At 60.8% G+C, this 65,998-nt stretch overlaps 1 protein-coding gene across 2 annotated transcripts; it reads right to left on the reverse strand.

The window, feature by feature from the left end:
• Positions 1 to 27,126: 27,126 nt before the first annotated feature.
• On the reverse strand, positions 27,127 to 56,473 carry KCNH2 (potassium voltage-gated channel subfamily H member 2; the record flags this gene model as incomplete). Of its 2 annotated transcripts, XM_084229738.1 has the most annotated exons (15): positions 27,127 to 27,276; positions 28,272 to 28,449; positions 28,737 to 28,923; positions 28,995 to 29,261; positions 29,580 to 29,679; positions 29,855 to 30,048; positions 31,017 to 31,269; positions 31,651 to 31,850; positions 32,343 to 32,730; positions 33,161 to 33,589; positions 37,170 to 37,381; positions 38,142 to 38,582; positions 39,393 to 39,557; positions 53,597 to 53,827; positions 56,398 to 56,473. In XM_084229738.1, 15 exons carry the CDS (start codon positions 56,471 to 56,473, stop codon positions 27,127 to 27,129), a joined length of 3,471 nt encoding a protein of 1,156 aa, XP_084085864.1. The 2 variants fall into 2 exon arrangements, with proteins under 2 accessions (XP_084085864.1, XP_084085865.1); XM_084229739.1 differs by lacking the exons at positions 37,170 to 37,381; positions 38,142 to 38,582; positions 39,393 to 39,557; positions 53,597 to 53,827; positions 56,398 to 56,473 and adding an exon at positions 35,815 to 35,922.
• Between the last annotated feature and the right edge of the window lie 9,525 nt (positions 56,474 to 65,998).

Consider the following 65,998-nt stretch of genomic DNA (forward strand, 5'->3'; position numbering starts at 1 on the left):
AGAGTGTCTGCGAAATTACGGCTTTAATGTGTTCATGATACTCCCTTAGGGGTCACTCGTGGGCCACTGACAGTTTCCGCTGCTAAGTGGGGGTGCGGCGAGTTGTGAGCACCCTGAGTGCGCCCTTGGCAAGGAGACGCGGGTCTCTCCCCACTGCACAAGTGAGGAAGCTGAGGCCGAGAGAGGGTGCAGGACCCAAGGGTGCAGCTGGGACGCCCTGGTCCAGGCCCCCCTCCTGTCCCACAGGTGCACTAGGGCATCTGGGTGTGGAGCAGGAGACATCATCCCCTGGACCACATCCCTCCACGGCGGCGACGGAGGGTGCGTCCTATGAGGGGGACATCCTGTCTGTAACAGGCCGTGTGACGTAAGACGCTTTCAGTCGGGAAGTGACAGCTGATGTCAACTATTAGGGTGTGGGGGCCCGGGGAAGGGTGGTCTGTCCCAGCTCAGACCCCAGGGGAACTCAGAAAACTCGCACTGGGAAGGAAGCGCCTCAGCTTTTAGGGGCTGTGTGTCAAAACCCCACAGATACCGTGCCTCATGGGGACACGGAAGAACGTCCTTCGTCAAGCAAGAGCTAGAAGTGAGAGGAGCAGGGCCGGAAGGGAAGAGACGGAAATGCCCGGTCTGCAGAGAGGCTGACCGTCCACACGCAGGTGACCGGGACTTCGGACCGCGGGGCGCGCGGGAGACGGACTCGCAAAAATCAGGACCTTTCCTCTCCGACCACCGAGACTGCGGAACGGGACGTGGGCTGCGACGAGGGCCATTCAATACCTGAAAATGGAACGGAAGTGCCTCCTTGGGGGGGGGGGCGAGATTTCCGCTTTCTGGTAAACGAGATCAAATAATGCATCTTGCTGCGCGGGCAGCCCCGCGTGGACTGTGAGTCCGTCCGAGCTCTCCCACGGTTTCATGAATCCTAATGAAATTCGACTTACTTTTTTTTGAAACTCCGATTTATTCTAAAATTCATAAAGGACGCCCCTTCAAAACTTGGACTGAGAACGAGGTCGTGGGGGGTGGGGGGTAACGTGCAGAGCTCCCGCTGCAGGTGGGGGCGGGGATGCCTGTGGGGACACCCCGTGGGGCGCCCAGGGAGGGACACATGGGCCTGGTGGTGGCCTCCAGCGGCTTCTGGCGCTTCCTGCTCAGAGATCCTTTATGGAGGCCGCGACGGCAGCGTGACCCCAGAGTCGTCCTCAGAAGCTCGTTCCCGAGTCTGCTTCCTCCCAGCACCAGGAGTCCCTCATGTAGCTAATGGCCTCGGCAAATCTCTTCTTAAATCAGACCGATGGATTCCATCACTCGCCACCGATAACCCCAGTGACGCCCCCGCTCCTGCCCCCGACCGAGGCGCGCACCTCCTGGGCTACACCAGCTGCCCGCGCGTGGCGTGTCCCTGGAGCTTCTGCCTCAGTTCATAGAGAAAAATTAAAAGGAACGTGGTGGGGCTGCCACTTCACACAGGCAGGGAGTCCTCAACAGGGGCCTCTGAGCAGAGAGACCTGAAGAGGTGAGGAAAGGGGTCGTGGAGACGCCTGGAGGGAGGAGCACCCGCAGACGCAGAAGTCTGGAGGTGAGGGGCTTGTCTTGCTCTTGGAATGGCGAGAAGACAGATACAGCTGGAACAGAGTAGGCAAGAGTTGTGTGGCTCCATCCCGGGCAAACCCGACACACACGCACGCACACACACACACACACACACACACACACGTGTGCACGCGGGCTAGAGAACTGTGCTCACACTAATGCTTTCAGAAGCTCTGCAAGTGACTGAGACCTTCCCGCGACACGAGGACACGAACCAGCTCAAGACACAGACTAAGCCGCGGAGCAGCAGCAGCCCTTTCTGGAAGGAGGCCTGGGAAGCCAACGCAGGAGAGCCAGAAGAGTGGCCCGCGCGGAGGAAGGGGGGATGGCCATCGCCTCAGACGTCAAGGGGGTGTTCACTGCGACCTGGAGTCAGAGGGGCGGCAGCCGGCAGCGCTGGACGGGAGGGCAGGTGCGAGAAGAGCGTGTGTGAACTCCCTGTTGGAGAAGCCAGTGGAGAAAGCAGAGAGCAAGGCTGGGGACCAGGGCAGGCTTCTTGGGAGGGAGGAATTGTGGAGGGGGGTTTCATTATGGAGGAAAACAGAATGATGAGCAGAGGACAAAGCGCCACCTGCCAGAGACCTGGGGAGATCAGGAATCAAACGGCCCTTTCCTCAGAGAGGATTCCGGGCAGATGCAGGTCGGGGGCACCAAGAAGCGTCTCCGCATCGACACGGCAGGGTCGGAGCTGCCTGAGGTCATGCCACGAGCGCAGGGTCTGTCCGCGGTGTGCAGGGAAACTTGGAAAATGGTGGTTGAGTCCGTCCGTTCCAGCTCCTGCCACAGCGCACCTGTGCCCAGGCCCCCATCCTCCACCCTCACCCCGGGGCAGGCAGCGGTGCCCACGTTCCTGGAGCAGTTTGCACGCCGAGTGCAGGTGTCTGTGCCCTAACATTGGGGATCTGTGTCCTCACCACATCCGGGTGGGCCAGGGCCGGCGGCCATTATGGCTGTGCCTCCCCCACCTGTGAGGGTCCTCGCCCCGGTTTTAGCAACTCTCAGGGAATTTAAGGGCTGCCAACCCTTTCCTCTCACCTTTATTTTTCACCTTTTCCCCTTTCAGCAATCAGACATTAAAGACAGGCATTCGAAAACAGCGGCGTGTGCAGGACAAGTTAGCAAGTGACCATTCGCGCCCACAGGAGGCTCAGGCGAGAAGCTAAGAGCGTCGCGGCTGCACTTCAGGGGGCTCTGGCACAGAGACGGCGATTTATCAAAATTTAACAGCAAAAATAACGAACAAGAGCAAACCTGGGGGAAAGGGAGTGTCCCAGAGTTACCACGTCGTTAGGTTTAATGCCCAGGATTCAAAAAAAGGAAGGAAGAAACACAAGAAGCAAGAAGCAGGAGCGTGTGGTCCCTTCAAAGGGAAAAATTATTGAGCAGAATCTGTTCCAGAAAAGACCTCACAGCAAACATTCCAGACCAAGACTTGAAACAACCGTCCTAAAGGTGCTCAAAGAGGGGCCTCCCTGGAGAGCAAGGGGTTGGGTCCCAGCACCGTGAAGCTGTCCGCAGCCTCTGCAGCATGAATTCGATCCCCAGCCAGGGAGCAACCCACAGGGCACAGCAGACCTCTCCTGTCTCCCCGCTGCTCCCCTCAGCAGTGGATTTCAGTCAGTCTGCCTGTTCTGCTCCCCACTGTCTCTCACCCCCCACCCCGTACCTCTGGCCTGCACCCCAGCTCTTGTATGCAAAAATAAACAAATCTTTGAAAAAAAAATAAAGATGCTTGGAGAACTAGAGGAGGGTCTGGAGAAGGTGAAGGAGACAGTGAGCAACTTGGGGAGCCTTCGCCATCCGACTGGCTGTGGCTTCTTGGCTATGACCCCGAGGTAAAAGGAACAACAGAAAAAAACAGACAAGTTGGACTTCACAACAATTTTAAATTCTGTGCATCAAAAGACACTGAGACACCCACAGAATGGGAGGAAATTGTAAATAATAGATCTGATACATAACCAGCACCCAGAATATGGGAAGAATTCCTGAAACTAGAAACCCAAAAATCAAACAAACTGATTTGAAAATGGGTAAAGGACTTGGACAGACATCGGCCCAGGGAGACTCACACATGGACGACAGCACGTGTGTCACCAGTCGTCAGGCAAGAGCAGGTCCCAGCCCCTGTGAGAGGCCCCCTCACAGCCACCAGGAGAGAGCAAGTGTTGGGGGAAGGGGGGAAACTGGAAGCCTGGCACATTTTGGTGGGAGTGTGAAAAAGATGGGCCTGCTGTGGAGGACAGTTTCGTGTTTCCTCAGAAAGCTAAAAATAGAATTACTATGTGATCCAGTAACTTCACTCCTGGGTATATGCCTAGAGGAATTGCAAGCAGGATCTCAGAGACATTTGCACACCCGTGTTCGCATCGTTATTATTCACAACAGCTAAAATGTGCAAGCAACCCCAAATCCATCAAGATGAATAGATAAGCAAAGTGTGGGACAGACATGCGATGGAATATTATTCAGCCTTGAAAAGGAAGGAAAGGCTGATGTGTGCTGCAACCAGGTGGACCTTGAGAACTTTATGCCAAGTGAAATGTCAGTCACCGAGAGACAAAGAGGTGTGTGTCCTCGCCTACAAGCTGCTTAGAGTCATCAGAACCGTAAACCCCTAAAGCAGAACAGTTTCCCGGGGCGGGGGTGGGGAGTTATGGTCTAACAGCTGGGGTTTCAGTCTGACAGGGTGGAGAGAGTTCTGGGGTGGAGGGTGGTGATGGTTTGCAACAAATGAATGGACTGTCCCTGCTGTCCCTACGCTGCACACGTAGCATGTTCAAATGTTCACTCTTATGGCATGTGTGCTTACCACAATGCTTCAATAGAAAAAAATACAAAACTAAAAAAAATAAATAATCTCCCTTTCCCGTTACCCAGGAGGAAATGAAGCAAGCCGCTGTGCCAGGCACCTCCGGACCCTCGGGCAGAAGTGGAGGGCTGGGGGTGACCATGCCCCCTGCACCCGCGTGCAGACGTGGAACGCGGCACTAACAGGACTGAGCCCCGAGGCCTAGGGTGTCCTGGCCCCCAAGGTACTTAATGCAGTTTGCAAGAGCACACATGGAAGAGAGCACAGAATGTTCTCTGCTTTTTATGTCTTATATTGTTTCGTAAGAGGGCTCGGCAGGACAGCCACTTTACAGCATCTCTGCGGAGAGCGGAGGAAGCCCTTTTCTCAGCGCCCCTAATGAGGACCTGGACGCCGAGGCCCATTTTCCTCACTGTCAGTCAGCTTGAGCAGAAAGGAGGGGCAGGCGGGAGGGGGTGGCAGTGATGTTCCTGGGCCATGTCTGGCTCGCTGGCCTCTTTCTGTCTGCTCCTGTCAGAGGGGGTGGGGGATGGAGTTCAGGGTCTTTTGGGATGACCACAGAGTTGGGGGGGCTGCCGGCTATGATTCCCGTTCTCTCCACTGGAAAAGGAAGGGGTCTTGTTAAGAAAGTCCACTCTGCCCCCGACCTGGCTGAGAGAGCTGGGCCTACAAGGAAGGAGACGTCCCCCCAAGAGCTTCCAGAAGGTGCACCTGGGGCTCCAGGGGCCCCCTAGGACAGACTGGTGTTTATGGCCAGAATTTCTATTTCTTACACCCGGAAAAGTCCACAATTGGGGGGCGGGAGGGTCTTCGAGTCTCCCCTCCTTGGCACGGAGATGCCGCCACCTCCCTGTGTCCTCGCAGGTCCGCCCTCTGCCGTCTGTGCCCTCATCTCTCCTGGCGAGGTCCCTGTCCCATTCGCTTGGGCAGTGGCGTGAGGCGGGAAGGTTGTTGTGAGGTTGCTGGGAGTTGATATGACGCCACAGGTGATGAACAGGAAGCTGTTGTGATGGTGGCAGGTGGCACAGGTAGACTGGGTGACAGTGACATTCAGAGAACAAACAGCTCATTGTCTCAATCCCCTCTCCAAAGCCTCTCCCTCCAAACACTGCCGCATTCTGAGTACCAGGCGCGCTTAGAAATTTAACAGTTAATGGCAGAGGGGGCGGGGCGGGGGGAGCACCATCCAGCCCGTAATAGGAGCTTAAAAATGGGGTGAGATTCCAAAGCCATCGTGGGGCGTGTATTCAAGCACAGAAGTGACCGAGACCCGGCACATTTGCAGCCCTGCTTCTAGGGACTTCTTAGGAGATGATCAGAAACGTTCCAAGACCTTTCGCCTTAGCTCTGTCCACAGTAGCAGAAATTAGACACCAGCTGAGGGCTGGCCAGCTGTGTTTTAGCACGCTTCATTAAATAATGATGTCTACATATTAAAATAGCTGAAGTTAGTTTGAAGGTAAGTCATGTCCAGAGGGTCTGTGTTTAATCAGACCGTAGAACGGACGTTCGCTTGTCCACATGGCGGCGTGGACAGCAGGGCACTACTCCCCTCGACCCTCAGCGCTGGGTGGTGGACTTTAGAGTAATTTTTTCTTTATTCTTCATAATTTCCTGTTTCATTTGAATCTTTTCAACATATAGGAGTTATGTTCACAATCAGGAAAAAAAGTGAGCGGGATCCCCGAGAGTGAGCCCCAAGCCTCACCTTGTGAATGAAACACATTCTCGTGCCTTGTTCTCAGTTTGTTAGCACTGAGATTCTACTTAGAACTTGTGTCAGAGAATAATTTGTGCTGCCGTGTAGAGTAGAAAGCCCTGCCAGCCCTGGCTTAAACAGCGATGGCCTGAATGTCCTGACAATGTTCGGGGAAAGGACATTTGGGGCAGGTGCTGCGGCTCAAGGATGTCATCAAGGAGCCAGAGGCCGCTCTCTTCTCTCTCTGACATTCCCGAGTGTGCCTTTTGGCCTCGTCACACAATGGCTGCTGTGCCTCCAGCCCTCACATCCAAGCTCCCGGTAGAAAGAAGGGGAGGGGAAAAACACTTCTTCCTAGGAGGGCTTTACCCTTGTTACCCAGAAAAAGAGCACATGCACCCGGCTGCCTTCTCCATGGCCCTGGGAGACAAAGACCATGACCATGGACACGGCTACTTTAGCTTAAAGAAATCTGGAAAAGTGCGTGTCCCTACGTGGACACGTGGGGTTCTGATAAGGAAGAATGGGCAGGAGCCAGGATGGCAGCTGTCACCACACAGCGACTCCCAGAATCATCCACAGGGAAGAGCTTTCCCGCTCACAACAGACTGAGAAATTCACCAGACACAAGAGCCATTCTCGGCACATGGGACCCCATTCCAGTGCCCAGAACCCCTGTGTTTCCCACCAGAACATTCTCCTTCCCAGTACCAGGGACCCCAGAATGAAAGGCTTCCTCTGACCCGCTTGGTGAACGTGGAGTCATTCCCAGCAGACAGCGCCGCTAGAGGACAGGACCCAAGCTGTGACGAGGGGTGACGGCCCCCAGCAGCCCGGTCTCCGGGACCCCATCACTCACACCACCCAGTGTTGACATCCCCGCCCGACTGCTCTGGATGGACCGGTCAGCTCCTGTCTCCGACTCCCCGAGTTGCAGTGCATGTGTGCCCCAACCCCCTTTCCTGTCACATCCTTCCTGGCCCCACTAACGACATCCTCAGGGGCGTTTGGCTAATGACCCCCATGTTTGTGTCTGGCCAGAGGGGTGCTGTCTCTTACTATTTGCATTAATTTTATTGCTCAAACTTTGAAATCTTGAGGTGCCCCTATTTCTCCCTCCAGGGCCAAGGACTGCGGCTCTGCAGTGACTTCTGGGCGACTGGGGAGGCTGCCATTCGCTATCAGCATCTCGAGGCTGCACCCCACAAGGAAGGGGTGAGGTACGGGGGCGCTGTTTCTCCAGGAGAAGAAAAGGGTGAGAGAAAGGCAGCAGCTGCTTTTCTGCGTCACCACGGCGGGTGGGCTATGGGCAGCTGAAAGGAGAGCGGGCCAGTGGGTGGGAGCTGCCAGAAGGCAGGCTTGACCGGAGGCCCAACACCCTCTGGGCCAGAGGCCCAGCCATGGGGCCTTCCTGGAGGGGATTTTTGTTTTGTACAAATCCAGTGGGAATCCAAGACTAAGGAATTTACATTTTCTTCTTTGCTGTTGTTTATATTTCTATTTTTCACATGACATAAAATAAAGATGACAGAGGGCCTGCCCTGGTGGCGCAGCAGTTGAGCACTGGGCTGCAAAGCTGCCTGCAGCCTCTGCAGCGCCAGTTCAATCCCGGCCAGCCAGGGTCCCACATGGTGCGCAGACCTCTCCTGCCATGCCCACTGCTCCCCTCAGCAGTGTATTTTGTCAGTCTGCCTGTTCTGTTCCCCACCCAGAACCCACTGGCTCTGGTGAATTCTCTCACCCTCCCACACTTCTGACTATACCCAGTGCTTGTATAAATAAATAAATCTTAAAAAAATAAAATAAAATAAAGATGACAGAATCTTGTGAGAAATGATGAAGAAATAGGAAGAACACTTAAAATGACTCATTAGTATTACCGAGGCGTGAACTGTGAGCATGGCTTTTGTGGGGTCATCCGTTACAAGACAGTTAAACTCAATACATATTTATTGTCTAATAATCATTCATTGCTTGAAAAACTTGTTTTCCCCCAAAACTGGGCGTTTTGATGTTACGCTTGTTAACTAAGGAAACGGACAAGGTCAAGCAGCTTATCTGGAAACACAGGAAGCGAAGTCAATTCTATTGTCTTCCATGGGTGAGGAAACAGAAATCTCTGTTCTATTACAAGATAAGAACTCAATCTAACAAATGCCCATGGAATGGTCCACGTGTGCAAGGCAATTTTCTGGGTGTTATTCATGATGTGACTGGGTTTTTAAAACATGTGATCTTTTATTTTACTAAATTTACCAGGAGGAAATAAGTAGGCATGAGGAAGCCTGCCTACGGAGCTGGAAAAGACATGTAGCTAGTGTGTGTGTGTGTTTGTATGTGTGTATGTGTGCATGCACGTGTGTGTGCATACACACGCACAGACTCGTTTATGCTTATTTTATTGTATTTGCGATTTCATATTCCTTTTATAGTACTGTTTTTTATCGAGGCCGTGTCAGTTTACAACACTGTATATGACTCAGAGGCGCAGGCTCACACCTCTCCAGATGCTGTCACCACATCACACCCAGGAAGTTGGATTTTCCACTACCTGGCTTCTTCCCCTCAGAGTTTCTCTGACCCTCTCTTATCCTTTCGTTTTTCTGAGATATTTAGGAATCTACTTCAGGATGTCACTTTCCCATCCGTCCCCAGGTGACCCTCCCCCAGTCCTGGCCAGAGTCTGAAAGTGTGAACACTTCCTTTCCCGAAATTAGAGCGGAGGCAATACTGTCTGCACTGAAGGAATTGTTCTGAGATAGTAATTCAAAGGCAAAAAGGCATCATGCGGATGGCCTAGAGAACCGAGACGTGTGAAAATAAACAGCTCCCCAAGGAGCTGTGTGCCCTCAGTTTCCCCCTCCCCTGCGCTGGGCCCGGCCACGCGACTGCTGCGCCCTCGCGCCAGGAGCAGCTGCATCTTCCAACTCCCTGGGCTGCCCTTGATCCCACTCACAGCGTGGAGCCGAGCCCCCGGCGGGAGCACTAATGAGGAATAAACCGTGGTTACATTAAACCTCTGAGATTTTGAAGTTTGCCTGCTCTGGCAATTAGCATTGTCTAATTGTACTAATGATTTCCCAAGCCTTTTCCACATACGCTTTAAATTTTATAACCACCTCTGGGGAGGCGATATCACCCCCCAATTTATAGATGTAGTGACTGAGATTCTGAGACTATAAGCAATGTCTCCAAGTTCACACAACCCCAATGTACTGGAATATGTACTTAAGCCCAAACCTGTGTGACTTCAAAGCAAATGTCTTCACCACTCACTTTCCTAAAAGAAGGCAGTTCTAAATCGACTGGGCTTGCTAGGGGATCCTGCTCCTCCCCTAAATCCAGCTCCACACCCTCCTTTCTCCATTGAGTGAGGAAAAGTAAAAGTTATAACAAATTCAAGACTTTTGAAAATTAATTTTTGCCAACCCGGAAAAGTCCTAGATGCTAACCCCCCACGAACCTCCTGGAAATATCTGGTCAGGAAGACTTGCTTGCTTCAAATAAGCGCAATATTTAGATCTCTATAAAACCTATACACAACACCACAGCATTAAAATGAAAGAATGACAGAATGAAAAAGTCATCAAGGAATATACTACAATGAAAAGATGAAAAGCATATCTAAATATTTTGCCCTGAATTTTTTAAACTTAATGAAGCAACAGCTCAAGAAAGAGATGGTGAGAAAACAGAAGGATATGAAAAACAGGCTGGCAAAAAACAGGAAAGAGTAGAATCAAAAATAAAATCACCACAGAAATGAAGATAAAAATAGAAGCAGCAGAAGAGAGAATAGACATTGATGAATACAGAATGGGACATAGAGGACACAACTCAGCAAGGCAAGTCAAATGAACAGCAAGTAAAGAGAGAAAACGGCAGATGTGACTGAAGGGGTAAGAGCGCCAACTGACGCATAATTGGAGTGTCTGAAGAAGAGGAAAGTAATGAAGCAAATATTTTAAAAAAAATAATCCATTTGCATTCTCCTTATGAGATAAAACACTTCTTTTTTGGTCTCTTCTTTGGCCATTTGACTTTTCTCTTTTGTAGTGAGCTTGTTCTGTTCTTTTGCCCATTTTTGTATTGGTTTGTCTGCCTTTTTCTCATTGATTTGTAAAGACTCTTTTTACATTCTAAATGTGAATCTTTTGTAGTTTATATACACTGCAAATATCTTCTTCCATTCTGTGGCTTAGTCTTTTACTCTCTTAAAAATGCATTTTAATAAACTTTTTATTTTGGAATAATCTTAGATTTTACAGAAAAATTGCAAAGACAATGCAGAGAGTCTCACCATTGTTCATCTGCACCCCTAATGCCAACATCCTAAGTGGCCATAGTGCATTTGTCAAAACCAAGAAATTGACATTGCTACCTCACCATCATTGACACAGTAGATTTGATTCCAATTTCACCAGTTGTTCCACTAATACTCTTTTTCCATTCTGGAAACCCACCCAGAACCCACTGCTCGTGCAGGCATCATGTCTCCACTGCCTTCTCCAGGGGGTGATGGTTCCTCAGTCTTTCCTTCTTTTTCATGATCCTGACACTTTTGGAGAGCACCGGTAGGGTATGTGGTAGACTGTCCCTCCATCTGGGTTTGTTGGATGTCTCTGAATGACTAGATATTTCTTGGAGGGTATCACAGATGTGAATACCCTTCCCATATCCGTAGGCATAAAATCTCGTGACTTAGCACCATATTATTAACCTTGAGCATCTGGTTAAGGTGCAATCTTTAAGGTTTCTCTGCTGTCGTGTTATTATTTTTCCCTTTCCATCTTCTGTTTTTGAGAACCAAGGCATTAAGCTGCAAATCTGCTCCAACTCATGTTTCTGGAGAGGGCAGTATTGGCCAACACTGGAATTCTTCATATGGAAAATGTGTCCCTTCTCCCCTTTTATTTATGGATCCAATCATTTATTTCAGATTCATGGATACACATCTTATTCTTTACATTATAATGCCATCCCGTCACCACTTCCTTGTCGACTCATTGGTTCCCACGAGAGCTGCTAGCGGCTCTGGCTGTGCCTTGTCACGACCCACCACTGAGGGGTGTTTTTAGTATTCCCGAAAGGTGGCTCTTGATAAACAGACGTTCTTGTTTCAGTGCAGGCGGGTACAGTCATCTTTTCCTGCAGAGTCAGTGCCTCCAGTTCCCCCCGCCCAACTTCAGGAAGCTTTTCTTGTTGGGCCTTTCACACACAGGCCGTGACTAGGAAGCTTCCCACAGGAAGCTCCTGGGAGCAGGCGAGTTCTACTTCTTGACCGTGGTAATTTGGGTAAAATCAGGACTAAAGGATATTTAACAGCGAGAACTATAACATGAGCAGCTAGAATCAGGCATCAGGTTAAAGAGGAAGAGGAACGCACTCAGGCCGTGAGACCTCGGGGTAAGGACGTGGCCGGGAGCCGATGTCCCTCACACTGTCTGCCTTGCTTCCCTTTTGGAAACTTTGCTCCACAACTTTGTGTGATTCATCAGGTACCTCTAACTCACCCACAGAGAACAATCACATGACTCACGGTGACCCAGATTACGTCGGAGCAGGCACGCAACTTCCATAGCATCATTTTTCCACTTGATGCGTTTGATTGTTTCTACCTGGGAGCCAGGGCTGCTCTGGATTTGGAGCACACCTGAGCCTGGAGCCGGGGCAGCCTTAAAGCCTCGTATTGCCACTGCAGAATAAGGGGAGCCACACTGGGCAAGCGTGCCAGGTGGGGGAACACGATCCAAAGGGCATCTGTTGAGTCCCTGCACATAGCCCCACCTGGAACTGGGGGGCCCTGGAGTTTTCTCACCAATTCCTTTTCTTTGCATGAGCTACTTTACGTCAGATTTCAGCCACTTGCGGCAGGAGGTGTCTCGTTTGGAAGGCAGAGAACGAAGCTCCCATTCACAAGCGGAGAAACTGAGGAGAGGAGCGTTACCTTGAAGTTACCGCCCCTCGAGCAGTAATTCAGGGGGCACTCTGGAAAGAGGAAAGTGTAGGAAGGAGGGTAGGAAGATGGGGGAATGGGCGGGGGTGCGACCAGAGCAGGAGGACAGCGTGGCCTGGACCCCTGTGGGTGGCAGGCGGCAGGTTGGATGCACCTCAGTGGGTTGCCCACACTGTCCAGACAGCCACGCCAGGTGATAAGGTGCATGTGGCCGCAGAAGCCCACAAGCTCCACCCACGGTCCCCTTCCTTGCTTAGAAGTCATGATAAGATCAGAAGTCTTTGGGGTTGTTTGTTTTAAGATTTATTTTTATTTATGCATACAAGATCTGGGGTCCAGTACAGAGGTGCAGGGGTGAGAAGATTCACCAGAGACTGAGTGGGGAGAAGAACAGGCGGATTGACCGGAATCCACTGCTGAGGGGAGCAGCAGGTGAATGGGTGATTTCTGATAGAACAGAAGCTCCCGGAGAACTTCTTCAAATCCTTTCAAAATGATGCACAACAGCAAAGGCGCCCGCCGGGCCTGAGGCCATGCCCCTAGAGTAGTGACAGACTCTCCCCTCCTCCGTGAAGCAGATGCAAATGCTCTAGAGACAAAACACTGTCCTGGAATGGTGAGTGGGAAAGGGGCTGCCTTTGTAGTTAAAACAGACGGACAGAGATGGGCTTCAAGGCAGAGCAAGAGGGTGTGGTTGTCACGATGCTCCTTCTATGTCAGAAAAGTTCCTGGGGCTATTTCTGGACGACTGAGAGTTTGGAAGACACCCCAAGCCAGGGCTCGCGCCCTGAACTCTGCACAGCCACCTGGCTGGTGGACAGCCTTGATTTGCTCTGCACTGCCCCGTGAGCGCCTGGAGGCAACAGAATAACCCCCAGACACACAGAGAGGACTTAGAACTCCTGGCACCTGTTCTGATGCCTTTTTTCCTTCCCTGCTATGTGAGGGTTTCAGACTTTTAAAAAGAAATTCATTTATAGGGATTCAATGGTCAGAAGAGGGAGGACGAAACAGCCCTCTTTCCACGCCTGCTCCCCCCAGAGATGTCTCCTTGACAGCTGCTCAGACTTCAGCTCTCTCTGGACCCAAATGGACCAGCCTGGTACAAGGCCCATGCAGAGATTAGTCCGAAGGAGACCTCTGGGGCACAGTGGCAGCTCCTGGGGCCTCGGCTGGAGCGAGAAGGCTGGTCCCCAGCCCAGGCTAATTGGGCCCAGACGATCCAGGCACATGCCACTTGCCTGATGCAGGAGTCGGGGAAAGCTGGGCTTAAATCTTCTGCCTCTCTTCTTCTGGAGATATTTCTATCCCCTTTCTCTGGGGACCCCCCTAAGACCCTTGGACTGAGTTGAATAGCGGCCCACAAAAACCCATATTTGCCCCATACCCGGGATTCTGGCTTTACTTGGAAATAGAGTCTTTGCAGATGTAACCAAGTTGCCTCGAGAGCAGCTTGGATTCGACCCCCATGACTGGTGTCCTTGAAAGAAGAAACGAGACACAGGCACGGTCACAGAGGGTGCCAGGTGGGGACAGAGGCTGGGGGTCAGGAGCACTCCTGGCCGCCTTCTCCCCAGGACAGCAAATTCAAACTCTCGCCACCCGAGCATGAGCCACTGAAAAGAATTTCTCTCCAAGCGTGCGCTAGGATGACGGGGCTGAGGGGCCGGGGGAGGAGCACGTGAATGTGGCCAGAACACATGGGACAGATGGTCACTCCATCTTTCACAATGAGCTCAAATAAACAAAAGGATGGAGGCTGTGAGGGAGGGTCACGGATCAGAATTAGAAAAGCCCAGAAAGGCGGAGGCTGAACAAAAGGGCAACGTGACCAGAGAGGCTGTTTCCTGGGAAGTAACGGTATTTTGGAACATCAGACTGGGCGAGAAGCTTCACGAAGTAAACAGCGCAGCAGACAAACCGCGAGCAACAGTAAACGGAGCACGGGGGACGACGCTTAACAACCGGGACACGCGCTGTGCCCCCACCCCCGTCACCGAGCAGACGTCACAGAGTGTAATGCCCAAAGCTCACCAGAGGGTCTCCTCCACACCTGGCTGGACGGCACGGCCCCCGGAACCACCCTCGTACGTGCTGTCACCACTGATGGAAGCAGCTTTGCACAACGCATGCACAGCCACATGCCAGAGTACTATGCACCTCTGAAAAGAAACAGGAATATCTGCTCACCCCACTGGAGTGCTCCCCAGGCAGGTAGCGAAGAAAGCGAGGGAGAGAAAAGTGTGCATGGATAGGTTGGTGGGTGAATGGATGGGCGGGTGGATAGATGATTGATACACAGAGATGATAGATAGATGATAGATGCCAAGTGGATGGATAGGTTTATTAATAGACAGACAGACAGACAGACAGACATGACATGAGTGCAGACAGACAGACAGACATGAGTGCAAAGAAGGGGGGAAAAGCAGGCCAGGTCAAAAGGCGTGACCAAGGTGAAAGACTGCGAGGCGGTCACAGGAGACAGGCAGGGAGCCCCGGCGCTAGGGATCCGAGAAGAAAACCAAGGCTACAAAGCAGCATTTGTTCTCGAAGCTGAAATCCAGTAACTTGTTTCCCAAAACCTTAAAACCCTGAGTCCAGGGAGCCCGCTGGGCACCCAGGTGAGCCACGTGCCAGCAGAACGACTGACCTTGAAGGAAGAATCTTCAGGCGTGGGTGCAACAGCCCCCTCCCGGGCACGGGAAAGCGTTGCAGGCTGTGCAGGCGCTTTCAGCCGACAGAAGATGCAGAGGAAAATGATGAAGAAACTCAAGGAAGGAGCGAGCCCAGCCAGCGTCTGAGGGCACAGACCACAGAGGCTGCCGCAGACACTCAAGCACCCGGGAATCCACCAGAGAAGCAACTTCAAGCAGCAAAAGTGGCTGGAAAGGCATCAACGAGAACAGGCCGTGCGTGCGGCGGCCAAAAGCAAACGTCAGCTCCCAGGGACGCCGGAGGGTCAGCAGCGGGTGCTCTGGGGCTGTGGGGATGACTGCGAGCCAAACAGGAGCGGAGCTGGGGGTGCTTGGAAAGTACAGTCAGCTTGCGGGTGGCCTCCGAGGGGGAGACAGGACGCAAGAGATTATCACTCCAGGTTGTAGGAAGGGGAGAGAGAAGTGGAGGCTGCGAGTTCAGGTTATCACTGCTTGTAGCAGGGAACCAGGAGCGTCAGGCGTGGAAGGAATGTGCTCTGCGGGGCAGCGACGCCGACCTTCCCAAGCACCACAAGAGAACAAGGAACACAGACCCCGTTGCGATCCATACAGAAACAGACACGTGACTGACCAAGGTCAAGAGATCGTGTCGATAAATATAATTGGGCTTAAACTCAACCATTAAAAGAAAAAATATTCAGGCTGTCTGATTCTATGTTACCTATCAAGACACCCCCAAACAACGGGCTTCAGAAAGATTAAAAATGAAAAGACAGAAAAATTGTTTGAGATAATTAATGCAAAAAACAGGCAAATATAATAAAAAGAAATCACGGAGGGTCTCCCCAGTGGCGCAGAGGGTTGAGCTCAGCGCTGTGAAGCTGTCCACAGCCTCTGCAGCGCCAGTTTGATTCCTGGCCGGCCAGGGAGAGTCCCACATGGCGCAGCAGACCTCTCCTGACTCACCGGCTGCTCCCCTCAGCAATGTGTTTCAGTAGATCTGCCTGTTCTGCTCCCCACTGTGTCTCTGGTGAATCCTCTCACCCTCCCACACCTCTGGCCTGTACCCCAGCTCTTGTATAAAAATAAATAAATCTTTTAAAAAAGAAAGAAAGAAAGAAATCACAGGCGCCGTCTTGATTCAGGACAGAGAACCTGGAGACTGAGGGACACTGGGATTCTCAAGGCTGCCACTGGGGTGAGACCGAACAGCGGCGCTGTTTATGCAGTGACTTCACACAGCTGCCAGGCAGGAGATGGCAGGAGATGGCAGGATAGATAGAGCACTTTTTAAGAAAACAAGAGCATTTAGCACACCCATCTTGAATCAAGATAGGCCAGCCTCTCTTGGAAGGAAAGAGGGAGGGAGGAAGAAGCTGCGCCTAGAAAGGTTATAGGCAAAATCATGAAGGTAGGTCTGAAAGCTACATTGAGTGGCAAAGTGTGTGCTGCGGTGGACACCGAGGTTCTCCGTCAGAAATGAATTAAGTCCCAACCTCAGCGGTCAGTCCTCTTGTGGGTTTGCCGCTGCGGAAGCAATCTGCCTCCCCACAGTCCCACGTCGCTCCCGGGAGTCACCCGCAGCAGGGTGAGGTGGGCAAGAGCAGCCCCGCAGACTCCGCGCCTCAGCGCCGCCCTCAGCCTCCAGCTCGCGCGCCCTCTTCCAGATGCCTCTTCTGCTGAGACGGCCCCTTGCCCTCCGCCCGGTCCTGCCTCCCTGCCACCCCTCCCACAGCTGCTCACCCAAAGATCTTTGAAAGGTGCCGTGCCGCCTGTCGAGCTGGACACGAAGCCGCCAGGTGAGGACCACTCTGCTGGCGAGGCCTGGGGGGAGCTCAGCCCCGCCAGGGGCCTTCAGTGATGTCTTCGAAAGTCAGACGCGTTCACCTGTGACCGGGTAAATCCGGGACTGTATCCCAAAGTGATGCCAGCAGGCAGATGGCAGGACGCGTGCACGAGGCTATTTACTGTGACACAACCGTGTGACAGCAACAACACACCGAAAACAAACTGCGAGCAACAGTAAACGGAGCACGGGGGACGTTGCTTAACAACCCGGACACGCGCTGTGCCCCCACCCCCGTCACCGAGCAGACGTCACAGAGTGTAATGCCCAAAGCTCACCAGAGGGTCTCCTCCACACCTGGCTGGACGGCACGGCCCCCGGAACCACCCTCGTACGTGCTGTCACCACTGATGGAAGCAGCTTTGCACAACGCATGCACAGCCACATGCCAGAGTACTATGCACCTCTGAAAAGAAACAGGAATATCTGCTCACCCCACTGGAGTGCTCCCCAGGCAGGTAGCGAAGAAAGCGAGGGAGAGAAAAGTGTGCATGGATAGGTTGGTGGGTGAATGGATGGGCGGGTGGATAGATGATTGATACACAGAGATGATAGATAGATGATAGATGCCAAGTGGATGGATAGGTTTATTAATAGACAGACAGACAGACAGACAGACAGACAGACAGACAGATAGATAGATAGATAGATAGATAGATAGATAGATAGATAGATAGATAGATAGATAGATAGATAGAGTGGATGGATGGATAGATTGATAGATGGTGCGTCAACAGATTTACTGATAGATAAAGGATGGATGGATGGGTGGATGGATGGATAGATTTGCCTACAAACATTTGCTTTTTTTTAAAACAATGGAAAGACAAACAAAAATACCCTCATGGTCCTCGATGGGGCAGGAAAGAATAGGACGAAAGCCTGAGGACAGAAACTAAGCATCTTTGTACCTTGTGCTGTAAATTCAACCTCAGAATTAAACTTAGAAGGCAAGCCCTAAAAATGAAAAGGGGAATTACACAAATGAACCGTAATTATGTGACATAACCACCAGTTGGTAATATAACCACCCAAGAAGGAATTATTCCAAGTGACTTAAACACAGTAATTTGACAATATGTCCCTAGAGGGATACACTGTAAGGACAAAAGGAACTTCAAAAATACCGCAAGCTGTTTCCTGTAATCATACTGTTAGCCGCGGTGGCTTGCATTGTTCTTCTGAGACTGTTGGGGGTGCTTGTCGTGGGATAAAGCCAGCAAGTAATTACAGGGGCACCGCGAGGAGTCACGGCTCCTGGGGGGGCGGGGGGTACACACGCAGGATCGATGAGTTAAATTAAAACTCCTCAATCTGAACTTGAATCCTAAATTTGAACACGGGCATGAACACACTGATGTCTCCTCTCTTGAAGGGGTTATTTCCCAGCACAGCCCCCTGAGGACCCAGAGCCATGTCCAGACAGGTCACAACAAGCACCCCATCGACAAACACATTCCCACTAAAAGGAGACAGGACTTGGGGGCCTCCCTGGTGGTGCAAGGGTTAAGTCTCAGCACTCTCAAGCTACCACCAGTCACTGCAGCCTGAGTCCCATTCCTGGCCAGGGTTTTATTGGTTTTTTTTTTTAAGATTTATTTATTTATGCACACAAGACTGGGGTACAGGCCAGAGGTGCAGGAGGTGAGAAGGTTCACCAGACACAGACTGGGGAGCAGAACAGGCGGATCCACTGAAATCCACTGCTGAGGGGAGCAGCGGGCGAGTCTGGAGAGGTCTGCTGTGCCCTGTGGGTAGCTCCCTGGCAGGGGATAGAACTTGTGCTGCAGGGGCTGCGGACAGCTTCATAGTGCTGCATCTTAATCCCTTGTGCCACCAGGGAGGGAACCGGGCACAAGGGACTTTCACTGCCCGCGTAATGGGGCCTGGGCCACAGCCAGGAGACAGATCTGCCCCCCTTCTTCCCAGCAAGTGCCTTTACAAAGCCCCCTTGACTAGCCCGCGTGGGGCCAGGGGGTCGCCCACATCTACAGCAGCCGGCCGGTGTGGCCTGGCTCCTCCGATCTGCCACATCCACTGGCCCCACGTCCAGGAGCCCCACGCTCCAGCCCCAGAGCACCCCCACACGTGGCGCTGGTGGAACAGGCTCTAGTGAGCAGCAGGAAGCGATGCTGCCTGGGAGGAAACAGCCCAGCGCTCAAGGGCAACTGTCACTCCTCCGACATTCACGGCCACTTCTCTGCGCTTCAGACTGTCCCCGGGTCCCGGGGTCTCTTGGATCCTTCTCCCTCCTACCCTGGGGCCCCTCTCGCCCAGGGTGCCCATGAAGACTCCGAAATTACTCTGACGCTCCTCCCCGCCCCGCACGGGGCTGAACAGGCCCCTTCTTGGAGACGGCGTCACGACCCCCACAGGCCCATCCAAGCGTGTCTTCAATAAGAAGCTGGCCCCTGCGAACAGGACGTTCGGCCCCAGCTGCAGCCCGCTTTTTAAAATATCTTTTCCTCTTCATGTAGAAGACAAAGGACTGTTTCTGCTTGCAGGGAGAAGACACAAAGCACCGCAGTCGGGAGCCAAACCAGGTCTGTCAGCCAGTCGCCACCTGACGGGGAAGAGGCCTCAGCCCCACAAGCTAGAACTGTGTTCTCATCCTCAGCGCGGCCATCACTTTAGGCTAGAAAATTCTGCCCTGGGGGCTCTCCTATGCCTGGCCTGGTGTGGCCCCCTCCCTGGCCTCTGTCCAAGAATGCCAGTAGCCACTGTCCTGCCCCCTCTCCTGTGGTGACACCCACAAAGGAATCCAGCTGTTGTCAAATATCCTGGAGGGTCACCCCACCCCCGCTGGACAGCCATGGGCCAGACACGCCCCTCAGTGCCTTCCTACCCTGTCCTTCTACGGCTCACACAAGGTGCATCCTAGGATCTGGACAGGCTGGCAAGAAGCCAGAAATGGACAGGTGGGTGGTGAAAGGATCAGGGAGGCCGTGGAGCTGGGGGACAGGCTGAGTGACCGTCCAAGCAGACAATGATTGAAACCCACTCCAGCGCCCCCACCCTGTCCTTAGAAATGCAGTAGGAGGACACAATAGGGGGTGCTGAATGTCCCCAGAGAAAGACCCCCAAGCACAGGCTGTCTTCAAGCCCAAGAAACAGTCTGGATTTGACAAGGGTCTGGCCAAGGCTGGGAGGGTCATGCGTTGGGCTTCTGGGGCGGGGCAGGCAGAGAGGCCAGAAGATCCAGGTTCTAGACCCGGCCCTGCCGCAGCTACCTGCGTGCCGTGGGTGCTCTGGTCTCGCAGTGTGTCCCTGAAATGAAAGGGCGGAGCCAACTGCTCCCTGGAGCTGTCCTGGCCCCCTGGCTCCAGGTACCCACTTCCAGCCCAGCCAGGCTCGCTCTCCCCGCTTGTTGAGCTCAAAACAGTTGAATTGTCCAGCCCTGACACGTCCAGCCCTGAGCCTGCACCAGCTCAGTGACGAGGGGCAGTGACAAAAAAGGACCAAAAGGGAACAGTGGGGTCCTGTTTGCCGTCCGAGGGGACATGGGCTCAGGGGACGGTGCAGCTGCGGCTGGGGAGCATGGCTGGCTCAGCTGCCTGCAGGCGCCCCGGAGACAAGCTCACACGTGTTTCTATTTTATCAAAAGTGAAAATGCCACCTTCTCAGCGACAACCACCAGTAAAATGTGTCCCCAAAAAGCCAGCTTAGGGCAGGTCTGCTTCATCATGTTTAACCCTTGACGTGGGCGTTTAAGCTCTGTATGAAAGTACAGAAGGAGCAGCCGGGGCTCAGGCTCACTCTCAGCACGACCCCCCCACACCCCCGGTGGTCACGCAGACCCTTCTGCTCCAGCTGGTCCTTTCTGCTCTGAGCTGAATATCTATGGCTCCCCAAATTCACATCACCCCCCAAAGGAATAGTAGTGGGGGGTGAATTTGGGAGGTGATTAGACCACAGGGGCGGAGTCCGGGAATAGGATTCAGTGACCTATAAAGGGCCCCTGGAGACCTCCCTGTCCCGTCCCCACGGGAGGTGAATGGGAACCAGGAAGCGGGTCCTCAGCACCTCAAAGTTGGACCCCCCCCTCCAGAGGGTGAGGAAGAGGCTTGCGCTGTTAGAAGCTCCCGGCTGTGTTTGTGTCACTCACCCAGCAGCTTCTGCGCCCCCACCCCCCAAGAGCGGCGGGGACGGCTTTCTGGGTAGCTGCAGCTGAACTGTCACCAGGCTGTCCCTCCTGAGGCACCGGGGCCGACAGGAGCCTCTCCGGTTCCAACTTGTGGACCCCTCCCCAGGTGGGCAACTTTGTGCCCGAAAGTTTTCAGAAAATGCCCCAGTGCTGTGGTGCCTACCCAGGGCAGGCGCAGGGCCACGGGTGAGACCGGACCCAGTGCACCAGGTAGAGCGCAGGTGCTCTGAAAGGAAACTCCTTTTCAATCGAGTTCACCTGGCTTTGAGGACGCGTCTCCAGAAGCAAAGCAAACAAAGGAAAAGACCAACAGCTGGGCCACACCAAACTAGACAGCTTCTGTGCAGCAAGAGACAACCAGGCCGAAGAAACACCCTACAGGACGCCAGCCAGGGAAAGCCCCTCCTGTGCCATCACTCGGGGTCTCGGCCGAGCACCCGCAGGCCCGCAGGACCTGGGCCACCTGGAGAAAGGTGGCTCCCCCACACCTGAACTGAACAGCGGACGCCCTCCCCCCCGCGACCATCCAGGGATGAATGAGCAGCCAGAGGACAGCAAGCAGAGCCCCCCACCCCCCGGCAGAGCCCACGGGAGCAGGAGGGGCAGAAAGACGAGCTGCAGACAAGTCCCCCCCAACAGAAACAGCTGGGGTCGGGGGAAAGCAGACTCCACACCTGGGGCCTCCCCGGTGGCGCAGTGGTTGAGCGCTGGGCTGCAAAGCTGCCCGCAGCCTCTGCAGCGCCAGTTCAATCCCCGGCCACCGGGAGAGGGTCCCACATGGTGTGCAGACCTCTCCTGCCGCCCGCTGCTCCCCTCAGCTCCCCTCAGCAGTGTACTTCAGTCCTTCTGCCTGCTCTGCTCCCTGCTCTGGCTCTGGTGAATTCTCTCACCCTCCCGCGCTTCTGACTGTACCCAGTGCTTGTATAAATAAATAAATAAATAAATCTTTAAAAAAAAAAAAGAAAAACACTCCGCACCTGCTTCTCACTACAGACAACGGTGGGCTGGGGGGAGGGGGTCGCTCAGACAAAGGTCTGATGAGAGTCAGAGGAACCTGGAGAAGCCGTCCCTTCCCGGGAGCGGAAGGAATTCCCCGGGGTCAGGAAGGACAGAGTTTGCACTGCAAGAGGGAAAAACCTGGCTCCTGCAGGGGAAACCCGGGCGGGCTGGGCACAGGACAAGTGCATGCGCAGGTCTTGGGGCACCAGGCAGCTCAGCCTTACTTGGAAAGGTGAATGCTCTGCGCCAAGCTGACTGGGAGGACTTTGTCCTGCAGGCAGAGAGGCCCTCTGTCCCTGCAGGACCCATGTGCAAGGGCCCATCTGCTCACACAGCGTGGGCAGGCAGGTGGCCGAGAGGACCTGGCACGGCCCCTCCCCCCACCCTGGGAAAATTAGGGCCCCAGGGCCACCTCTGCACCTGTGGCCTGGCTGGTGGTGTGGCCGCTGAAGGGGTGCTGAGCTCAGCTGTGTTGGGAAGAAGAGGGAGGGGCTCCCCAAAGCTCAGGCAAGCAGCAACCATCACAGGAGGCCCAGCTGTGCCCAAGAGGCCCACCAGCCCCAGAGGGCACCAGACAAGGTCCATAATTGTAACTCAGAGCAAGCCCCATCCCTGTGGCGAAACAAGCTGTAGGATAAGGAAAAATGTCAGGCTTTTCTGCCCTCCCGCCATCAGGATGGATGATGGATCCCTGTGGTCCTGAACGCATGCCTGATGGTGGCACCTGGGCTAGGGTGTGGGCATAGGCAGATGGGATTCACCTGGGCTGAGACTGGGCTTTTAAGGGCGGTGTCACGGGGACACCAGCAGAAGCTGAGAGAGAAGCAGAGCCACGAGAAGAGCAGAGAGAATGTGAGAGAAGGTCGGAGAGCCCAGAGTGAAGACTTGCTGGGGGCTGGGAGGTCTGCCAGCCTCCCGGCCCCCCAGCACCCCTTCCTGCCGTGTACCTGGTAATCTAAATAAAAAACCTACAAAAGCCACTGAGAACTCTGACTCCTCCTTTACCCGGTCTGCTGGATCCTAGAAAACCTGCACTGTGTCCTGTCCTGCCCTTACAGAAGCCTAAGAATAAGCTATAAGCTACAAACAGCATGGGCCCTTAGGGGCCACCCCTGGGTACCAGACCCCACCTCAGCTTATCCCAAGGAGAGCCCAGACCCCAGCCCTCATGCCCCAAGCCTGCTGCAGCGAAAACACAGCCCCCAACTCTAGAGCTTTCTTCTGCTGCCTAAAGTCAAACACGCAGCTCCTTTTGATGGCAAGGATTTTGCTGCTAATCACCACAAACCCAGGGTTATGCACTCAGCAAATTGCCACGTGACCGCCTGGGGCACCTCTGTGCCTGGCGTGTGTGGGGGTGGGAGGAGGGATAGACACAGACACCCTGCAACACAGGAGGGATGAGGCCCGGGACCCGGCCGTCCACGGTGGGGGAGCAGAGGGTGCTCCCAGCCAGAGGGAGGGGTAATCCAACCATTACCCCAAAGAGTCACCTGAGAACCAGCAGGAATTCACTAAAGGTACAAGAGTCTGCAGGGGAGAGAAGGTTCTAGCAACCCCAGGCTCTTGCAAATGTCTCTTAGTCATTGTCCCCACAGAAGGGAGGAGGGTGCTCAGTGCTAAGCGGGGCAGGCGGAGGCTCAATGGTTGGGCTCACTCTCAGCTGCCCCCCTGCCCACCCCCCCAAGAGTCACTTGAGGTGCTTGGCTTGGGTTTCAGCGGCAGGAATAAAGCTCCCCACACAGGGCGCACTCAGTGATATCAATTACTCTTATTTGTCAAAGAAACGAGAGCTGCACCGCCTGGGCTGAGCAGGTGGGAGTCCAGGTAAGGACTCCAGGTAAGGACAGGTGTGCGTCGAGCTTGCACCTGGACTGGGGGCTCGGGCTGTGTCATGGATGCAAAGGCAGAGGTGGGGAGAGGCAGTGGCCCCACCCTGTTCCTGCCCCACCCTACCCCCAATGGTCCTCCAGCTCCCACACCACCCCTCTGGCCCTCTCGGTTTGAGGGGCTCCTAAGTTTTCACAACAGCCCTCCCAGCCCTGCAGCAGAGGAGGGCACCGCGTTGCCGCCCTTGTCCCGTCCCCACCACCAAAGTCCTGGTGCTTCTGGGAGCCCAGCTGACAGGGCCGGCCAGGGAACAGCTCTGGTGCCAGGGCCAGAGTGGGCATGGGACGGGCACAGAAGAGACATGGTGACAGGTGAAGGGGCCAGGACTCTTCTCACAGCTGCTCTCAACAGCCACATGAGGGCTTCCTCAGCCCTGCCCATCTAGTCCGCGGGTCTCTGTGCCTGGAAGGAGGCTGTCCTCTAATCCATTCACTCATCCACCCACCCTCCCACCCATCCATCCACCCACCCACCCACCCATCCATTCAGGAAACACTGAGCATTCCCAGTGCTAGGCTCTGGGCCAGACCCTGCGGAGCCCAGCGAGGCCTGTCCTCGGGGCGCTGACGCTCCGTATTTTATTGCCTTCAGCCAGGAGAGGAAGCAGCCCTGTGCCTGGAGACAGGGCTGCGCAGGGCCTGGCACCTCCTCTTATCCTTCTGCAGCCCAAGGCCGAGCTGCCCCTTGGGCTCCCTCCTCCCGGGCTCATGGCTGCTGACCTCACATTGCTCCTTCCGCTTCCTTCCAAAGAGTTTTTACAGATTGTTTTCACACAAAAAAATACAATTGTGGTGGAGAGGGCAATGTGGGTGAACGAGGGCGGTGCTGGGGAAAGGAGCCTGGCATGAGGCTGTGCTCCCAGGTGACATGGTGGCAGAGTTGGGGCTCCCCCCGCCCTCTCAACACACCTAAGAACCCCCCAAATTCCAGGGATGCAGCAAGGGGCCGCAGCAGTCTTAGCACCAGCCGGGTGTGAGGCGAGGCGGGGCGGGGCCCAGACTGGCAGGGCCTGGGATGGGGCAGGGCATCACCTGGCCCCGGGAGTCCATGCTGGGCTCTCACACTGGGCTGCACTGCCCTTTGAGCCCACCCCTGCCAGGTTTTTGGGTCCCCAAGGCCCAGGTCTGAGCCCACGCCCCCGGCCAGGACTGTACCCCAGTGTGGGGCCCTGGGGGTCACAGTTGCTCCTCCCAGGAGTCAGAAGCTGTGGCCTGTCACCTGCCGTGACCGCTGGGCAGCCAGTGAGTCACCCTGAGCCTTATTACCCTGCTGTGTGATTACACCCACCTCTGCAGTGCCAGAGTAAGTGACGCAGGCACCAGCACCCAGCTGCAGGCCGTGACTGTTGTCCCCCACCCACCCTCCACCCAAGCTAGCGCCTGGCAGGGACCTGGCACAGGCGTCTCCATGCAGAGCCGGCTCAGGGCAGCGGCAGCTCCTCTGTCCAGACCGAGCAGACTGACCCCTGGGCCCTCACCTGCGTCCACCAAGGACGAGCATTTAGACTCCCACTCTGCTGGCCTGGCCTCTCTGCTAAGAGCAGTGCATGCTCCCAGACATGCACACACACGCACACACACACAGGCCCACACATGTGCGCACACACACACAAACACACATGCCCACAGGCCCACACTTGTGTGCACACACACGCACACGCTCGCCCCCAGATTAACTCACATCCACCCCAGGCCCCCACGGCCCAGGCACCTGAGGCAGGAGCTGACTGTGGAGGTTGGCCCGGAACCCCAAGAAATAGCCTGTGTCACCCCTGCCACACAGCCCGAGAGCCGGGCCAGGGTTTCTTCTCCTCCCCCTGCCCCTGTGCCCACGGCCCACACGCCCCTCACACCTCATCTTGCCCTCGCCCTCACCATGGCCTCGCCTGGGTCTGCCTCCTGCCCCAGGTTGACATCCCCACGGCGTGTTCCCACCTCCTGAGTCCATAAACTGAATCTAGGGCACCCGTGGGCCCCCAAGTCCCAACCTGCACACACCAGCAAGGCCTGTGTGTGAACTCACAAACCGTGACGTGTGCTCACACTCACACGTACACACCTGTGCACTGTGAGGCATCTCCCGTTGTGCAAAGCTATCCTCTTGCTGGGGCGCCCGTCACCCCCTCCGCCTCTGAGCGCAGCTCTATGCTCCATGCCCATCCCCCTCCCCGGACACACTGGGCTCCCGGGTCCCTCCTGCCTCCCTCTTGGGAGGCGCCGAGGCTGGTGCAGAGTCTCCTGGGTAGAGTCTCCCTCTCTCCTGCCGCTCTGGGCAGGGGCCGCCCCAGCAGTCACCCCATCACAGCCAGGAGGCGCCGCACTGGCCCTGGCCCATAAAGCAGAATGAACAAGCCATGTGGCGCTCAGGAGCTGTGAGGTCCGGCATTGACGGCAGAGTTGGCTGGGCCTAGCGGGTTTCCCAGGCCTTAGCAGGGCTGCCCAGGTGTCTGCTGCAGGTGGGCCTCACCTTGGTCACCTTGACCTTGTGATCGCTGAGGAACAGGCATGCCAGGGTCACCAGCAATGGCTCCTGGGGGCTCCACCCTCACAGACCAGCCCCCCCACACACACGCATGTGTGCCCTCACACAGGCGCGTCTGTCTTGACGGTGCCCCGATAACAAGAAGGGGCCAGCCTGGAACTCCCACCGTCCTGAGGAAGAGTTCCTCAGCAATCGCTAGGTCAAGGTGACCAAGGTGAGGCCCACCTGCAGCAGACACCTGGGCAGCACTGCTCAAGCCCGGGAAACCCAGGGCACCCAGTGGGAAGGTACAGGGACTCTCAGGCACAGGACCCTGGTCATCTGGGTCAGGATCCCGAAGCCAAGCCTCAGCCAGAGTAGGACCAGGCAGTCAGCCAGCGTTGGCAGCATGGGCGGGCTCCGGGCAGCTTGCACCCAGCGCACAACAGGGGGCTGGCCCAAGGCCCATGCCCCCTGGGGCACCCCTATCATCAGACCGTCCAGGCAGTTCTCCTGAGTCCAGAGGAAGGGGAAGCAGGCCCTGAGGAGGCAGCCCAGGGCACCCCACCCAGACGACAGGGCAGCCTCTGCGCACCCAGAAGCCCCCAGATTCCTGCTGCATGTGAGCACCGGCCCACGAGTGACCCTCCCGGTACCAGAGCAGGCTCCTCAGGATAATTATTTATTATTCATAGTCATCAGCATCTTCATTAATTATTCATATGATCCTTAATTATTATCCTTAACAATAAGAGCAGTAAATAGCAGAAAAGTCCTTGAGGTGCCTAAGGCCCAGGGCCGGATGCCTCGGGCAGTTAGACCAGCTAATGCCCCCAGGGCAGTGGGGGGACCACAGACCCCCATCCACTGCCCGGCCCTGCCCCTGCCCCTCCCACGGGGGCCCAGGGGACTGCGGAGGAGATGGTCCCAAGGGCTGAGGGAGGGGCTGTGCCTCACGGCTCCTCTCCCGTCTGTGGCCAGGGCCTCCTGGGCAGGGCCTCAGGGGGAGGGGCCCAGGCGGTGTGCTGAACTCTGGGTGAGCCACGTGTCCACGCTGGGCAGCCCCACTAACTCCCCGGGTCTGAGCCGTGTCTGTGCAGGGGCTGGGAGGTGAGGGCCCCCAGCTGGCCCGGCAGGGAGAGGCGTCGAGTGGGGCCGTCTTGGGGGAGCTCCGGGGCCCCCGGGGGGAGCTCCTCACACGCCATGAGCTGGGAAACCTGCAAAGAACACAGGGGTGAGCAGGCCGGGAGCCCTCTGGGGAGGGGGGAGGGGGAGGGTCAGCACCCAGAAGACAAGAGAGCCGAGGTGGACAGAGCAGGACGTGGCACGGGGGGGTGGGGGTCCTCGAGGCCAAGACTCAGCCACGTCCGTCCCCAGGGAACGTAGATGGATCCAAACCCTCCAGAATGAGGGGACCTGAGTCGGGACAGAAACCGCAAAGGAGAGAGAAACACGTCCTTTCCGCCAGCCTAGGGAGGCTCAGGGACGAGCAGCAGAGGCGGCGGCGCGGGCCTCCGGAGGCCGGGAGAGCCAGGGCAGGCGGGAGGGGTTTGTGGGTGCTGCCAAGTCTGCAGTGAGATCCCTGCGGGGGAGGCTGAGAAGGGAGACTGGCACATTTGCTGACGTGGGCCCTGGTGTCTGCAAACAGGAGCAGGCAACATATGGGAGGGGGGAGCAGATGCCAGAGAGGGGGAGCAGATCCCAGGATGCCTCGGGGAGCCAGCGGCGTCCCCTCTGGGGGCCCAGATACAGTTGTCCTGTCAGGAGTCCAGGAAACTACGTGTCCACTTGGGAGAGGACAAAAGGCAGCAGCCCCATATCTGGCAGGAAGGGAGAGGCAGGCCCGGAAGTGCAATCGTGGGGACTCAGCAGAGACCCCGAGATAGCCCAGCACAGTGGCTGGCAGGAGAATCAGGTGGGGGGTGCCAGTCCCAGCAGTGACCTAAGGCCCTGCCCCAAGGGCACAGCAGTGCATGGCACCCACCCCCAAGTCGAGGGCTCCGTCGGTCACACGGGCCTCGTGAGCAGGTGAAGCTGCCGGCCTGCTAGCTCTCGTCCCCCGCCAGCTGGGGGCTTCAGCGGAGGGGTTCCCCTGCCCCCGAGGAGGGCAGCAGGGAGGAGGGCAGCAGGGGTGGGAGAAGGCTGGACCCGGGGGCCAGGCAGAAAGGGCAGCAAAGCCAGGTGCCCTGGGCTGGTGGGCTTTGGCACTTGCCTGAGAAAGCGAGTCCAGGGTGAGGGTGGGGAGGGGGCTGACAGGCAGCAGCGGGGAGGTGGAGGCAGGCCCGGGCCCCGGGGTGGTCACGGCGCTGTAGGCGGGCGGGACCAGCGCCATCTGCCTCTGCAGCAGCTGCATGACGGTGGCCATGTCCGCGCTCAGCCGGGTCTCCAGCCTGCGTCAGCGAGAAGGAGGGTGCCCTGGGTCTCAGGGAAGTGGAGACACCAGTACCTGGCACTTCGGGAGCACCCTAGGGATGGGCCAGCGGGTCAGCCCCCAGCCCACGCTCCGATGCGCCCCAGGCCCAGGCCCCAGATGGAAGGGGAGGGGCCCGCTCCGCACAGGCAGCCAGACCTACACAGAACAGCCCCTGCCCCTTCGCCTGCCCGCGCCAGGGGCCAACGCCCAGCTCCTCCACCCTCCACACACAGCAGGGCTACGCCGTTGGCAGGGCCCCCTGACCTGTTGAGCTGCCTCTGCAGGGCATCCAGCCTGCTCTCCACGTCACCCCGGGGCCGCCGGCCGGGACTGGCAAGAGGGATATTGAGGAGGCTGGGGGTGGGGGCGGGGCAGCGAGGCAGCTCCTGGTACTGGCGGCCCCGACTGTCCCCCCAGAAGCTGAAGATGTTGGACACTCCCGAGAAGGCGCCTGGAGCCGGAGAGCTGGGTTGAGGCGGGGACAGAGGCCACATCCCACCCGCCGGGCGGCCCTCGCCCTACCTGACAGCGGGTTGCAGGTGTCGCTGCTCTTCTCACAGTCCTCCGTGGGGGGCCCGGGCGGCTCCACCGAGGGCCTGGGGCTGGAGAAGGGCACCAGGCGGAGGGGGCTGGAGCTGCGGCCCGGGCCCTCGTCCTCGCTGCTCTCCGGGCTGGAGGGGCCGCTGGACGGGCTCTCTCCCCACGGGCCCCCTGGCCGGCCCCGGCTACTGGGCCCGGCCCCGGCCCGGCCCAGCCCCAAGGCCGACACCTCCCCGGGCTGCTCTGGGTCTGTGGGCAACAGAAAGGCGATGGGCTCAGAGGGAGGAGGCACGGGCAGGAGCAGAGCCTGGGCCGGGACAGGACGCCTTGTGTGTCCCCGCCCGCTCTCTTCTGCTCTCCAGCCCCACTCACAAGCGCGGGCCGCTGCGGGGCCAGAGTCTCCGGGAGCCCCGGGCCTGCCTGGGCCACGCCCCTCCCCCTCGTGGTCCTGCCTCCTCTCCCCTAGTCAGCTCAAGGCCGTGCCCACCCAGAGAGCAGCCCCACGAAGACCAGAGGAGCCAGGCTGGCCCCTGGCCCTCCCGCAGCCCCCGTCCCCGCCCGCCTCACCCTTGTCCGTGCGCCGGCGGAAGGACAGCTTGCGCTTGCGTTGCCGGTTGAAGCCGCCCTCGAGCTCCGCGCTGCCGGGAGAGCCGGGGATCATGTTGGTCTGGAACCAAGAGCCGTGTCAGGGCCCCTCGCGCCCACCTTCCTGCCCTGCCAGGCCAGACCCTGCCCTGCTCAGAATCTGAGGAGGGGGCGCAGGGAAGCCCCGGGAGGGCCAGGGGAGGGGGTCACACCGTGAGGGGGCTGCCAGCCAGGCCGGCCGCGGGTGGCCCACTCACGTCTCGCAGGTTGAAGGTGATCTCCAGGCTGGACCAGAAGTGGTCCGAGAACTCGGGGTACATGTCCAGCACCTCCAGCAGGTCGTCCCGGTGGATCTTGTGCAGGTCGCAGTAAGTGAGGGCCCGCACGTCCCCGTTGGACTTGCCGGGCCGCGCATACAGGTTCAGAGGCTCCCCGAAGATGTCGTTCTTCCCTGGGGCCACCGAAAGGGGGGAGCTCGGCCCTGGGCCCACAGAGGCAGCATGGTACCCTAGCTGTCCCTCCAGGCGGTCAGAGCACCCACCAGCTGGCCCCCCACCCCCAGAGCACCAGCCGGCCCCATGACCCTTGGCTCCCGTCCCCACAACAGATTGTGCCAGGCCTCAAGGGCCAGCAGAGCCAGACTGGAGCACCCCCTGCCCATGGCCCTGGCTCTTTGGGCTCCAGCTCTGCTTCTACCTCCCAAGCCCCATGTCCTAGAAACCCCCGATCACTACACCCTCATGTCCAGCGTTCCTTAGTCCAGTCATCACAACACAGCAGTGCACTCAGACCAACACCGTGTTTACTGAGAGAAGCCAGGGCGGCGGTGCTTAGCACGGCAGAGGACAGAAACCCCCAGAAAGTATCACATGTGACATACAAGATGTGGAGGTGTTTGTGGAATGAATAATAAAAATCTAAAGGGACCCCCCAATGGTGCCCTATGGTGTACAGAGCCAAGGAAGCAAGTGGAAGCAGAGGGCACACCTGTCCGCGTGTGCAGGTCGGGTAGAAAGGAGGGGGTGGAAGGGAGACAGGGGGTGTCTCTTTGCTTGGAGACCGCGGGGGCCAGGCTTGGCTGTAAGGTTTGAGGACATTTCCGTAGTAAAGTCAGACCCAGAGCCTCCACCACGACCCACCCTGCTGCATCTGGATTGGGTCATGCTTTAGGGAAGGCAGGGTGTCACCGCCCCTGAGGAGATCCCAAAGGGAGGTAGAATCCAGGAACCCCCAGAGCCCAGCACCCTGTTTTAGGCTCCCCTCCACTCTCTCCTTGCAGGGCCAGAGCTTGGGTGAGTTAAAATTGCCAGGGTCCCTGCAGGCCATCCCGGGAGGGCAGCCCCCGGCAGCAGCCTCAGGGCTGGGCCCTCTCCAGGTCCCGGTGGGCGCCTCTGGCCCAGGGCTCCATCCCCCCCGTACCCAGGATGGCCACGACCACGTCGCCCCGCAGGATCTCGATGGAGCCCCGGGAGATGAAGTAGAGGGCGGTGAGGAGGTCTCCGGCGTGCACCAGCGTGTCCCCGGGCGGCGCGTGTGTGGTCTTGAACTTCATGGCCAGCGCCCGCAGGCAGCCCTTGGTGGCCCCTCGGAAGGGCTTGCAGTGCTGCAGCAGCGAGCGGTTCAGGTGCAGGCAGATGTCGGCCTGCAGACACTCGGGGAAGCCCTTCAGCACCTGCGGGGGAGGGCGCTCAGCACACCTTCTCCGGAACCGCCCAGAAGGTTCTGGGAGGAGTATCCGGAGGTCAGTCAGGGAAGGACCCGGTGCCCATTTCAGCCCAGCCAGCCCAGCTGTTCCCCCCTGGGGGCTCTGGACCTAGATTTTCTTATCTGTAAGGTCTAGAGACCCATCTCTGTTGGGGGCTGTGAGGATTACGTGCTCCCCTCACCTATCCAAGAGCGCTTTCCCCAAACCAGGCCTCTCAGGGTGCATGAGCCCCGGGGGCGAGAGGGCGGTAACAGGCCCTAAGCACTACCGCCGCCGACCACCCCCTTGGACTCTGGCCCGCAGCGGCTCGCAGGCCCCCCACCCCCGCGCTGGCCCAGAGCCGCTCACCGCGTTCATGTCGATGCCGTTGGTGTAGGACCAGGCGTGCTGGAAGTACTCCTCCAGGCGCTGGCGCAGCGGGTTGGGGATCTGGTGGAAGCGGATGAACTCGCGCACCCGCAGCATCTGCGTGTGGTAGCGCGCGGTGCCCGAGTACAGGCGCTGGATGATGGCCGACACGTTGCCGAAGATGCTGGCGTACATGAGCGCTGGGGCGGGGGCGAGGCGGCCCATCAGCGTCCGAGGGGCGCTCCCGGCCCGCTCTGGGTCAGGGGCGCTAGCGGGCCCCGCTCCATGGAGAGGCGCGCGGGGCGCATCTGCACAGACGCGCGCCCTGACCCCCGGCTCCTGGACGCGCCCTGACCCCCCCCCCGACACGCCCTGACCCCCCGCTCCTGGCTGTGCCCTAACCCCCAGCTCCTGGCCGCGCCCTGACCCTGGCTCCTGGCTGCGACCTGACCCCCCGCTCCTGGCTGCACCCTGACCCCCGGCTCTTGGCTGCACCCTGACCCCCCGCTCCTGGCCGCGCCCTGACCCTGGCTCCTGGCCACGCCCTGACCCCCAGCTCCTGGCTGCGACCTGACCCCCCGCTCCTGGCTGCACCCTGACCCCTGGCTCCTGGCCGCGCCCTGACCCCCGGCTCCTGGCCGCCCTGGCCTCCTCCGCCCCCCTCTGAGCCGCACTCCCCGGGGGTCACTCACAGCCGATGAGCATGACGCAGATGGAGAAGATCTTCTCCGAGTTGGTGTTGGGGGACACGTTCCCGAAGCCCACGCTGGTGAGGCTGCTGAAGGTGAAGTAGAGCGCCGTGACGTACTTGTCCTTGATGGAGGGGCCGCCCAGGCCGCTGCTGTTGTAGGGCTTGCCGATCTGGTCGCCCAGGTTGTGCAGCCAGCCGATGCGCGAGTCCATGTGCGGCTGCTCCATGTTGCCGATGGCGTACCAGATGCAGGCCAGCCAGTGCGCGATCAGCGCGAAGGTGCACATGAGCAGGAACAGCACGGCCGCGCCGTACTCCGAGTAGCGGTCCAGCTTCCGCGCCACGCGCACCAGCCGCAGCAGCCGCGCCGTCTTCAGCAGCCCGATCAGCTGGGGGCGTCGGAGGGCGGTGTCAGGGGGGCAGAGCGGGCACCGCAGCCCGGGAGGGCGGGCAGGGCTTGCGCAAGGCCTTCCTCCCCTGTGGGGGCTCCTGCGGGGATCCAGGCCCTCCCACGCGCTGGCCGGTGGAGTCCCTCTGTGTGGCCACTTTGGGACAGGATTCACCGTCCCCGTGGTGGCTGCGGAGGGTGGTACACCCGCCCCGAAGTGCCTGGCCGGAGCTCCCTCTGGCTTCCAGGGCACTTATGTGGGAATTAGCTGGCAGCAGCCTCTTGGCATGGCAGATTAGAAAAAGATGCCCCTCTGGACCCTGACAGCCCGGGCAGCTTCTGCGGAGAGCAGAGCCCCGCAGGTCCAGCCCCCCAGCCCTGCTCCCCACTCCCTCCCGGCCCCCCCACCCCGCCCACGCCCTGCTCCCCACCTCCTCTGAGCCGGAGCCAAAGATGAGCAGGTCAAAGGGGATGGCGGCCACCATGTCGATGAGGAACCAGCCCTTGAAATAGTGGACGGCGATGCGGCCAGGGTGGCTGACCACCTCCTCGTTGGCGTTGACGTAGGTGGTGCGGAAGTTGATGAGGATGTCCACGATGAACATGATGTCCACGATGAGGTCCACCACGGCCAGAGGCTGGCAGGTGTAGCCGCAGTTGGGGGTAAGGGACCCGTCCTCCGTCTCCTTCAGCAGGAAGGCGGCTGAGTAGGGGGTGAAGACGGCCGTGTAGATGACCAGCAGCAGGATGAGCCAGTCCCACACGGCCTTGAAGGGGCTGTAGTGCAGAATGGTCCAGCGGTGGATGCGCGGCGCCTGCAGCTTGTACTCCGGCAGCACGTCAGCGCCCAGGGACAGCACCTGGAAGGGGGCACAGTGTCCACCTGGAGGCTGGGCAGGGCTGGGCAAGCAGGGGGGACCTCAGGAGAGGAGCGGCTGACACGTCCGCTGGGCCTCCAGAGAGGAGATCCAGCAGGGGGAGGGGGGAGGCCAGCAAGTCTCCATCCGAGTGCCCACACCCTCGGCGCAGGGCCACCCTGTCCCGGGGCCCCGAGGCGCCCCATCCTGCAGGGGGACCTTCGGGCAGGGACCTGAGTACTGCCGAGGGGCACTGCTCCCAGCAGCAACACAGGCCCACTGTGGCAGCTTGCCCCCACGCCAGACACACCATGCATGTGTCATACATGCAGGGGACATGTCGCATCCATACTACACGAGTGTGCTGTGTGTGCAGGGCTGTTGCGCGTGGTGCAGACACACGTGGACCAGACATACACCACACACATATGCCATGGTCTCAGAAAAGGCTCTGGCCTGAGCATGGCCTGGGAGTCTGACGCTTCAGACTGTGCAGATGGTGCAGCGTCTGCCAGTCCCACTGCTGGTGGCCGGGGGCTGCGGGGCTAACGGTCCTTCATGCCACCAGCCACCCCATACTCAGCCTCCCAGGGAAGGATACTAAGACGCCCCCAAGCCTGCTCCTGGGGCCCAGGATGGTCCTCAGTTCTACACACACACACTGTCTCCCCAACCCCAAAGGGCCAGAGAGCCTCACCCAGCAGAGACATGGCCAGATGGACAAAGGCCACACACCCAGGCCAGAGTGCGGCGGGTCACACCAAGCCCTGCACAGGCTCACTGGCACCGGGCCCTCCCGGCAGGCAGCCTGTCACCCAGACCAGGGGGCAGCAGCCACATCCTCTCCCCAAGCCAGCTTTCCCACCATCCCGGAAGCTTTTGTCTGCCCCCCCCCCCCCCGTGGCCTTCCCCTGCCCCCAAAGCTTCCCTCACAGGCAACTGACTTAAGCCCAGGGCCTAGGTGCGAGCTCTCCCTGCCACCCCTGGGCTATCCCGCTGAGAGCGAGGGTCACCCCCAGCCCTCAGCAACATGTAGGACCCAGCCCCCACCCTCAGGCCCAGGGTTGGGGAGGGTGTGGTGGGTAAACCCCACAAAACTCCCATGCATACTCAAGCTGGGGATCCCTTGGGCTGTTTGGGGAACAACGCCTCAGAGGAAATCACTGGAAGTTAAAATACACTCAGAGGTTTCACCACGCTGGGGACAACGTGGGGCCTCCAGAGGCACATGGTGGGTGAGGGGAGCCCCTGGGGCAGGGCAAAGAGTGGGCCCCTCAGTCCTGCCGTCAGCCCAGGCTGTCTGCTCCATACGCTGATGCCTGCAGGGGCAAGTGGGGGCTCAAAACTGGGACTGGCTGGGCTCCCCAAGACAAGGTAACAGAAGGAGTCACTGCCTTAGATGGGCTGCCCCACCCCCATGCCCGAGAGGCCCCTGGGGCCTATGGTGTGCAGCAGTGACCCCGCCCCAAGTCTGCCCAGGACAGGACAGCACCACTCCAGCACACAAGCATGCCTGGGATGGACGGTGGGCCAGGCCGGCTCTGCCACAGCTGCCCCGCCCAGAGTCTCACCTGAATTCCCCACACCTGCTCCGGGCCGGAGGCGCATGAGCCAGGTAGAGCACTCAAGTGCTGGGTGGGGGTGAAGACGTGAGATTCTCAGACACCCCCTGAGCGGCCTCTAGCTCCCCCTCCCTGAGCCGACTCCAGGCTCTGACACTAGCCCCCGGTGAGCACAGAGGTGGCTCCCAGGAGGTCCTTATAGGATCGTCGGCTGCTGGGCCCTGGCCCGGGCCACCAGCACCCGGAGGAGGTGCACCACCCACCCAGGGGCTTCTGACCCCCACCTTCCCCAGGCTGTAGCCTCCAAGCCTGGACCCCTGAAGCGGCCCAAGCTCCCTGACAGTCCGCCCAGCACATGGGTGGCAGGGCCCCGGCATCTCCATGCCAGGCCTGCTGCTGCTGGCCAGCCCTCTAGACACCCCTGGCTACTGGGGGATACAGGGAGGAAGAAGCTTCTCACAGGAGAAGCCCACCCAGGCCCAGCGGGTCCAGAGCAGAGCACGCTGGCGCCCAGAGTGGGCCACCCGGCTACAAACCTCCTGGCTCCCCAAACCATCCAACTGCTCGGAGCTCCTCGGCCTGGAGCCAGAGCCCTCTGGGCAGCACCCGGCTGGCAGCTGCAGGTCGCGGTGTCCCAGGCCAGGGGGAGGGGCTGGGGTCACCTACCTCCTGGGCCACCAGGCTGGAGATGCGCACGGCCCGCCTCACCCGGCCTTTCTGGCCCCTGGGCTGCAGAGCCCCTGTCCCGCTCGCCTTCCCTGCCGGGGTGGCCATGGAGGCCTTGGTGCCCCCCAGCCTGCCTGTCCTGGGGCCCGAGGGCCCCACCAGCGCCTCACCCACGCCCCAGCAGCAGTCCCAGCCCCGGCTGCGCCCCAGAGGCTGGCGGCCTGGCTCCCCGGGCAGCCTCTGGCATGCAGCCAGGGTGGCTGGGGCTGGGCCCCGGGCAGGGGTCACCCTGGCCGTGAGCGTGGACAACAGCCCACTGGACTCGGGTTGCCCATGGCCCCCTGGTGCGGGCCCAGCTGCCAGGGTGCCGCGCTCTGCCCGCCGCCAGCCCGGCAGCGCAGCGGTCGGAACTCGGCTCCTCCAGCCGGCCCCTCCTCCTCCCAGGTCCCCACCCCCACCCCCACCCCGCCCGCCCGCCCGCCGTGCCCGGCCAGGGCCCCCTCCCCCGCGCGCCCAGGGCTCCGGCAGCCGCTCCCGCGCTCCGCGCCCCTCCCCCGCTGGCCCGGCCTGTCACCGCAGATTAATGATCTCCCCGACACCCCCGCCCCGCCGGTCCGGTGCCCAGGCAGCCGGAGTCAGGCAGACACCGAGATGGAGAGCCCGCCATGCACACGCACAGACGGGCACTGCGCGGGCGGCGCGGGCTCCAGGTGGGGGCAGGCCCGAGGGCTGGAGGGGGAGGGGCAGGCAGCCAGATACGGGGCCAGGGGAGAGTGGGAATGTTCTGGAGTCAAGGCCAAGGGGCTGGAGACCTGGCAGGGACTCAGCGAGCCAGAGGCAGCAGGAGCAGGGGGAGCGGAGGCCTGCCCAGGGCAGCTCCCTCAGGAAGCCAAGGGGCGCTACTCCAGGAGGGCCAGGAGGGGCCCGGGATTGAGGTGTGGCTCCCCCACTTTCTGGGTTCTCACTCTCCGCGGGAGCCCCCACCCTCCCCACCCCCACATGCAGGGCGGAGAGGAGCCGCGGGATGGGCAGTGGGGCTGCTGCCGTGGGAGTCCAGGCTGGCCCTGCCAGCGTGCAGTGCTGGGCAGCACCCCGAAGGCGGGTGGTCTTCTCCCGCCCCATTTCAGGACTTGATCTCACCCTGTCTGTGCACCCACCCCCCTCCTCCAGGACCTCTCACACTGCTCTCTCACCCCAACTCTGGAACAGTCCCCCCAATCTTGTCTACCCCAGCCAAAGAGACCCTCACTGACTGGACCCCTCCACCCCCACTTTGGCCACAGTCCACACCCACCCCACCTCCAATCTACTCCGAGGTGAGGGGAGGTGAGGGGAGCCGGGGAGCCGGGCCCTACCTGGGTGACCTTCTCAGTGACATTGTGGGTCCTCTCCTTTATCTTGGGTGCTATGATCTCCCGGTCGCTGGTGGGCGAAGCCAGGAAGGGGTCACCCTTGAGGTCCACAAAGTTGAGGGTGATTTGGGGAATCTTGCTAATGGTGCGATAGCGCACAAGATCCGAATCCGACGTGGAGTTAAGCAGGCCGCTGCGCAGGGGGTGCATGGCCCCTGGAGTGGAGGGAAGAGCGGGGTCAGGGTGGGCGGCAGGTGGGGGGGTCGGGGTGGCGGGGGGGGGGTGGTCAGGGCGGCAGGCAGGGAGTGTGAGGCTCCTGGGTGGAGGGGAAAGCGGGGTGGTGGCGGCAGGCAGGAAGTGCAGGACCCCTGGATGGAGGGGAAGCGGGGTCAGGGCAGCAGGAAAGGGGTGCAGGGCCCCTGAAGTGGAAGGAAAAGCGGGGTCAGGTTGGCAGGGAGGGGCAAAGGACAGTCAGTCAATGACACAGATGAGGGGGAGACCGGACGCAGCCCATGCCAGGTGAGGGGCGCAGTGCATCAGGGAAGCCGCTTCAGAGACAGGGGCAGACCCCGAAGACAACCAGGCCAGACCCTCCCACTCCCGCGAGAAGTGCCATGCGCCCCAAGGCCGTGACAGGTGACAGAGGAGGGGGGCCTGTCCCTGGGCTCTGGGAGCCGGCCAGGGGGCCAGGAGGCCATGGAACTCAGACGCCGCTCCTGCCCTTCGCACCCCGCCTGCCCTCCCTGGTCCCTGCGCTGGGGGCCAGCCCCGTGGGCCCGCCCAGGCGCTGCGCGTGGAAGAACGAAACGGGATGAATGAACATTTAATGGCCACTTAATGGGATTAAATAAGTGCTTAATGGGATTTCCATCTCCCAGGCACACCGGACAGGGTGGAGGGAGAAGAGCCGGGGGTCCTGGACGGCCGGCCTGGCGCTGGGGGGCGCGGGGCTCCTGCGGGGGCGCCGGCCCTCACCGGTGCTGGCGTGGCGCGGAGGTGGCGGCAGGGCCCCGGCGCGCATGGCCTCGATGTCGTCGGCCGAGGAGGCCCGGCGCACGCTGGCGCAGCTCTCCCGGGAGCGCGTGCGGGCCAGGCTGCAGCTGGAGCCGGAGGCGTTGGGGTTGAGGCTGTGCGCCCGGGGGGACGGGTGCGGGGGCGCGCCGGCGGGGGGCGAGCCGGGCCCCACCAGCGCGCGCCGCTCCTCCGCCGGCCCGCGCCCCGCCACGTGGTTGTCCAGGGCGGTCACCTCGTCCAGGGCCAGCGACTCGCTGCTGTGCGCCGCGGGCGTCAGGTCCACGTCCACCACCACGGCCCCCGCGCCGCCCGCGCCGCCCGCGCCGCCCGGCCGCGCCGACGACTCCCGGGCGGTCAGCGCCAGCAGCGCGGGCAGCTTCAGACGGAAGGTCTTGGCGCGGCCTGCGGGGGCGAGGGGAGGCGTGCGGCTGTAGTGGGGGGGGTCCGGAGCCCCGACATCTGGCACCCCAGTCCCCGCGCCCAGACTCGAGTCTCACGAACGATTCGGGAATATAACCGTGCCTCGGGCTCTGTGATAAACCACCATTCCCCGGCGCATCTGGGCGGGCGGCAGGACAGTCACCAGCCCTGGCTCTGACCCCTGCACTGGGGGTATCCTGGCCCCACATGCGGAAAGGGGACATAAGTGAGGCATGTGCCGGGGTCACACAGTAAAGCCACAAAGTGAAGCACCCTCCTGCGCTGTGCCTCCATGGCCGCCGCTGCAGCGGGGAGGGCCCAGGGCTACTGGCTGGGTCACCTTAGGGCTTGCAGGACCATGGCTCTGAAAGTAAATTCAAATTAAACCCCAAAAAAGGGTCCGTGGGGGAACACTGAGCCTTCGCGTCAGGGGAGGCTGAGTGAGGCCCCCACGCCTCGGGCTGCAGGGGGCTGACCCACCCAGTGAGGGGGCCAGGAAGGAGCTCATGGGGGACACAGCCTTCCGAGGGAGCAGCTCCCGGACCAGCGGGTGAAGCCCCCACCCCTGGAGGGCACTGTGGGGAGAACCCCCCTAGGTGCCTGGACCTGTGAGTCAGTCCCTCCACCTGCGTCTCCATCCGGAGCCGTTCAGGCCACATCCTCAATGTTCTCACCCCACCTCTGAAGCCCCCCACCCCGCACAGTCCTTCCTGCAAAGCAGCAGCCCCTTGGGGAGACCAAAGACCTCAGGGAAGGGAGACCACATGGTCCCAAGCCGGCTGCCATGCTTACCCGGGGCCAGCCAGCTGGAGGGGGGGCCGCGGTGATTGGTGTCACGGGCCGGGGACCCCACCAGGTCGGTCTCCATCACCACCTCGAAGTTGAGGATGAACATGATGACGGCACCATCCTCGTTCTTCACCGGCACCACGTCCACCAGGCACAGGAAGCAGCTCCCTGGAGGGAGAGAGACGCCGCTGGCACCAGTGGGCAGAGCAGAGAGGCGAGCAGGACGACCCCCCAAACCTGCAGGGACCCATCCACTCCTGCTCCCCCACAGCCTGCACACTGCCCGCCCGTCCCCATCTCCTGCCCCCGCCCTCCTACCCGCCCCTGCCAGCTTCTCCCTCGAGCTCTCAGCGGGCAATTGAAGGGGCCCTCTCCCCGGCAGCCCCTTTCTCTGGTCCTCCCGCCCCGATGCACTCTCCCTCTGGCCCCCACACCGCCGTCTTTTCCTCTCATGTCCCCTTGCCTCCCTGTCGAGCTGAGCCAGGCAGTGCCTCAGGGAGATCAGCCACCGACGACGCCGGCAGGGGACCTCGGGATACAGATCCCCCTTCTGCGTGGTCATTTACACACATTCCTCAACCATCTCCCCTCCCAGGGCCACGCGTTCCTCAACGACAACGTGGGCATAACAGTCTTCTCATGAGCTGCAAAGATTAAGTAATCGCCACCTGCCAAGTGTCCTGGCAGGTGCTGGGCACTCTGGCTGGGTGAGCGGGGCCGGCACGCCCTCCTTCTCCCAGGGCCCCCTTCCTGAGCTTCATGATCCAGTCATTGGGGGCCGGCAACATCCGAAAATGTGCGGAAGACATTTTGAGAGAGAGCCACACCCACCCAGCCCTCACTGCGGGCCCTGCTGCAACTGCCGGACTTTGTTATCGGTCACTGTTAATTTCTCATTGTGCCTCATTTGTAAACGAAGCCGTATCACAGGCTTATGTGGATAGGAACATAGTACGTGGAGGGTTCGGGGGTATCTGCCGTTTCAGACCTCCACTGGGGGTCTTGGAACCTGTCCCCCGCCGTGAGAGGGACCACTGTCGCCTGTGCCCCATCTCTGTTCTCTCTACATTGGCCTGGCGGTGGTGTCTTCCACAGCATGGGGCCTGCAGAAGCCGGAGCAAGCATTTCGAAAGCCTGGCTGCAAATGGGCGCGGCCACCACACCCGAGCGCGTGGTGTTGTATTCACAAAAGTATCGGTCTGTGACAGGTTAGAAATAAGGAGCCTGGTGCTTCACCAAGGCGGCAGGAAGGACTGCTTCTAGCTCTTTCCTCCGTCTCTCCTTGTCTTTCTGTCTTGGTTTTCCCCTCCCAATCTCACTCTCTGACCACCTGAGCCCCTGTACCGGCTGAGGTCAGCCCACTGGGCCAAATGGGCCAGGCCCACCTCCGTCCCTGTCCAGGGCACGGCCCTGAAACCTCCTCAGTGTCGATTTCTCCGAGAGACCTGGCATGCGCTCAAGTTCCCTCTCAGGCCCAGCTCTGATCCTCCACCTGCAGGAAGTCCTCCCTGATACAGTAGCACCCTGTCCCTCCTCCTGGGCCCTCTGAGGCCAGACTAGGCGTGCTCCTGATCGTCCATCTTCCTTCATTCCAAAGACTTCTCTTCTCGCCCCACCTCTTGCCCCCAGCTCACCTGCCCCTCTCCGGCCTGCAGGGACTAAGTGCAGGAGGGAAGGATGGAGAGCACAGGGGCGAGTGTGGTAAGCAATTTGGCCCTGTCATCCCTACCCGCCCCCTTCTCCTTTCTATGACCCACTGTCCCTTTGGGCTGGACTCCCATCCCTCTGTGCCTCCCTCCCGCCCACCCTGGCGGCAGCGCAGCAGCAGGGTGAGAGCGGTGGTGTAAGTCCAGGGAGAGGCCATTAACCCAGGGGCGCTGGCAGCCCGGGACTGGTGTGGGAGCTAGGCCTTGGGGTGGGGGCAGCCTTCTGGATCAGCCCGCGCAGTCCCGGTGCTGAGGGCCTGACTCCTGGGAGAGGCCGGCCAGGCTGGGACAGATGTGGGGACTGGCTGAGAGGGAAGCAGGTCAGCGATTCTAACAGCGGTAGGATTAATCACTGGAAGCAGATCCTCTGCAACCAAGGGCGCAGGATGGGCCTGGGGTGAGGGGGCTGGGCCAAGAGGAGCTGGTAGGAATTCTGTACCCACCTCAACACACGCCTAGGCCCCCGGGGATCGGCCCACAGGAACTGAGCTGGAGGGCCCTGCCCGGGGCCTCCCACAGCAGCCCTTTCTGTCCCCTGACCTCCGGCCTCTGACCTGGCCCAGCTGAGGCACAGCTGTGGGGCTGGGAGCCGCAGGGGGCCGGGCCCAGCTGGAGGCCGTTTGGCACCCAGACAGCCGGCTAGCGTTTATGCCCTAATATGGTGGTGGCCAGCGGCAGCCTGAACAGGGACAGACCTCAGCTACTAAAGAGAGGCTACACACCAGGACACCTGAGCCCTGTGACCTCCAGCGCACCCCCAAGGACCCCCACAATCCGAGCCCTGATCACCTGGAAGCTCATCTCCCAGATTCATGGAGTCTGCAACCCAGAGGAGCCCCATCTTTTAGGATGGCTGAGGGGTTCTGTCCCGAGGCCTCGGAAGTCTCAACTTGAGGTCTCAGCTCCCTATCCCCACGGCAGTTCAGGCTCCTCAGTAAGAGAAATGCATTTTGCCACCCGGGATCCTGGCACCCCAAAGTGCCACACACCCTGCTGCACTGCGGAAATTCTCGCTGCTGGCACAGGCCTGCAGCTGCTTCAGCATGTGCGCGTACACACACACACACGCACACACACACACACGCACACACACGCGCGCGGCCCCCTGGCCCTCTCCCCTGGTCGACATGCAAGGAATTTTTCCTTTCAAATAACCCTGTCAAAGCCTGGTTATTTCAAAAATGTGAACTGGAGCCCTGCCTGAGGCTGCGGGGGGCGGCTGGCGGGGTGGCCCCGGCTGCTATTTTCAAGGGGACTGGAAGGAAAACGGTGGCCCCTGAGTCAGCGAAGTCTCTGCCTGCGACACCCTGAAGGCTGGGTGGGGTCCTCCTGAGCCCCGCATCACCCTCCCGGCTCTTCAGCAGGCCCAGCCAGCAACCTGTGCCTCACGAGGGGGAATGACAGGGCCTGAGCTCCTGAGGGCAGCTGAAGATCCCTCTGGCCAGGGCGGGTGGGGCGGGACGCAGGACCCCGGCGCTGGCATCAGCGCGCACTGGGCAGCCTGGGGGCGCCGGGCCGGAGGGCACAGCCTCGCAGCAGCTCCCCCCTCCCCGGGGAGCCCCGCGGGGAGAACCGTGCCTCGCCCTATACGGGCCCAGACTTCTGCCCACGCCGGTCGGGTCCAGGGCACCCCTCTCCCTGCCCCGGGCGGCGCCCCAGGGAGGCCGGCCCCCGCCCACTCCCGGGCCACGGGCCGACGCCCGAGCTGGAGGTGCAGTTCCCCCGAGAGCCGCTCGGCGGCAGCCGCGGCCCGCCCCGGAGAGCCAGGAGCTGTCGGAGGAGGGGCGGGATGGTGGGGAGCAGGCAGGGACCCTGGCGGCTGCGGGGAGTCTGTGAGGTTCCCGACAAAGGGGAGGGCCGAGGTAGCGAGTCAGGGGGCCTTTGCTCCTGGCATCAGAATGACCTTGGGCAAGTCGGCTCGCCGCCCCAGCCCCGGGGTGCTCCTCTGCCAGGCGGCCCGCAGGCTGCTGGAGGGTGAGTGACAGGATGTATGTGCCAGGAGCCGGGCCAGGGGGGGTCCTGATGAAGGGGAAGCGGGCAGGAGCGGGAGAGGGCCAGGCAGCAGGGCACAGGGCTGCCCCCGAAAACAGCCTCTGCAACTCCCCCCATCCTCGCCCACGCTGGGGACCCCTGGCACAGGACGAGGCCACATGCCCAGCCGAGGCCACCTCCTGGGCTAAACCTCCTGGGCTAAGCACCCCCACGCACGCCTTCCAGCGAGGGCGCCGGCATCAGCAGGAAACAGAGTGTCCTCCGGGTGAGGCGGTCAGAGGGATGGATGTGACAGGCAGGTGCCCTTAGGGGAGGACAGTCAGTGTCCCAGTGCGGAAGGGAGACGGCTCTGTCCGCACCACTGCCAGGGCAGGCCACCACCCTGGTCAGTCTTTGGACACGTGCTTACCCGGCACCCCCCACAAAGCCCATCCTGGCCTCAGAGCCCCGACTCTTGGGAGAGGGAGGAAGCACACCCCAGCACTCGCCTAGGAAGAGTTCTCAATGGGGAACCTCCCCTGATGGAGCAGTTGAGAAAGTCTTTGTAGGGGGGCCCTTTGGGCCTGGAAGGATGGGAGGAGGAGGAAGGAGTGGGGGGCAAGGGTCCCAGTGGAGCTGGGTGGGCAAGAGGGGGTGCCAGAGCTGACCACTGTGGGGCTCAGTCTGTGTGTCCAGGGATGGGGCATCCCTCACACCGCCTCTGGGTGAGGAGGTCAGAGGAGGTCAGCCCACCTCCAGCAGTCCACCCGGGCATCATCCCGCCCACAGCCCCACGGCCAACGCCCCACCTCTGGGCACCCCTGGCCTCGACTGGGTCCCAGGCAGGAGCTGGGCCCAGCCTGATCTCTCAGACACTGTGTGTTGGGGGGGAGGGTGTGAAGTGGAGGCCCGTGGTGACCTTGAGTGTCCTTGGGTGCAGACCCAGGCCCAAGTCTCTGGCTGCTCCGCTGTAAACTAGATGTTGCTCGTAGCTCCTTGGGGTGGCCTTGGCCCCCCATAACTAGGCCCTGAGCACTCAAATGTGCAGTGTTGGGCAACAGGAACAAGACAGGCTGGCGCCAGCCCTCCCTGCACTACTCTAAGGAGTCACAGGACCCCAATTCAGAGCCCAGCGGGAGGCTGAGGAGGAGAGAACAAGCCAGCAGGGGGAGCAGAGCCCATCTGGCCCAGCCCGGAGGCCTGGCCTCTTGCTGTGTGACTGTGGGCGGGTCTCCCACCTCTCTGAGCGCCAGCCTCTCTGTGGGCACCTCAGGGACAAGTGATTCCTGCCCCGGGCACCAGATGAGACGACAGATGGCCTGGTGGAAGCATCCAGAGCTGTAACAGGGAGGGTGCCAGGTCCCTGCGGGGAAGGTGACCTCGGGAGGCAGCCATCCTTGCCCCGTCACCTCCCTGCCTCCCTCCCAGCAGGAGCGGGGCCCAAAGTCACACTGAGGGCAGGAGGCTGGGGCCGGGCAGCCCTGTCCGCCCCCAGGCAGAGGCTGTCTCCGGAGCAGCCCAGGGCTGTGCAGTGTCAGGTTATATTTAGCCTGGTGGCGGCGACAGGAAGATGCAGCAGGAGCCGCTCCTGGCCGGGGGCCACTGTGTCGCTAACACCGCTCTCATGGGCGGCCGGGGGCCTGGGAAGGCTGGGCCGGTGCCGGCCGAGGACGGAGTCGGGAGCTTGAGAAGCCGGCAGTGAATGCATGTGCGAGTGTGCACACACGTGTGCCTGTGTGAGGCCACGCCTGTGCCGCTGACACCAGGAGCTGGGGTGCTCGTGTCGCCAGGGCACACTCACGGCACGTGGGAGGAAGGAGCCAGGGAGCAGACCCCACTCCCAGAAGGGGATCCCCAGAGAGATACCTCCCCAGGCCTTGCCGCCTGCCACTGCCCCCAGGGATACACAGGGCCATACAGAGGCCCTTGGGAGCCCCTTGAATCATCTAGACCCCCCTCCCCGACCCATCGCCCCCCGCAACCCCCATCCCCATGACAGCCTCAAGAGAAGAGCCCTTTCTAGAAACTGGCTGGGGCCCACTCCTGCCGTAGCCTCTGGGTGCCACCCACATCTCAGGGGCGCATTCACGCTCTGTCCTGCCCTAGCAGCCCCCAGGAGGGTGAAGCCAGGCCATGTCTGCAGGGGGTGCTGCTCCCAGAGCGTCATCGACCCCATTCCGCTCCTCTGGAAGGCCTCCACACTGACCTCCCTCCTCGCCCCTCCCGGAGCCTGTCCCTAGGTCCCCACCACATCTGACGCTGCAGCCTGGCCCCCCACTGGGTGCCCCATCCCTGGACACAGACTGAGCCCCACAGTGGTCAGCTCTGGCACCCCCTCTTGCCTACCCAGCTCCACTGGGACCCCTGCTTCCTACTCCTTCCTCCTCTTCCCATACTTCCAGGCCCAAAAGTTCCCCCTACGAAGACTTTCTCGACTGCTCCATCAGGGGAGGTTCCCCATTGAGAACTCTTCCTAGGCGAGTGCTGGGGTGTGCTTCCTCCCTCTCCCAAGAGTCGGGGCTCTGAGGCCAGGATGGGCTTTGTGGGGGGTGCCGGGTAAGCACGTGTCCAAAGACTGACGGTGGACCAGGGCGGTGGCCTGCCCTGGCAGTGGTGCGGACAGAGCCGTCTCCCTTCCGCACTGGGACACTGTCCTTCCCTAAGAGCATCTGCCTTTCACATCCATCCCGAGTCTGGCCAGCAATCAGCAGCGGTGGGGAGTTAAGGGGTCTCCCGCTGCAGCTGCTCAGTCCTCAAGGTTAACATGGGGCCCGGAGGCCGAAGACCACCAGGACCCAGGCAGGAGCCATAGCAGGACAGCCGCACCGCAGTGTTTGAGTCTCAGGCCCTCCCAGCACTCCACAGGCTTCTGGAAGCCTGCTCCCACCAGCACCCATTCTCCTAACACTGACATACCCCAGGGGGCCAGGGAAGCCTTGAGAAAGCCCCACTCCAACTCCAGTCCTCCCACCGGGCACAGTCAGCCGCAGCTTCTCAGTCATTATATGGAGGATTTTAATCCCTCCAGGACCCAGCCAGCTCACAGGACATGGACTCTCACAAACAAATGCACCGGCCGTGAATACCTCCTGGAAAGTCAGATGGAACATTCGCACATCACAACATATGACAAAACAGGCCTCCCTGGTGGCGCAGGGGTTAAGACGCAACCTATGAAGCAATCCGCAGCCACTGCAGCACGAGTTTGATTCCCGGCCGGCCAGGGAGCTACCCACATTGCGCAGCAGACCTCTCCTGTCTCCCCGCTGCTCCCCTCAGCAGTGTACTTCGGTCCGTCTGCCTGTTCTGTTCCCCACTCTGTCTCTGGTGAATCCTCTCACCCCACGCATCTCTGGCCTGTACCCCAGCTCTTGTGTAAAAATAAATAAATCTTTAAAAAAAAAAAAACAACAACAACATATGACAATGACCCAAACATAAACAGGAGAGCCGCCTTCTCATGGATGACAAGATCATCTCCCTAGCGAGCCACCAGGTTTGACATCTAAATAGTTAGAACTGGGTCTCCCTGGTAGCCTAGGGGTTAAGTCTCAGCGCTACCACCATGAAGACCTAAGTTCAATCCCCAGCCAGGGAGCTACCCACACGGCGCAGCAGACCTCTCCTGTCTCCTGGCTGCTCCCCGCAGCAGTGGATTTCAGTAGATCCACCTGTTCTGCCCCCACTCAGTCTCGGGTGAATCCTCACTCCCTGCACCTCAGCCTGCACCCCAGTTCTCCTACACAAAAATAAATAAAACCTTTAAAATACAGATATTAAAATATTTAAAAAAATAAAGTCTGGCTAAGCTGCCAGCTCCAAGGTCAGCCAGCAATGGGCAGCGCTTCTCCCTACCCGCGCGTGTAGAATAGGGGGTCCAGGAGGAGGGCTTTTTCATCACCACAACAAAACTCTAAGGATCTACAAATTGACGAAGGAAGCAGAGGGCCATCGAGGGTGGGGGGGCCACAACTTTGAGTGACTAAAGGACACAGAGGAGAATGGGGGGCAGCCAGGTGCTTCGACGTCACAAAGATGTCCGTGCTCCCCAGATGAATCTATAGAGCTCACCCCCATACCTTTCAAGATTCTAGTGGAGTTTTTCTTTTTGGAAACTTGATAAATAAGAGGACACAAATAGTGTGTCCACCTTTGGGCCCAACCAAGACGGGAGAGGTGCCCTTGCAGACACTCAGACATGAAACGCCACCGTTGCTTGTCCCGTGGTTTCAATGGAAAACGCAGCAACCAGCAGAAAGAGAACACGGAGTGCAAAGGCACGCCCAGGAGCATGTGGGGAGTAGGCCGGTGATAAAGGTGACCCCACAAATCAATGGAAAGGAACTGGCTGTTTACTAGACGCGTTGGGAAAATTGGCTCCCTCCTCGGAAAAAAATACAACTTGATCCTCCCTAGCGCCGGGCAGAGGCTCGGGGCGGTCACGGCCCCACGGAGAGAGGAGAGACAATTAAGTTAAAAGACGAAAATGGAGACCTTGGCAACGTGAGGCCGGGAAGAAGTTCTTAGGGGAAAACACTTCAAAAGCACAAACAAAGCTGAATAAAAATCAATGAATGTAGCTCTATCAAAATGAAGGATACTTGTGGGATAAATTTAAAAGGCGACCAGACGGAAGAGACTCGCAGCCCCGGCTCCGTGAGAACGGGCGGACAGCAGAGGCGTCGGGATGTACCGGGATGAACCTGTGCTTGCAGACCACGCAGGCAACGCTGCTGAATCAAGAGGCTCAGAGACAGCAGCCCCAAAAGAAAACGAGCCAAGTATCGAGCCAGGCAATTCATGGAGATGAACCCCAAAAGCCACTGCGCCCAAGAGAGGCTTAGACTCACAGGAGATCAAATAAATGCCCAGGAAAGGGGGGACATCACCTTCACCTACAAGCTTGGCAAAAATGAGCAAGGTGGACTGGCCGAGGCGTGGGGAACGGGAGCCTCGGGCCCTGCCCAGGGCAGGGGGACAGCTGACCCTCTGACTTGTCGCTTAGCCGCTGATCCCCATCCTGGGGGTGCACCCTAAGGCCACCTGTGCACGGGGGAGCCACAGGGGCCGGGCTGAGGGCGGCCACAGCACGAGGACGGAGGTCGTCGGGAGCGACTCCTGGCGAGCAGGTGCAGGAGCTGGGGGTGCCCACCTGGCGCTGCCGCCCGACTGGCTCAGAGGCGCTCCCCGGGGAGCACGAGCACCAGGCCCCAGCGCTAGCACCACCATTTACATAAAGTAATCCTCTGTGCACCCAGACAAAACACACATTTGCAAGAACATATGTGAGCGGCGCAGTCACAGGAAGCGTGTTTGAATGGCTGCCTGAGGGAGGGGCTGGGAGTGAGACAAAGAGAAAAAGGGGAAAGTAAATAAAAGTGAAATGAGGGGGTGACAGCACCCACAGCGTGGTTTCAGCGATTTGGGGGGGAGGCCGGAGCTGGGATCAGGAGTCTGCGAAGGGAGAGGGAGACACAGCGGGGCCCCAGTCAGGCTCAGGGCCAGGAGGGCCCACGGGGACCAGGAACGCTGAGGCCCTGGGGTGGCTCCCCCGCGGGCCGGGACCTGCGGCCACCTGGGTGAGGCCCTGCCTGCTGCGCTGGAGCCAGGCGCTGCCTGGACATCTGTCCCCTTGTTTGCGGAAGCCCTTCGCAGCACCTGGCGGCCAGGAGGGGCAGTCCCACTCGGCAACTGGGGAGCTGTGGCCCTCAGAATTCAAGCTAAAGCCCCAGTTTCTGGGGCCCCCCCACGCCCCAGGCCCTCTGGGTCAGGACAGCCTGTGCCCGGGTGGCCTGTGACCACCAGTGTGGCGTCCTGGCAGGGGCTGGGGCCCCAGAGGACAGCCCGGGGCCCGCCCAGGTCCCCACTGCTGGGTACACGCGGCAATCCCGTGAGCCTTTCTCAATGAGAATCTTGCTCCTCTCAAATGTGGAGAGGTGCCTACCTCGGGGGGCGGGGGGGGCACCACCTGCCATAAAGCAGCGTCCCAGCCAGCAAGCTGGAAACGTAGTCACAACAGTACGTGTGAGCCCTGCTGCGCTGCCGCCCGCGCCCTCTGCTCTGCTCCCCCCAGCTCATCTCCGAGGGGGAGGCTGAGAGCCCCAGGTGCCCGCCCCATACCCCAGGTAACAGGCCGCTTGCGCCTGGCCCACCTTCCTCTAACCCTAATGGTCTCCAGTCTCGCTGCCCCCCAATGCCCGCATTCAATGAGTCTAAGGCTCCTCACGGAGGGAGACGAGGCCCAGAGATGCGGAGTGGTCTGCCCGAGGCCACGCGGCAAGGGACCCCAGTCCAGTAGACACCCAAAGCAGGAGTCCTCCGAGGCCAACCGCAGCTCACGAGATCCCTGGGTCCCTGGGGGGCCCCTAAGGACAGCAGGGGACTTTAGGAGGCAGTGGCACCCAAGAGCCTCCCCCACACTCACCCCCTGTCCTGGGCACCCCTCGGCCCCTGCCCTGACCCTCCCCAGCCGCCACCTCAGGGGGGATGGTTTCTAGTCCTCTCCCTGGCACCAAAGGGCTGTTTTTCTGGGCATTGTGCACGGCGGAGGTGGCACAGGAGAGTGTTTGCAAAGAAAGGGAGAATCCCTGCCCGGGCACCTCAGGCCCCCTCGGGTTGCCAGAGCACGAAAGGGCTTTCCTGGACCCTCCCAGTCACACCCGACTGGAAACCACTGGGAACCACCTCTGGGGAGAAGCCCAGCTCGCACCCCACACCCCTCCACTGGCCTTCCTGCCGCCCCTCCACTGGCCTTCCTGCCGCCCCTCCTCCTTCCCCTCCCCAGGGCCCAAGGCCACCTTCAAACTCTGCTCCCACCCCAGAGCTCTGCGCAAATATTTACATAGCTCCTCTCCGGGGGCTCCAGCAGACACAACACGGAGGAGCCGCCCTCCCAACACTCTCCAGACCCCGCCGTCGCTGCAGAGAAGTGCCAGCACCCCTCAGTCACACCGGGAAGGTCTCACCTGAGCTCCGAGCAGGGCAGGACACCCCGCTCCAGTTCCTGCTCAGGAGTGACCCCTGCCTGGGGCCTCAGCGAGAAAGTGCTGGGTGGAGAGAAGCAGCTGGGCTCGAGGGGGGCCCAGGAGGTACCAGCAGGCCCCAGTGCCCTCACCACGGTACCAGCAGGTGCGCCCACCTGCGCGTCTCCACATCGTCCTGACGGAACGGATGGGGACTCCTCTGGGGGACTGGCTCCCATGGGTGCCAGGGAGCAGCCTGCCCTGCTGGTCTCCACCCCTCCCCCAGCCCCCAGCTCAGCTGTTACAGAGGGGGCCCTCTGACCCTGTTACCATAGCAACCGGCCTGCAGCTGGAGTGGAGAAGCAGACAGACTCTTCTCTAGAGACACCCCCATCCCCACCCACACATAGGCTTCCTGGGGACACAGGGACATGGAGACCAGGCCAGGACAGTCGGAGGTATGGGGGGCTAGGCAGAGGCTTGGAGATGGAAGCCCAAGGGACGTAGAGCACCTGGGCAGAGGGTGAGAAGAGACAGATGCAGCGGGCAGGAGATGAAGGCCAAGGGGCTGGGGCAGGGAGGGCCGCCCACCGTGCACAGGCAGACAGGCCAAGCAGAGGGAACCCAGGGACAGAGAGCGGGGACCTCCACGAGGGCCTGGCCAAGGGAGGAGCTACACTCAAGAGACCCAGGGCCCAGCCCCGCAGGCAGGCGGAAACACTGGGGTGCCCAGCAGCACCTGCTGCCCCAGCGGCCCAGGCTCTGCAGGGGTGCCTCTGCCCCCCTCACCCTGCTGGTTCTGCTCCATGCCAGCAACAGCCCGGGTCTGACATTCAGGAGCACAAAAGCAGAGCCAGCAAGCCCCTGGTACTCCACATCTCTCTCGCCCTCAGCCCACACCCCCCCACCCCCCGGCCCAGCCTCCCCACCTCCTAGCAGTCCCAGCAACTAAATAATGGGGCTGTCTGGCTGCAGGCCCTGATACTGCACAGAGCTAGGCCAGAGGCACCGACACAGCACAGCTGTCCTTGTGGCGTCTGCCAGCAAAAGGCGCCGCCTCCTTCCCAGCCACCCACCTCCCTGGGGCTGCAGCCCAGGGACCCTTCCCCAGGCGCTGGCCCGGGCAAAGACCCTGAGAAAAGCCAGGACAGAAGCAAGGTGGCGCTGGCCTAGCTCTCCTCTGCCCAGGCACAGAGCCCAGGTCAGGCTACCAGGACCCCTGCGGCGCCGCCTCTCAAGGCGCAGGGAGGGGAGGTGGAGGAATTCTGACTGCAGCATTGACGCAGAGTGCCAGGACCAGGGGGACCCCCTGACCTGAGAGTCAAGGGAAGCTTCTAGGCCAACAGGAGACGCCTGATCCCCATGGAAACACTGTGAGACCAGGGGAAGGGGCAGGCAGAGACGCTGGCATGGGATTTTCTGGATCGCAGCCCCTTCTGTAGTAACAACCTAGAAGAGGCAAAGAGCTCGCCCTGGGACAGGGGCTGGGTCTAGTCCCTCTCCCTCCAGTGATTCCCTGGTAACTGGACCTCTGCTTCTCAGTGTCTCCTTCTGAAACTTGAGTGGGCTGGATTAAGTGATCCTCAAGGTCACCAAGATTCCATGATTCCATAACCTCTGCAGAAGAGGTCTCGTGACCATTCTCTCCCCAAGGAGCCAGCCTGGGGTAGGAGTGAGGCGCACTCCCCTTAGGAAGACACACTCACACACACTGACAGGAGCCCTCGGGGCCTGCTGCCAGGGAGCCCAGCAGGCACGTTATCCCAGGGTGGGAACAGGCTCGGGCAGTAACCAGCTTGTCCCACCTGACACCATTCCCGGTGTTAGACCTGCACCCGGACTACGGTCTCCATGTGCTTTCATTACACCGATGGTTTGCAAACTGTCAAAATCAACTCCCACCTAAAGGGAACAGCAGTGTGAGTCTGTGGCTCCGGGGTGTTGCTTCTAACCCACAACAGCAGAGTAGAGAGGGTCGCGCTCTGCTCATACAGATTTGGGCCCCATTCCCAGCTCTGCCGCTTCCTGGCTTTGTGACTTCAGGAAAGTTTCTTACTTTCTCTGAACTTCAGTTTCCCTGTCCATTAAATGGAGATTAAAATAGTCGACCTCCCAGGGCTGTTGGGAAGATTCCATGGGCACATGTGAGCGAAGCATCTAGCCCCGTCCAGCATGCAGAAGCCACCCCCCCCCCCCCCATAGCTAGTTCTCATGGGCAGGCAGAGAGAAAGCAGGTCTGCTCTGGTGAAGGTTCTGGGGAGACATCAGTGCACAAAGTGGGCCATGCTTTCAGTTTGTGTCTAGTCTCCCAGCCAGAACCCCCACTGCTGTGAGCAAACCCGCTTCCAGTACCACTTCCCCAGAGCCAGGGGCCCCTCCAGTGCTGCCCGGGGATGTCAAGGCGCCTGCAAAAGCTGGGCCATAGCGGGGCCAGCCTTGCCCGGGCAGCCTCAGCCAGCCCCAAGTGGCAGGGGAGGCTCGGCGGCGCAGGGGCCTCTGCAGCAGGAGAGCTCTCTGCAGGCAGGAACCTCGTCCATTCATCACCGGTCTTTCACCTCCCAGACTCTACCCGCCACTGGCAGCCAGTGAGCAGCAGGGTTGGGGCACCTGTGGGTCGGCGGTGGCACTTTCCGGAGCCGCCTGCCCAGCCCTCTGATACCTGCCGCCCACCCCAAGCCCGGCCGCACGACCCGCACCCCTCCTAAGCAGAGCCCACCCCCCAGGACAGGGCAGGCGGGGGCGGGAGCCGCCGCGCCCAGGGCTCTGTTTATCCCTCGCCGGAAGCGCAGAGCAGCCGGGCCGGCGGCGGCTGAGCCGAGACACCTGGCGCGGGAGGGCGGTGGGCGGGGCGCGCCGCCGAGACAAAGGGAGCCGGGCTGCGGGGAGAGGCGCGCACCTCCACCGAGGGGCGTGGAAGGGCAGGGGAGAGGGGGGCCGGACAGAGGTGGGCAGGAGAGAGGGGGGCGGGACAGAGGGGGGCAGGAGAGAGGCAGAGCGTGGGCCCAAGTCTTGGGGGGCCGGGCACGGACCGCCCAAGGGCGTAGAGGCCTGGGGCCGGAGGTCAGCGCCCAGCCGCCAGCCCGACCCTCTGGTCCCCCCATTCACGCCCGCACCTGCCGTCCCGGCCGCGGCAGATCCAGCCCACCTGGCTCAACGCGCCCCCAGAGGTGCCCAGCGAGGAAGGAGCCAGAGGCGCCAGACCCACAGCCCAGCCAAGTATCCCCTGGGCCGCCCCCAAGAACCGAGCCACCAGGGTGAGCCCGGCTGAGAGCCAGTCCGCGCGGCCCCCGGGCCGGCCACCGCGCCCCCGGCCACCGCGCCCCAGGCCACCGCCGGGCCCCGCCCCCAGGGAGCGCCGGCCCCGCCCCCGCGAGGCCCGGCCCCGCCCCCAGGGAGCGCCGGCTCCGCCCCCGCGAGGCCCGGCCCCGCCCCCAGGGAGCACCGGCCCCGCCCCCGCGAGGCCCGGCCCCGCCCCCAGGGAGCACCGGCCCCGCCCCGCCCCGCCCCGCCCCGCGCCCCGCCCGCCCCGCGCCCCGCGCGCCCCGCCCGCCCGCCCCGCGCCGCCTACCGTCCTTCCGGTAGAAGGCGATCTCCACCTTGCGCTCCTCGGCGCCCAGCAGGGCCTGCGCGATCTGCGCGGCGGCGCGGCGCTGCGTGCGCGGCCCGTGCAGGAAGTCGCAGGTGCAGGGCCGCTGCATGACCTCGGCGCGCGAGTACCCGCACAGCTCGCAGAAGCCGTCGTTGCAGTAGATGACCGCGCAGTTCTCCACCCGCGCGTTGGCGATGATGAACTTGCGGCCTGCGGGAGCGGGCCGTGAGCGAGGACCCGCCTCGGGCTCCCGGCCCGGCCCCCGCGCCCTCCGGGCTAAACAGCCGCCTGGGGACCCCCCCCCCCGGGGCACGGCGGGCAGGGGTCCCGGCCCGGGCGGACGCAGCTGGGCCCGGCACAGGTGCCCGGGCCCGGCGCGCCCCTCCCCCGCGGCCGGGGCTGGCGGCCTGGCTTCCCCCGGGCGGGCTGCCAGCCGCCCGCCGCCCCCTGCGCGCCGGGGCCGCGGCCAGCCTGGGCGGGTGTCAGCAACGCGTGTCAGCAGCCGCGGCGGAGGCATAAACACTGGGCCTGGAGAGGGAGCCTGGAAGGGCCGGAGATGGCGGCCAGCCTTCCCTTTGCACCCGCTCCTCCGGCCGCTCCTCTTGACCCCCAGCCCCTCTCTAGACTGGGGGTGCTCCCCGGGCACTCCTTACCCCGGGGATCCCTAGGAAACTCCTCCCCCAATATCTGCGGACCCTACCAGGTCAGTACTTGCCGGGATTTCCTTGCTCCCCCCCACCCGCGCAGTCAGGGGCTATGGGGAGTGGGCCACTGAGGAGGTGCCGAGGAGCCAGAGCACCCACTTTGCTTTATCTCCTGTGATACCCCGATGGCCCCAGAGGTGGGCATCAGAGCCTTCCATAGACCAAGAAACAGGCTCCGGGAAGTTCGGAGCCGTGCCCACTCTCGCAGCCTGCCAGCCGCAGAGCAGCTTCTGAACTTCGCCCTGCCTGGCAGAAGTTGAAGGAATAGGCTGAGGGTGACAGGCAGAAGCCAAGGTCATAGGGCACAAGGAGAGGGACCTACAGCTCCAAACTCTGGAAACACCTGGCACCCAGCACTGGCCTGAGACCCTGACCCTGGTCAGAAGACAGCCTGAGGACAGGGGCCTCCCCCAGGAATGAGAGGGCTGCCTCAGCTTGGCCCCAGCAAGGAGAAAGAGCCCCCACTGGCCCCATTACAGTTCGCCTCAGCACCCCCCTCCATGTCTGCCCCCAGAGCAGGGCTGGCATCTGAGCAGCAGGCAGGCAAGCAGGCAGCAGCCCAGCCCGTGCCAGGGAACATGCTCAGGGATAAAAGCTTTTTACAAACACCAAGGTTTCCGGCCACTTTAGCCTCTAATGCTGGGGCTGTCAGTGCCAATCGGAACTCTACCCCCTCCAGTCCAGTGGGCACAGCCCTCGGGCTGCCGCAGCCGGCTCCCTCGCCCGGCTGAGACCATCAGAATCTGGCCTTCTCCTGCCTTCCTTGGCCCTCCCTGACCCTGGGCTCCAAGAACTTATTTCCTGAAGTTGGGTCATCTTTAGATCAGTTCCCCAAGCCCCCAAATCTCAGGCAGCTTTCAAGCCCAGGAGTCGGGACTCCCCATCAAATGGAAATCCACCTGAGCCCAAGGCAGGCAGAGTACCAGCCACACATGCCAGCTTCCGAGAAGAGAAGCCGCCTGGCCCCCACTCCCCGGCCCGGAGAGCAGAGCCAGATTCTTCGAAGGCAAGTCCCACCCCTACCCCCTTCGCCCAGGTCCTGGAATACGTTGCAGAGGAGCTGTAGAGGCCCATTGGGCCTGCCCCCTCCGTCCCAGAGGTGGAAACTGAGACTCAGACCCAGAAGGGTGCCGCTCAAGGTCATGTGGCAGAGTCACGGCAGAGAGGTCAGAAGTGAGACCCCCAGCCCCCCAGCCAGGTTCTTCCTGGGCCTCCGCCTCGCAGTGCTGGTGGAAGGAAACCCCTGCCCGCCCGCCCTGGCCCCTCCAGCGTGTGTCTCCTCCCCTGGAGATCATCTTGTTCCCCAGCCTCAGACAATGCTGCTCATGGGGCTGACCCCTCCCTCCCCCACCACAGCCAGAAGCACGCGTCGTGCTGTGCTCGCAGGGTCATGGGCAAGGAATGTCACCCGCACCCAGGCCCTTGGCAGTCACACCCACCGTGGCACATGCAGCCCAAGGGACAGGCACAGGCAGGCGGGGGGAACAGACACCCACACCCAGAACATTCACTCACCCGGGACACTTCGGGAAGCCTCCCCTAGCAGGCTGGGGTTAGGGGTGCTGTGTCCCCCATAAAGGGGTTTGGACAGTGCTCAGGACAGGAAAACCAACAAGGGGGCACCCCAAGAAGCCCCTCAAGGCCCAGCTTCAGCCCATGACTGCCCATCGCCCTGGGGCCTTGCAGACAGCGCCCTGGTCCCACGGGGTCAGACTCACGGGCGCCCTTACCCGCCCACACGCCCACGAGCAGGTGAGGCAGACGCCACCTGCTCAGTGTCGAGTGTCTGGCCACACGGTCCCACGGGCACACGGAGGATGCACTCAGGGTCCCACCCCGGCTCCGCTCACTCTGCGGGCCGCATCCACAGCCCAGCCGGCCCTGGCGCCGGAGTTGGGGAGACCTGCCCGCGAGGTGCCGCTGGCCGCCTCGAGCCTCGCCCCCGAGACCCCCGGGCGGCGCCTCCGGGCCAGCGGCCCCGGAGCTCGCGCGCGGCGGCGGCACGGGCCGGGCACGCCCCCCCGGCGCCGGGGACTCCGCCCGCCCGCGCCCCCTCCCCGCCCCTCCCCCACTCACTCTGGCCCTCAAACTTGCGGATGATCGTGTCCAGGAAGGTGTTCTGCGGCGCGACGTGGCCCCTCCGCACCGGCATCCTGAGCCCATGGGCGGGCCGGGCGGGCCCCCACCCACCCCGGCCCGGCCCGGCCCGACGCTGGGCTGCGGGCGGCCCGCCCGGCCGTGATCCCGCCGCGCGCCGCCGAGCAGGGCGCCGGCCGGGCCGGGGCGGGCCGGGGCGGGCGCGGGGTCCCCGCTCGGCCCCGGGCGCCGGACCGCGGGCCCCGCCTGGGCGCGCCCGAGCTCGGCCGCCCGGCCCCGCACACCTGTCCGCGGGCCCCGCGGAGCCGCCCGCCCCGCGCCGCCGCGTCCCCGCGCCGCGCTCCGCCCGCCCCGGCGCCGGGCCCGCGGCTCCCGCCCGCCCGCCGCGCTGCAGCCGCTCCGGCGCCCGCGGCTCGGGCTGCGCCTGCGGCTCGGCGCGGCCGCCGAAGGGTTAACGCGGCGCGCGCCCCTCGCTCGGCCCCCGCCTCCCGGACCCTCCCGCCGCCGCCGCCCGCCCGCCCGCCGCGCGCCCGCAGCGCCGCCCCCCCCCGCCCGCCGCGCGCCCGCCCTTCCCATTGGCTGAGCCGCGCCGGGCGCCCCCCCACCCCGGCCCCGCGCTCGGCCGGAGCCCCCGGGACTCGCGGGCCCCCGGGGGGGAGGGGCCGGGGCCGGGCTCCGCGGGGACAGGTGCGGGCGCCGGCCCGGGGACGGCCGGGGCGGGCCGGGGACCCGCCCCCCGACTTGGAGGGCTGGGGAGTTGGACTTGAAGGGAGAGGGCTGGTCCCCTAAACCCTGGTCCCCGCCACGCCGACACCCCTCGGCGCCCTGGCCCGAGCTCGCCCGCTTCTGTGGGTGACCAGGCGAGGCCGGCCCGGGGAGGTCTGGGCGGCGGGCACCGCGCGGGCGGGAGAGGCGGGGGACCCGGCCCGCCGAGACGCGAGACCGGGCGGAGGAGCCCCAGGAGGGGCGTGCGCTCAGCGCGGGGCGCTGCTCCCCAGCAGGTCTCGTGGGGATCGGGGGGATCCCCCTGCACAGAGAGCGACACTCTGACAGGAGTTGCGGCCTCCTGGCTGCGAGATCAAAGAGCGGCCCCCGGGCGCGAGGCTCCAGCTCGGGGATCCCCGGGGCAGGCGCCCGCCCTCCCCCTGCAGCGCGGGGCTAGCCAAGCTGGCCCAATCGGCGGGCTCGGGGCCCTGCGGCGCTGCGGCGGCCCAGCCCCTCGGAAAACCCTGGCCTCGCCGCAGGCCCCTCCCCCGGCCAGCTGGCTCGCTCCAGCTGCAGCTCCCTTATTTAGGCAAGCGGCCTGAGGATGCTCAAGGGCAGGCCGGGTGTCTGTCCCGACGCAGGCCCATCGCCTGGCAGGGGTCGAGCGAGGGTCTCCGGATGGGGACGTCCGGGCGAGCAACCAGGCAGGCCCAGGGAAGGCCAGGGTGGGGAGCGGGTGTGGACAGCTGAGCAGCCGGCGGGGAGGAGTCGGCAGCTGAACCGCCAGCCCTCGGTGCCTCCCCTGCAGCCCAGATCTGAGACCCCTCGAGATGGATGGGGCCGCGTGGGGGCCCTGAGGGCTTGCAGCTGTCTCTGCCCTTGCAGCGAGGGGGTGGGTCTTGTCACCAGGGAGAACGTCCTAGGATGTGGGGGGAGGGGAGGAACAAAGGGCAGAGAAGGAAGCAGCGGAGTCTGGAAAGAGAAAGGCCCAGAGCAGAGGCCTGGGGGAGACCGCCCTCCCCCAGCCCTCACCTGGAGCACAGGGGCGCAAAAGGATGCAAGCACTCGGGCCACTGGCCGGCAGATGACACCCTTCTTCATTTGCTGGTGGGTGGGCAGTGAGTCAGGGAGGCAGCCAGTGGGAGAGGAGGTGGCTCCACCAGCTGATGCTAAAAAAGACCAGAGGCTCTTGCCTTCGTGCTCATCCCTTCGGCCCTCTCCACCTCCCTCCGCTTCCTCGCTAGGACCCAGAGGCCCCAGGCCTCAGTGGCACAGGCTCCCCTTCCTTCGCAGCCCGACACAAGCGTGTCAGCCCATCGGGGGACTGAGCAGAACCAGCCGACTGGCCCAGTCCCTCGCCCACCCCAGGCCCACCCTTGGCTGCTGGGCTGCCTGCCCTGCGTCCAGGGTGAGTCACAGTTGAGTGGGTGTCTCGCCTTCCAGGTCTGGGGATTGAGAGAGGAAGTCTGCAGTGAGGATGCCATGGGAGGGAGAAAGTGCAAGGGGGCATTTTCTGTAGTGTTCCTTCTCACCAGGCCACAGGCCCAGGAGATCCAGCCAGGCCCTGAGGAGAGGAACCCAGCTCCCACGTGTGCCAGTTCGCGTGCAGGGGTGCCTGCGTCTCCAGGACAGGCCTCTGCTCTGCGCCCACCCAGGGGCAGGACAAAGGACCTTGACACTCCCCAAAGAGAAGAGACTGGCAGAGACAGGCTAGGCCAGAGAGGCTGTTCCAGCTAGTTGAGGCATGCCCCCCACCCTCTCACACTCACACGCACACACACCCCCCAAACCCTAGCGCAGGTTTCTGACTTCCTGGAGGCTGAGGGTCCCGGTTGAAGGCACTTCCCCTGAACCACACCTCCGCCCCCAGCCCAGCACTGGGACCGGAAGAGGTGCACTCTCCCCCAAAGAATCCTTCCATGGACCAACGGTGCCAGGTACCAAGCAGTCAAGGGCACAGAGGAGCTGATGGAGAAGCCTCCCCTGCCCACTTCTTCCTACCCCCACTCCCCCCAGATCCAGGAAAAGAGGGACAAGCTAACTTCAATGCCCAGAGCAGCTGGGATCGCCCCATCACCACTACCACCCCCTCACAGAGCCCTTTGCAAGGACAATTCCAGGGAAGAGTCCCCCTCCCAGCCTGGGACTGAGAGGAGAAAGAGGCTGAATTGTCAGGGAGACACACAGACTCCTCCCAGCTCCCAGGGGAAAAAAAAAAAAAACATTTTAGGGAGAAAAGCCTGAAGAAAGCATCCTGCCCGCCCCACTCTGCTCCTGCTCAGTCTGAGGTGGGGGTGGGGGGGGTCCAACCAGGACGTCCTGGGAGAAAAAAGAAATAGAAGCAGGGAAGCTGTCCCTGCTGGTGAGCCCCCAAGGAGCAGGCCAGACACAAGCAGAACTGGCCCAAGAGAGCAAGTGACAGTCACAGGGGGCCGGAAGCAGTTCCAGCCAGACGGGCGCAGGAAGACAGCTCCAGGGGCAGCAGCCCTCGGAAACCCCAGGGGGGAAGAGCCCAGGCCCAGCGGCTGAGGCTGCAGGCAGGCCCTCGCTTTTCTCTGCAACCAGAGATGTTTACAGATCAGCCGGGATGGAGGACAGGAAGCTCAAAGAAGCAGCGTGTTATGCTTTTAGACATGGGTGCTCAGGGTTTGTGATTGCAAGAAGAGAAGAAAAAGAGGGAAGGAGGAAGAGACCCCCTTCAAGCCCCCAGCCAGAGCCCCCTGAGTCCTTCCTTGCCACCTGCACTTCTACCTGCAGCGCTTCTATCACCCCCTGCTTCATAACCAAGGTCTCGTCCCACCAACCTGACTCCACCCGGGCGGGACGTTCCCCTGGCATGGTGACATCATGGGCTCAGGAGCCCCGATTCCACATTCTAGTGGCATCAACCAGTTTTTATGGGGAACCTCTTATGCACTGGGCCCTGGAGCAGACACTGAAGGGGCTGGGGGCAGCCAGGAGAAGCCCGGACTCTTCCTCCAAGGGTTCACTCTACTGAGGCTGGAGGGAGTTGGTGGGCGCCAGGGCCTGCGCCGTCCTGTGAGAGCCGTGGGCTGACAAAGAGATGCTGTCCTTTTAATGGGAGAATTGGGGGCGCCGGGAGCGCTGGCAGGCCCTGGAGGGTGGAGATGCGGCCGGGCAGAAAGGAAGACACGACACGAGCAAAGGCACAGAGATTGGGCAAAGGCCGTTTGGGTGGTGGTGGTGCAGCAACTGGCGACCGAGGCCTGCAGCAGAGGACTGAGGAGTGTGGGTTTGAGTCCACGCGCCGTGGAAGAGTGGTGGCGGCTGACACGCATTAGCCACCCGTGTGGAGCGTGGCGGTCTTTGCTCGGACCCCCGTGTAAAGAACCTGTCTAATAAATTGAAACTGTTGAAATTAATGTAATTATTTGCAGGGTAGATATGAGGTGCTGAATAACTTGTTGCTACCTGCAGTCCCCCAGCCCCCCTTGACTTCAACCAATGGCAGCATTCTATTTGCTCACGAGCCTGCCACTTGGGCCAATTGGGTGCGCCCCACTCCACTGGACTGGAAGGTCCGTCCCCTCACTCTTGGTGGCTGACGTCGGCTGTCAGCTGGGGCCTCGCAGGGGCCAGAACGCGCACATGAAGCCTGTCCTTGCGGCTGCCCAGCTCCCTCACAGCACGGTGGCTGGATTCCAAGGTCAAGCGTCCCAAGAGAGGTCCAGGCAGCAGCGGAAACACCTGAATAACTGCGCCTCAAAAGTCACAGAGAGCGGCTTGTGCCATAATCACAACCATCAGATTCCAAGGCAGGAGCGTAGATCCACTTCCCCACAGGAGGTGCCGCTGGCAGAAGACGAGCATGAGCCACGGGCTCCCTTGGCACCACCCTCTTGGGCAAATGGAATCTGTCGCACGAAGCCCCGCAGCGGCTCAGGGGAGGGAAGTGGAGGATCTGACTCCGTTGGAGGTGGTAGAAAGAGGGAGCTGTGGGCCTTTAGGAGGATCATTAAATCTCACTGTCCTTGCTGCAGAAGGAGGGGGACAGGGGAAGAGCCGGCTGACCTCTGAGCTCTGCGGGCCCTCCCAGGGGGTGACTCCCTCACTGTGATCCTGCACCACCTCGACCTCGTTCTCCACCCACCAGCGGCTCCTCCATAGTCCCTCAACACCCACCTCCACCCCCACCTCCTGCCCCACCCTGATCTGAGTGGCCTGGAGGCCCACGGCACCCCACAGATGCACCCTGGCCCACCCCACGCCTCTCCTGCAGACTGAAACTAATCGTAGTGGAAGGCCTTTAAGGACAGGCAAGAAACCCCTCCCCCCTACCGCCCTCGGGCTCCCAAACCTCAGTGCCTGTCGCTGTAGTGTCTTCTGAAAGCAGAAGTGGTCAGGCCTCCACCCCCAAAAAACTCATCGTGTGACTGGGGCCAGAGACCAAAGAGGCATGAGAGGCCGAGAAGAGTCTGGCCTGACTGTGCTGCAGACAGCTCGCACGGGGGGAGGGGTGGGGCTGAGAGCTGTGCAGCCAGGAGCTCTCCTGGGAAGGCTGATCCCCCTGGTGAGGGTGTGCTCAGGCACAGAGGAAGGAGTGGATCTCCTCATAAAGCAAGATCACAGGAGGAGGCCGGTGTGGGGCCTTCCCGCTGCTCTGCTGAGAAGGGAGAGGATTAACGGGGAGGGGCTGAGAACTTACAGCCCTCTGTCTCTTTGACTTAAGGATGGGGTCGTCCTCTGGCACAAGAAAGAAGGGGCTTACATGACGCTCTAGAACTTAGCGAGCAGTAGAAAGTCCAGAATTGCAGAATTATACAAAAAGGACTGATAGGAAGGGGAACTGGTGGTCAGGGGACAAGGACGCTGCATGGAGACTGAATGTGCACGGATTCCTCTAAAATAATTATTTGCTGGGCCTCCCCAGTGGTGCAGCGGTTGAGCGCTGGGTTGCAAAGCTGCCCGCAGCCTCAGCAGCGCCAGTTCCATCCCCGGCCACCAGCGAGGGTCCCACATGGCGCGCAGACCTCTCCTGCCGCCCGCTGCTCCCCTCAGCAGTGTCCTTCGGTCCTTCTGCCTGCTCTGCTCCCCGCTCTGGCTCTGGTGAATCCTCTCACCCTCCCGCGCTTCTGGCTGTACCCAGTGCTTGGGTAAATAAATAAATATTTTAAAAAAGAATTTAAAAATATAATAATTATTATTTGCTGACAGTACTATGTGCCTGCCACTTCCAAGATATAGTATTGGGTTGGTTGGTTTTTTTTTTTTTTTTCATGATCATGCCCTCAGAGTTTGCAGAACCAGCGCACTGTTTTGACACAGATTGGGGATTTATTCTAGGGTGTCTTTGAGACACTGAGAAACGTGAGGGAGCCAGCGAGGTTCGGCGCCACCCTGCCATAGCAGCCGGCCGGCGGGCGAGCCCCAGCCATCCGCCAGGCGGGAGCTCTGTCCCTGTCCAAGGTGCTGAAAGCTCTCCCTGCCAGGCTCGGCAGGAAACCAGGGCAGGCAGCTCAGGTGATGAAGTCTGGGGACCTCCTTGGGACACAGTGAATGAGACAGTCATGCCAAGCCATGGAAATGCTTCTGGAACTAGACAGCAGCTCCGGGAGGCAGCACAAGGTGAGTCAGAGCCTCGGGTCTCACCTCCACGGCCCGAAAGTGCTTCACCCCTCACGCCCCTCAAGTTATGGAGGTAAAAATATGGCTCCTCCTCTGGGCTTTACACTCACGATTGCTGGGCTTTCCCGTGGGAGCTTCTGTCATTTTATGAAATATTAGAATCAGAAGGGAACTTTCATAATTGAAATAAGAAAAACAGACACAGAGCAGTGCAGACCTTCCTCAAGCGCAAGAAGCAGTCGGCAGGTTCTTAGTTCTGCAATTTTCCCACCACACCAGTTGGTATCAGAGTTTATACACTGTATTTTTTTAAATGGAAACTAACTTTTTTTTATACTTATTTATTTATTTACACAAGCACTGGGTACAGTCAGAAGCGCGGGAGGATGAGAGAATTCACCAGAGCCAGAGCGGGGAGCAGAGCAGGCAGAAGGGCCGAAGCACACTGCTGAGGGGAGCAGCGGGTGGCAGGAGAGGTCTGCGCGCCATGTGGGACCCTCCTCCGGTGGCCGGGGAGCAGCCGGGGATCGAACCGGCGCCGCAGAGGCTGCGGGCAGCTTCGCAACCCAGCGCTCAACCGCTGCGCCACCGGGGAGGCCCCTATACACTGTATTTTAAAGGATGTTTGGAACTCAAGGGGGTGTGGAGGGGTGTGAGAAAGAAAGGTCTCTAGATGCGGAAGTGGCTATGTAAACTCCCAGAACTGTGCTCTGCTCGCAGGACTCAGAGCCTGCAGTGACTTGAGTGGGGGCATGAGCATGGGAATGCCAACCCAACACTAGTTCAATAGCCTGCGGGTGTCACCCCAGCCGTGGATGAACCAGCCAACATGAAGAGCCAGAGAAGAGAGTTCAGGTTCCACCGTCTCTCATCCCCTTTCCTCCCTGATCTCTTCACAATAATCCAATATTTCTTACATGCCCAGGCTGTGTGGGACCCCTAGAAAAATGCAAAGCCAACAATCCATCCCCCGGCCTTAAAAGGTTTGCAATTAGTTGGGTAGAAAAGACACCAATGTACGAATAGATAGTGTTACAGGAAGCCCACACAAGTCGCGGCAGCCAACAAGAGGAGTCGCGTGGCCCTGGGTCCCACGAGCCAAGCAGCAGTGCCCACCTCAAATGTTTCGACTTAGAAGTCAGGAGACAAGACTTACAGCTTGTCTCAGAGGGCTTAAAAAGGAGCAGGGCTTTAGGGAGAATTCAGCTAAGCTGAGAAGAGCAGTCAGGACCCTCTTCTCTGTCCCTCTGGGCACTTGCAGTCCAGGGCGGAGCCTTCTCATTGGAAGATAAAGCTGGTAAGGGTGTCAAGGTGACAGCAGAGACCGGTCACCACACAGGTGATTCTGTACCCAGAAATGTCCAGAGCAAATTTGATGGGGGGGGGGGGGGGGTAAGGACTCAGAGAGCTCCCCCTTCTGGATCCACAAAGCAGAACACCATCCCAAAGGGCCCCTCTGGGAACCGGCGAGGCCAGTTCCTCCAGAAACCGGGGTGGTTTACCAAGTCAGACAACACAAAGGGCGCCCAGGAAAGACCCAGATCGTGGCCGGCGCAAATATACCAGGAACGTCCTGGGCTGGTCGCTGAAAGGGGCTGATCGATCTCTTCTTTCAGCTGGGAGGGCAGGAAAGAGGCGAGATGATGAACGGAAGGTGGGTCAGGGTCTCTAGAGCTCACAGATCAGTAGGAAGAATCTAAAGGCTTCTCACCCGCCTGCCTTGGCTAGAGGGTCTGGTCCCTCCCCAGAGCACCTGAGAGGCAGGAGGAAAGAGGATGCTCAGCCAATCCCCAGTGACAGATGCCACAGAATTTCCGCTGGCACACTTGGTGCTCAGAGGCTGGCTCCCAAGGGTCCCAGCACCACAGCAACCGCGCAACCGCCCCTGGAAACTGGGCCAGCCTGAGGGGTGGGTGGAAAGAAGGGGGAGCGGGGAGAGGCAGGGGCAGGCTGTCAGACTGGCCCCAACAACCATGGCCTTCTACTTCAAGTCCCCATGGCTGAGACAGGGACCCCACAGTCATCATTTGGGGGACCTCAGCCTGGCCTGAAAACCTCCTTGTTTCCATGCCAGATCCCGAGAATGAAGGGCGCTTCCTAGTTGTCCTGGATGTGCGATATTCACATTCATATTCACCCTGGTGTTGGTGCAAATCAGCCTGGGAGGGGCGGACGCCAGAGAGGAGGGAGGGCGAGGAGTGAGCGCTGGGACGCACTGCTCACGGGCACACGCACTACTCACGGGCACACGCACATACACACATGCACACTCATACACGCGTGCAGTACACTCACACTACACCTACACTGTATGGACACATGGACACACACTCATTTACACGCACATGCACTCAGTCACACTCACACACACATGCGCAAACACGCCCCACAGTCACAGAATCACCTCGGGGCAGAGGTTCTGCAGCAAGACACTAAAGCACCAGCAGAATGCAGGCCTGGAGACACCCCCCAGGGAGCCCCAAAGACCCACAGCCACATGTCACTTCCAGCGGAGTCCTGGGGCTCTGAAGTCCTCTCGGCTACTCGACGTCCCTGTCAGTCTGAGGGGCAGGCTGCAGCAGAGTCTCCAGAACAGGGTCCATCTGCCCTGGGGAGCCCACCTGTGTGATGGGGCAGCCCTCAGAGCACCCGCAGGAGGCCCTGCTCCCCCACAACACCCCAGGACATGCTGACTGCTTCCCCTGGAGCTGCAGGTGCTCAGGCTTGGCTCGGGGCACCTCAGTGCTCACCCCAGGGGCTCTGCAGAAGCAGGAGCTTCCCAAGAAGGCACCCTTGCTCCTTTGGGGTCACAGAGACATTCTCAGCAATTAAAGGCTTATGCAAACAAACCACTCCAAGGGCGTGGAGGGCCAGTGCGGACCCACCACACCAGCGGGGACCCACCAAGCCAGCGGGGACCCACCATGCCAGCGGGCATCCGGAGGCTGGCCTTAGGCACTTCCCAGTCTCCGGTCTCCAGAGCCCCAGAGCCGGCGCCAACCTCTTCTCTCCGGCTCTCTGCTGCCTCCATGTGGTTCGCTTGAAAAGGGCAGCACAGGAAAGCCCCTTTGAGACAAGCCAACTTCCCCTGCACCCACCCAGCCCCAAGGCCCCCGCCCCCGCCCAGGCCGTCCCCAAATGTTCAGCCCCGGCCTTGCAACCTGGAAATTGAGCAAGGCTCCGCGTCCCCAACCTCCGGACACGGCGTGAGTTACATCCTGCGCTGAGGAGGCTCCCCAGCCCAGGGCCGCCCCCGCCTGCTTCCCTCCTTTCCCCTCAGCTCCCCACC

The sequence above is a fragment of the Talpa europaea genome (genome assembly GCF_964194135.1).
Source record: "Talpa europaea genome assembly, chromosome: 3".
In the NCBI taxonomy this organism is placed as follows: domain Eukaryota; kingdom Metazoa; phylum Chordata; class Mammalia; order Eulipotyphla; family Talpidae; genus Talpa; species Talpa europaea.